The 64,438-nt window shown below is 35.1% G+C and overlaps 6 protein-coding genes, 1 non-coding gene and 1 pseudogene across 8 annotated transcripts; 3 read left to right on the forward strand and 5 right to left on the reverse strand.

Annotated features, from left to right (window-relative positions):
* Nucleotides 1-5,904: 5,904 nt before the first annotated feature.
* LOC100784423 (PLASMODESMATA CALLOSE-BINDING PROTEIN 5) lies at nucleotides 5,905-7,623 on the reverse strand. The gene is made up of 3 exons (XM_003526195.5): nucleotides 6,828-7,623; nucleotides 6,670-6,697; nucleotides 5,905-6,345 (listed from the first exon to the last, which is right to left on the reverse strand). The coding sequence occupies exons 1-3, from the start codon at nucleotides 7,153-7,155 to the stop codon at nucleotides 6,177-6,179; spliced, it is 525 nt and encodes a 174-aa protein (XP_003526243.2). The 5' UTR covers nucleotides 7,156-7,623; the 3' UTR covers nucleotides 5,905-6,176.
* Nucleotides 7,624-16,457: 8,834 nt separating this feature from the next.
* On the forward strand, nucleotides 16,458-19,130 carry LOC100784953 (uncharacterized). Its single transcript, XR_005892100.1, has one exon. It is a non-coding gene; the product is annotated as an uncharacterized protein (transcript).
* A 137-nt stretch (nucleotides 19,131-19,267) lies between these two features.
* LOC100788685 (uncharacterized) lies at nucleotides 19,268-25,221 on the forward strand. Its single transcript, XM_003527348.4, has 5 exons — nucleotides 19,268-22,282; nucleotides 22,363-23,539; nucleotides 23,640-24,609; nucleotides 24,684-24,875; nucleotides 24,968-25,221. The coding sequence occupies exons 2-4, from the start codon at nucleotides 23,217-23,219 to the stop codon at nucleotides 24,699-24,701; spliced, it is 1,311 nt and encodes a 436-aa protein (XP_003527396.2). The 5' UTR covers nucleotides 19,268-22,282; nucleotides 22,363-23,216; the 3' UTR covers nucleotides 24,702-24,875; nucleotides 24,968-25,221.
* A 536-nt stretch (nucleotides 25,222-25,757) lies between these two features.
* On the reverse strand, nucleotides 25,758-26,760 carry LOC121175022 (uncharacterized). The gene is made up of 3 exons (XM_041016183.1): nucleotides 26,725-26,760; nucleotides 26,033-26,623; nucleotides 25,758-25,952 (listed from the first exon to the last, which is right to left on the reverse strand). Exons 1-3 carry the CDS (start codon nucleotides 26,758-26,760, stop codon nucleotides 25,758-25,760), a joined length of 822 nt encoding a protein of 273 aa, XP_040872117.1.
* Nucleotides 26,040-27,845, reverse strand: LOC121175085 (protein MAIN-LIKE 2-like). The gene is made up of 3 exons (XM_041016710.1): nucleotides 27,459-27,845; nucleotides 26,705-27,363; nucleotides 26,040-26,623 (listed from the first exon to the last, which is right to left on the reverse strand). The coding sequence occupies exons 1-2, from the start codon at nucleotides 27,615-27,617 to the stop codon at nucleotides 26,929-26,931; spliced, it is 594 nt and encodes a 197-aa protein (XP_040872644.1). The 5' UTR covers nucleotides 27,618-27,845; the 3' UTR covers nucleotides 26,040-26,623; nucleotides 26,705-26,928.
* Nucleotides 27,846-31,831: 3,986 nt separating this feature from the next.
* On the reverse strand, nucleotides 31,832-35,382 carry BZIP50 (bZIP transcription factor bZIP50). The gene is made up of 4 exons (NM_001348948.1): nucleotides 34,559-35,382; nucleotides 34,156-34,246; nucleotides 33,873-33,999; nucleotides 31,832-33,032 (listed from the first exon to the last, which is right to left on the reverse strand). Exons 1-4 carry the CDS (start codon nucleotides 35,185-35,187, stop codon nucleotides 32,857-32,859), a joined length of 1,023 nt encoding a protein of 340 aa, NP_001335877.1. The 5' UTR covers nucleotides 35,188-35,382; the 3' UTR covers nucleotides 31,832-32,856.
* Nucleotides 35,383-40,884: 5,502 nt separating this feature from the next.
* LOC100786371 (ervatamin-B-like) lies at nucleotides 40,885-47,295 on the forward strand (annotated as a pseudogene).
* A 3,255-nt stretch (nucleotides 47,296-50,550) lies between these two features.
* LOC100306278 (uncharacterized) lies at nucleotides 50,551-54,870 on the reverse strand. Of its 2 annotated transcripts, none has more exons than XM_041015965.1 (6): nucleotides 54,668-54,870; nucleotides 54,385-54,498; nucleotides 53,700-53,795; nucleotides 52,977-53,123; nucleotides 52,756-52,896; nucleotides 50,551-51,144 (listed from the first exon to the last, which is right to left on the reverse strand). In XM_041015965.1, the coding sequence occupies exons 1-5, from the start codon at nucleotides 54,774-54,776 to the stop codon at nucleotides 52,793-52,795; spliced, it is 570 nt and encodes a 189-aa protein (XP_040871899.1). In that variant the 5' UTR covers nucleotides 54,777-54,870; the 3' UTR covers nucleotides 50,551-51,144; nucleotides 52,756-52,792.
* Between the last annotated feature and the right edge of the window lie 9,568 nt (nucleotides 54,871-64,438).

The following is a 64,438-nucleotide window of genomic DNA, read 5'->3' on the forward strand; positions in this document are numbered from 1 at the left end:
CCCTTTATTGAATCAAATAGAGCATTAAAAAATTATATTTAAGTTTTCTAATCAATTATTTATATATAAATACTAAATAGTGACACCAACATAATATAACAGGAACTAGAAAGTATGACTTTTGAGTACCTTGATTTGAATGGGGAAAAAAAAAGACTTAACCTCTCTTCTCATATTCTCCTAAACATGCCCCGGCCCATCAGATTGCATTTGTCTTAATTTAAAAGCAAAGGGACATGTGTAATAAATTAATAAAACATGGAGCATTGCCTTCAAAAGAATAATGGTTCCAATGGATTGATTCATTGTAGTGGCTGTCAGAGTTAAAAATATATGTGGCATAAAGGCGTGCCAGTAACCATAGCAAGGGCAATGCTTTCATCATTATATCTGTTAGGAATGCGTTTATAAATTCTGGGCTTCGAGGGCCAAACCTCCCAAAACAAAGAAGAAAGCTAAGTTTGTGATTGTAATTTGTTCCCTGCCTTATTTCATTTAGATGGTATTTATAATGGATTACAATAACAGAATTTGTAATTCTGTGATGACAGGTCCTAACGGAAATGAGAAAATATTCCTAAAGTGGCAGACAAGATCAAGGCACCGATCCTTAGATGTCCAGCTCATCAATTTCGGTTATCCAGCTCAGCTTCTCTGCTCAAACGAAGTCTCTGAGGTATGTTGGTATCTTCTTCTTCCTTTTGGGTCTGCCTTCTGCTTCCTTGCTATCATCCTTCACCACTTCCGGAAGCACCTTGTCCTCAAGGTGGTATTCTTCACGCAACTGATCCCAGTTCTCCCAGGTGGTGTCATCAGGAGTCAAACCTTGCCATTGTACAAGAACCTCGAGTGCAGATCCGGCAGAGTGACGTGTATCAAGAATAGCTAACGGAGTAACCACAAGTTGGTCGTTCTCATAAAGACTGGGCAACGTACTGCAATACGGGGTAGTATCGGGTTCTGAAGATCGAAAAGGTTTGAGGAGTGAAATGTGAAAAACAGGGTGTATACGAGCAGTGTCCGGTAACTGGAGTTTATAAGCGACTAGCCCAATCCGCTCAATGACCCGAAACGGCCCATAAAACCGTTTGTCCAATTTAGAGAAACCACTGGGTTGACCCGTCACCGTTCTTTGACGATGGGGTCTTAGTTTGACCAAGACCATATCCCCAACGCTGAAGTGAACATCGCGTCTTCGTGCATCCGCGAAATGCTTCATTCGGTTCTGGGCCTTTTCCAACTTCTTCTTTATTTGTTCAAAAACAGCTTGGCGTTCAACAAGCATATCTTCAACCGCAACAATGGGAGAGTTACCTTCGAGGTACCTTGGGAAATTAGCAGGCTTCTTCCCAAAGGTGATCTCGTATGGGGATATGCCTGAACTTGAATTCCAAGAAGTGTTATATGACCATTCTACCCACCTTAAGAGCTTTCCCAAGAACGAAGGCTTCTTATGAACAAAAGCACGGAGGTATTGCTCGATCACTCTGTTGAGAACCTCGGTCTGTCCATCAGACTGAGGATGATAAGCTGAACTGAGCCTGAGCTTTGTTCCACTTAGACGAAAAAGCTCTTGCCAAAATCTGCTTAAAAATAAAGGGTCTCGATCGAAAACCAAGCTCCGAGGCATTCCATGGAGTTTTCCGACGAGGTCCATGAAAAGAACGGCAACCGTGTAAGCTGTGTGACGCGTAGGTAACATCCCAAGATGAATGCCTTTAGAAAATCGGTCAACTATTACAAGGATAACAGTATGTCCCTGGAATGCTGGAAGTCCTGTGATAAAATCAAGGGATAAATCCTCCCATGGTTTTGATGGTATGGGTAATGGACAAAGTAATCCCGCCGGCTTACGAGTCTCATACTTCGTATGTTGACAATCAACACAAGAAGCTATGAAACGTTCTACATCTTGACGAAGCCCCTTCCAATAAAAATTCTCCGTTAATCGTGCTAAGGTCTTGGTGATGCCCATGTGACCACCAGTGGGGGTTGAGTGGTATTCCGAGAGTAGTGTTGAAATGAAAGGCAAAGCTTGGGGAAGCCAAATACGACCTTTATGGAGGATCAAATCGTTCGTGACAGAAAAGTCAGGATGAGCAGCTGGGTTTGTCAAAATAGATTGACGGAGTTGAGTGAATTCAGTGTTCTAGGTCAATTGTCGCCGGAGTTCCTGTAGAAAGGTAAAACAGGGTACTGACAGAAGCATTAAAGTAGGGGAAGAAGATTCCGGTAGTCTGGAAAGGGCATCCGCCGCCTTGTTAGAATTACCCGGACGATACATAATGGTGTAATCGTAACCCATTAATCGAGCAAGGTACATCTGTTGCTCAGGTGTTTGAATCACTTGAGTGAGAAACTCCTTCAAGCTGCGATGATCTGTTAAAATGTGGAAACGGCGGCCAAGGAGGTACTGGCGCCATTTCTTAACGGCGGCAGTGATTGCAAACAATTCTCGAACATAGGTGGAAGCAGCCATGAGTTTAGGAGGAAAAACTTTGCTGAAATACGCAATGGGATGTCCTTGCTGAGTCAACACAGCTCCCATGCCGGTGCCAGAGGCATCTGTCTCCACCGTGAAAGGAAGAGAGAAATTCGGCAACCGCAAGACAGGGGTGGAAGTGAGCACTTGTTTGAGATGATCAAAAGCAGCACGAGCTTGGTCTGTCCATTGGAAAGGTTCCATCGTGACCATCTTGGTCAAGGGGGCGGCAATAGTTGCATAGCCGCGAATGAAGCGTTTATAGAACCCAGCAAGGCCCAAAAAACTTCTGAGTGTGCGCCCTGAGTTGGGTTCTGGCCATTGTTGGATGGCCTGGACCTTGTCCATGACTGGTTCCACACCTTGGGCTGACACCACATGACCCAGGTATTCAACCTGAGGCTGAGCAAAGGTGCACTTGGAGAGCTTCAGGACGAATTGTTCCTGCAACAAAATTCGAAAAGCTTGCTCCAAATGAAGCACATGATCCTCCAACGTGGTGCTATAGATCAAAATATCATCAAAGAAAACAATAATGAATTGTCTAAGGTAAGGACGAAAAATGGAATTCATTGTAGCCTGAAAAGAAGAGGGCGCATTGCATAGCCCGAAGGGCATGACCCTGAATTCGAAGTGTCCATGGTGTGTTCGAAAGGCAGTTTTACAAACGTCTTCTTCATTCATAAGAATTTGATGATAGCCTTGCAGTAAATCTAATTTAGAGAACCAAGAAGCACCACCTAATTCATCGAGTAACTCTTCTATCGTGGGTATCGGAAAACAATCCTTGATAGTGAGGGCATTGAGTGCTCTGTAATCCACGCAGAATCTCCAGGTTCCATCGTGTTTACGAACAAGAAGAACTGGAGAACTAAAGGGACTTGTACTTGGACGAATGATGCCTTTCTGCAACATAGAAGCAACTTGAGATTCAATCTCAGCCTTTTGATAATGTAGGTATCTATAGGGCCGGACATTGACAGGTTGGGCGTTTGAGGTTAAGTGAATATGGTGGTCAGTCGGTCGAGAGGGAGGAAGGGCATTAGGTGGTTGAAACAGGGAAGCAAATCTGCTTAGAAGGGACTGAATCTCGAGAGGGTAAGGGGGATTAGGTGTATCAGGTGTGTCGGAGGGGGTAACAGAAAGGTGGAGGTAAATGGTGGCTCCGGCCGTGCGAACCAAACGTCGGACTTGAGTGGAGGTTAGTGGCTGGAGGGTGGAAGTGTCCTCTCCTTGAAATTCAATGATGCGTCCCTGATGCATGAATTTCATCGAAAGAGATGTATAATCTGTTAAGACCGGTCCAAGGGAACGGAGCCATTAGACCCCCAAAACTACGTGTGCACCGCAGAGGGGTAACACGTGAAGGTCAACAATAAAAACAATGTTCTGGATTGTTAGTGGAACTGCTTGACAGACTTGTTGGCATTGAAGGAATTGGCCATTTCCCACCATAACCTTTAGAGGTGTGGTCGAGCAAGGGGTAAGGCCCAATTCGGCAACCATGGAATCTTGCACGAAATTATGGGTGCTTCCCCCATCCACGAGAGTGAGCACCTGTTGATCGGCAATGAGGCCGGAAAAACGCAGAGTCTCAGGTGCTAACGGTCCAGTGAGGGAGTGTAAATTGAGTTGGGCCTCATTTACAAGTGATGGGTCAGGTGGTTCGGGTTCCAGGCCCAATAGGGTATAGTCTTCTACGGAGCGCTCGTCATCATCAACCACTAGGAGGTGCACCCTAGAATTGCAACGATGACCACGATGGTATCGTTCATCGCAATTGAAGCACAAACCTCTCTCTCTGCGGGTAGTTAATTCCTTAGGGGTTAGCCGTTTCAGAGGAATGACGGAAAGGGGCTTGGTGGTGGGATTCGAGGGCAAGGAGGGTAAAGAGGGGGAGAAAGGGTTCGTGGGGAGCGGTTGAGAGGGAGAGGGTGGGACACGGGGATGAAAAGCCCTTCTCGCTTCGATAAGCTTCTCCTCTTGCAATCTAGCAAGACCGGCAGCCTGGGTGACCGTCAATGGTTGCAAGGGAAGAACCTCACGACGGATGTCGGCATTGAGGCCTGAGACAAAGCAGCTGAGGAGAAAGTGCGGAGGGAGACCGACAACGCGGTTCGCGAGATCCTCAAATTCAGAAAGGTAAGCTTGTACTGTGGTTTTCTGAGTCAATTTGAATAAGGCCCCAGTTGGATCCTCGTAGTGGGAGGGGGCAAAACGAATTTGCAGGGCATGGAGGAAACTCTGCCAGGAGGAGAGTTGGCCATTACCAGCCATCCACTGGTACCAGGCCAAAGCTCTGCCGTCCATGTAAAAGGACGCAATGGTGAGTCGGTCTTGGTCCGGGGTGTGATGGTATTCGAAATACTGAGTGATTTTGAATATCCAGCCTAATGGGTCCGACCCATCGAACCGGGGAACATCGAGCTTGACGCGAGGGTGAGGGGATGAGGGTGAAGTCGGGGAAACGTGTGGGGGTGAGCTTGGGGAGGGTGCGGGAGATTTGGTGGTGAGGGTGGAAATGAGGGTGTCGAGCTTATGGGTCATGGTTTGCAGGTTTTCACTGAGACTGAGTTGATGAATGGTGAGCTTAGCTATGGCGTCTTCCAACTTTTCAGAGTTGGACTTCGAGGCCATGAGAGCGAGACGAGAGCACCAAATTGTTAGGAATGCGTTTATAAATTCTGGGCTTCGAGGGCCAGACCTCCCAAAACAAAGAAGAAAGCTAAGTTTGTGATTGTAATTCGTTCCCTGCCTTATTTCATTTAGATGGTATTTATAATGGATTACAATAACAGAATTTGTAATTCTGTGATGACAGGTCCTAACGGAAATGAGAAAATATTCCTAAAGTGGCAGACAAGATCAAGGCACCGATCCTTAGATGTCCAGCTCATCAATTTCGGTTATCCAGCTCAGCTTCTCTGCTCAAACGAAGTCTCTGAGGTATGTTGGTATCTTCTTCTTCCTTTTGGGTCTGCTTTCTACTTCCTTGCTATCAATATCCTTCTTCCCAAACCGATTCTTTTTTATGGTCCATGGCATTGCGTTGCCAAAGCAAAAGTAAAAATACTTGTACAAGATATGGTGGTATTTGTAGGTTACTTATAAAATACCTACATATACACCTGTGGAAATTTTCTAAAATTCTCTGTTAACAACACCAGATCAAACTAGAATGTAAGTTTTTTTTTGGAGAGGAGATTGAACAGCATCTTTCCCATCTTTCATTCCCTCTTAATCATCCAACCTACATTTTATCAAACTCTTTGTAAAAGTCCTAAAGGAAACCAAAGAAAATTCATATAGTGTGGCTACCATAAATTCGGACCTGGAAAGTTTCAAGTAGGTTAACTAACAAATCACATCATATCAAGTAAGTAACTAACATAATATCCCATCTCAATTTTCCCTTTTATTTCTTTCTCAACACTTAAATACCGTAATGCAACAAAAAAAATCCCGTAATTAGAACAATGACTCCAATAAAATTTTGAAGCATTGACCAAAATTCAAATGAGTCACAAAAGTCCTTCATAACAGATCATTCAGCATTTCAGATCCAGGTTGCCACGACACAATTTTATATAGTATTCTCCCTCACTGTCTAACCTGTGCAACGTGAACAAGGAAAACTTTATCTCTTGAAATTCCCTCATCAAATCAAGGGCCTATTTTTCAGTTTTACTTCCTATCATCCAAAAACAGAAACCATAAACATCAAATGCCCGATCAAACTCAAAGGCCAAAACCACCACCATCCCCAAGAAACTCTCGAGCACCCACTGAAATCTTTACTGGGTCCCAATCCAACAGATGAAGTGGGCGTTGATCCAGAAAAACTCCCATTGCTCCCACTCTTACTGCATCAACAAAAACACGTCTCAAAACTCAGTATCTAAATCCATTTAAGTGAAAAACCCACTTTAAAAAGTAAAGTAACAAAGTCAAATTTCACTCGTTGAAAAGAAACAAGTTTTAGTGTTAAATAAAAGGTAGTATATCAAAATGAGACCTATAAGATGATTAAGATCTTCATCTAACTATTCCAATTTATGAATGTGTAAATGCATATCAACCACTATTTCATCGTCAACAACTGAGATGACTCATTTTTAGCCAAATTCCTCAATTCAAACCTTCATAATTAACAAAAAAAAAAAGAGTAAAATCTAAGCTCAATTTACCCGGAGGGAAACTTGCAATTATCATGACCTGAAAAAAAGAAAAGAAAAAGAATGAAACATTAGCCTCATGAAACAAATAAAATCTTAAGAAATGATTTTTAATTTTTTTTTTTATTGATCCACATTGAGAAAATGGGGGCTTTGAGTGTTTGACTGACTAGGGTTCAAGGAAGTGACGGCAGCGTTGTTGTTGAAGTCGCAGCTATCGTCGGTCATGCCATGTTTCAGAAAATAGTCGTTGAAGGCAAACGACGCCGTATTCTGGACGCTGGTGGGGTCGTAGCAGGGCCCACCGCGCTGGATTGGGCGGCAGTCGGCGCCGCCGGCCCCGCAGGCCCAGTCCAGCGCGGCCTGCAGCGCCGCGTCCTCCGCGTTGTTCTTCGCCACGCACCACAGCTCCTGCGGCGGAGCGCCACCGCCGCCGTCGCCGGAACAGAGGCCCAGAAGGAGGAGGAGCGAAAGAACGAGGCTTTTTGGGGTGGGCATTGCGGGGGAGTGGTCGGTGAGTGAAGGAAGGGAAGAAAGAGAAATGGGTGGTGTTGGGTTGGGAATTGGGATTTATGTTATTGTGTGTGAATGAAGATGAAGATGAAGATGCTTGAGTTAGTGGGGGTGGTGGAAATGTGACCGTTACAGGTGTTTAAGGAGCAAAATCGAAGAGACAGAGAGAGAATGTGTGTGAGGTGACTGAGTGTGTTGTTGGAAGAAGAGAATGAATGGAATTGAAAGCGAGTGTTTTTTGTAATTGTAACAGTGACTGCTACATCTGGATCTTTGTCTACTTGCCTTCTCTTTTCTCTTATTTTTCTTGGAACTTTTTTTTATTTATTTAAATAAGCAACACATTCGTTCACTTTTTTTTTAATGATTTTATTATTTTATTATAAAAAAAGCTCAATTACATGCGTGTCTCTTATGTTTTACTTTTTTTTAAGCTTATTCTTTTATGTTTCAGAACCGATTCAGTCATTTATATTTTTAAAGTAAGTTAAGATGATTATTTTAAAATAATGATTATTTTTTATTTTTGGATATAATTTTAAATTTTTTGTTTATTAATTTGAGAAGTGAAAATTATTCTATTAGATTCATTTGCCTGATATTATAGATCTTAATTGATGTTTGGATTAAGAATCATGATAAACATAATGAAAATTGAGAGAAAAAGTAAATTTAATGAGCAATAAAAAAATTAAAAAAAAATTAATATTAAATTATTTTCCTATAGTTCACAAGACTCATGCTTCATGCAATTCTCATCTTGTTTGGTCCCTTTTTTATATACATTATCATCATTTTATTATTATATATGATAAATTGCTTGACTTTTATGATAACTATCATACAAGTCATATCAATGATGATTTATGATCGGAGGATAATATAAAATTATTTTAACATTAAACTTTTTATAAATAATTTTTTTAAGTTGGAATCTATAATACTCTTTCAATTCCTATTTATAAAATTCAATTACCTAATTCATCCAAATCTAAGAAAAATGATTAATCTAGTTCATAATAATAAATTTATCTTAAATTTATAACATTTTTTTAAAATTATCCCTATCTTTAGTATTTTTCTTTTGTTAATTCAATCTCTTTCTTCTTCTGGTTAGATGTATTTCTAGTTTAAAAATAATTGACATAATAAATATTATAAATTGAGTCTTATAAAAAAAACAAACAACATTTTAAACTTGTGTTTTATGAATAGGGGTAATAAATTTATGTTTGGTTTGGTTACAAACTATATTTTTTGTTTAAAAAAATAGTATTGCAATGTTTTGTATTTTGCAAAATTATAAAAAAAAATCATTAATGTTTAAATTTATTCATTCAATTTTCTAAAATAGACATATCAATTTAGAATCTTATCCCCTTAATTTTTAACCATTGATTATTACTTTTGTTTTAACCATTTATTATTATTTTGATTAAATTACATTAATTATTCATGAGATTTTGTGAACTTACACGAACTCCTCCTACTTTTATACTTTTATCTACTCCTACATTAGTCTTCTTAATTGTTTGAAAAGCATCACAATAACCTTCCATCTAAGGGAGATTAATGTAAATGGAAAAAAATAAGAATATTTATGTAATTTTACAAAACTTCAAGAATAATTAGTGTAATTTAATCTGATCACATTATGCTTTGGATAAAAAAAAAATCTACATGAATGAGAATAAGGAAAATTATATTTTATCACATTATGGTTTGATTAAAAAAAACTTTGCTTTCTTAATTATGAAATTTGACATTTTTTTCTCATATTTTCCATCTATTTTAGATTGATTCATAAATCATAACCGAATTAAATAATCCAAGGCTACCTCGCTCAACCTTAGGCTCTACTTAGTTTATTTAGCAGACGAAAATGAAGTATTGACGACAAAAATAGGTGTAACCTGTTTGGTATGAGCAATTTGGTGAAGAGATAAGATTGATTGAATATGTGGGTCCCATGTTCATTTTTTCTTTTCAAAGAGAGATAGGTTGTAAGTGATAAGTGCAAAACTAGTTTATTGCCCAACTTAAAAGGACAATAGATGACTAATGCAGTCCAGGCACCATCGGCCACCTAGGATGCACCAAAACGGGGACGGGGGCAAAAAATGGTAAATCTAAAAATCTCAAGACATGAGTGTGGCTAGGAAACAACAAATTCTTTTAATATTTTTTATTATTTAAAAAATTAAAAAAAACATGATAAATAAATAGCAACACTAGCATATTATAAACTTAAAGATAATCCAATGGTCTATCAAAATAAAGCATTAAGGTGCAAAGTGCAAAATTAACGTTAAAAAGTACTGCAAGCAAGTTAGTTCAATGTCTAAAACAACAAATAAAATAAAACATCAAGCATTGTCAACATTCTCGGTGATTAACTCGTTCTCCAATTCTGCCTCATCGAGTGAGTGTTCTACAAACTCTAAGAATGCCACATCCTCCATTGAATCAAATGCTTCACCAGTAACATCTACATTTTGGTCTTCTCATTCTCATATTGATCGAAATTTCTTGATAGGAGATTGAGGGTTGTGAATGTAAACCAAATCTTTGGCACGACTTGGATTCAACCTATTCCTCCTAAGTGAGTGAATGAAATAATAGGTACTCTAATTTCGCTCACAACAAGAGGAAGAAGTCGGTTGTCCAAGCAACTTGAAAGCCAAATATTGAAGGAAAGGAGTTTCAGCACCGAAGTTAGCCCACCAATTTCTAGGATCCGAAGAGTATCTCTTTGAAAGAGAAGTTGGATCTTCAAATGGACCCATCATAACTAAGAATTGACCATACTTATCATAGACTTTATCAAAATCATAATTATTAGGAAATAGTCTCCAAAAGCACTTCATTCTTTCACGAGAGATTTTGGCATCTCTATGAGGAGAAACTCTAGAGTGATCCTCATAAAGCCATCCATCACTATAATACCTTCATTAAGTATCAAACAAAAATAAACATTACACATTTATCAAAAGGAATTGTTTTTATTATCAAACTAACTTTAAAGAATATATACCTTGGATTCAATGAATGAGTTAGACAATGAAGAGGAGTATAACTCTTTGTCTAACAAGCTATTAAGACTTGATATATCGCATCATAAAATGGACAATTATCCGAGTGAGAGAGTTTTCCTTTCTTGTAAATCTCAAGTTTCACCTTCTCAATCACGGAATCCCACATCTTTTACACCAAGTGAAAGCATGGTTTATCGGTATCACAAACCCGAATCATGTCATAGATTGGTCTTATGAAATCAATGATGTAGTCTACCTTATCCCACCAATCATGATTCATAATTTTCTCTTTCACAAAGTTTTTCTTCCTCGTGTCATCCTCTTTATAAGAACTCCATTCTTGACTAATGACCATCACTCAAAGACCTCTTTTGATTAGCTTAAACCTATTTAGCATCACAATAATAGAGGCAAAACGAGTATCGGTAATTGAAAGCAATCTAAGAGGAGTAAATCAATTGAAGATTGTCAATCTCATGTTATGGTTCATGATGAAATTCTTGATTTGTATGGCATCTCCATGAATGTTCGTGATCCAATTACACAATTCAAATGTTTTCTCATTGTCCTCTGTATTCTTAGAAGCACAAATGTTTTTGAAAGCAAGGTTAAGAGTGTGGACAACACATGGTGTCCAATATATGTGAGGATACAAGCTATTGTTAACAACAAAAGAATAAGACCTCAAATAGTATGGATTTCTTGCAAGATTAAATGGCAAATCACCTATAAAAAACATTTTTGTAATTTCTTGATCTAATTGGTTCCTAGTAGAAATGTCAAATGATCTCAAAATAGGTGGAAAATCATATTTTCATTTTTTAGAAGGGGACACAAGTTCCGATTGAGATTGACATGGTAAAGGAACATCTTTAGCTCTCCACTCCTTTTTTTTTCCTTTCAAACTCTCCTTCCTCCCTTGTCATTTCAATTCTCTTGTCAAGTCACTTTTTTACAAATAACAATTCCTTGACCTTTAACTTGAAGTAAATGAGCTTTTACCCTAGAATAAATTCCATTTCTAGATTCACCACAAAAATTACATTTAAAATTTCAAGTTCCTCCTATTTCCCCCATTTTATCCAATTTTGTAACATAATTTCATAAAGGAGCTGCATTTTCATTTGGTATTAAGAAAGACAAGTACCCACTTCCACTCCTACTAGCAACAACATCACTACCAAAATTATCACTTCTACTACCAACATTAGAATCATTGGAAGCCATGTTTACTGTTAATAAAAAAACAAAAAATTATATAGAAAGTATGTTATTCATAAATTTACGGTGGGAGAGAAGCTATTAGCTAAGTGCACTTAGGTCAACATGACAAATAAAATTAATCTATAATATTAAATTAAATAAAGACTAGTAAGGTTGATTCCTTCTACTCTCTCCTTAGACCCCCACTAGGTGGGAACCATTTGCGTTGGGTCACCCTTTTTTTTAAATGTTTACCATATTGATTATTGATCATATAACTCCATAAATTTTTATAAAAAGACGATTAGATATCTAAACATACCTTTATTGAAATAACAAAATGACCTCCTATTTTCAGATAATATGAAGCATTCAGCCCTAAAATCCCAGCCTGCAATGGTCACCAAAAAATCATAAAGAAACCAATACATAGAATATAAAATATAACTGGAGTTTCAAAAATGATTTTATCTTCAAATATAATAGAATTCATTTTCAGAAAATGTAGAATATAGAATATACAATATAGAATATAATTGGAGTTTAAAAAAGGATTCTATATTCAATGTGGTAGGGCAAGTGGTTGTCGCATGAGGCCTTTCTAGTTTGGTAATGTATATTGTCACTATCATTTGAATAATTTTATAAAAAATATTCTTCATAGAACAAACCAATAATATAAAAAATTATAAAACTTGACAAAATAAGAATAGCAATAGACACATGGAGCCACAAGGTATCGCTTCCATAGTTTCTCATAGGCCATCCATCATTCCATTGTTTGATCATGAAAGGTTAAATTTTGAAAAGTGAAACTTGATGCCCACCAACCAATTAAGCCTATGCAAGCCATAACAAAATGATCCATTACAACTAACACTAGAATTATATATATATATATATATATATATATATATATATATAAATAGCATAATTAAGTGAGACTTGATAGGATTCAACATATTCAAGGCCAAGAAAACGACATCGGATAACATCCCTTGAAAACATATATATATAGAGAAAGAGAGAGTGAAACGTAAATAGCAACGAATGAAAATGAAAATGAAAAATTGGAATAGAAAAGACCATATTTTCCAAGTACGGATAAGGAGATGATGGTGCAGCCGAGACTGGTGAAGAGGACCTACATGCTGCCATTGTTGAGTTTGGAGGTCTCTAGTTTGGGGCTCTCACCCGCCATTAGAAAATTGGGGGGGGGGGGGGAGGGAGGGAGGGAGGGAGGATATGAATGTCAATGAATGTTCTGATGCGATTGAATTAGCGCTACCTCAATCAGTCCTTCCTTTCTATGGGTTTGTTGATTTTGTGGCAGTTTCGATGTGATTGAATTAGCGCCACCGTTATCCCCAATACATCCCTGCGAAATACCATTGTCGTCCCCGTCTTGCCCATCCGTACCCAAGAAATTAACGTCGTCCCCCGTTCCGTCCATGTCCCTATGCAGTACTGGAAATGGGGGACGCCACCTAGTAGGTGTCCCTGTGCTTCACAGTTAGCCACCACTGTTGGAGCCATTGACGTCAAACCATCGAAAGCCCCTCCCAATGCCACAAGCACCTTCGACACCCCAATTGAACCCCCAAATGACGCCTAACCTTAGCTCGACCACTCCGATGACAAGGTGGCCTTCGACGACACCTAGAAAATGATAAAATTCGATCGCAAAGAAGACGACACTTCCGACAATGAATATGACAATAATAAGGATAAAATCATATTTTACACACTTATTTTTACTCTGTTACTCATCTATCTCTTACACCAAACAACAAACCATATTATTTTTTTTAATCGTATTTCTTCTTTTTCAAATTATCTCCCTTCTCTATTTTCATCCCTTTTATTTATATCCTTTAAACTAAACAAACCTCATCAGGGAACATACTATCCTATGGTGAGAGTCTAAAATATCCCATATTCCCATTACATAAATCCATTGCAAAAGGCTTATATTTAACTAAGCGTGAAGCATGTCCTAAAAAATCAAAGAAAAAAAGAGAAAAATGAAGGGAAAAAAATACTCATACTGCCCTAACAACACGTGACACAACCTAATAGTTTTTATATGATTATAGATGAGTGTGATTAATTAAGGCATGAATGCAATTAACTTAATGAAGAGACAATCTGCATCCCAACAGCCACCATCTTGTTTGTAAGATAAGTTTTGTTTGATACATATAATAGTACAAGATAGACAAAATAATATATTATATACAATAAATTGAGTCAACATACAAACAATTGAGTACCTTTTTGTATTGTTTGTTATTTTACTATAAGATCTAACAAAAGAAGTTTTGTGTTATATATTATTTGATATGCTTAAATATTGAACGTAATAATATGAAATTTATTAAAATATTATTGAGTAAAGTACCAAATTAGTCCCTCACTTTTGGAGGCGCTGTCAATTTGGTTCCTGAGAGTTAAAAAATATCAAAATGATCCTCGACTTTACATTCTGTTTGTCACGTTAGTTCCTGCCGTTAGTAGTCTCCTAATAACGTTAGTAAACGTGTGATGTGACATGTTAAGTGCCACCTGGACGCACACGTGACAAGCGTAATTGGAAAATAAGCAATGTCACATCATAGGGACAAATATGACATAATTTTAAATGTTATATTGGAAAATGAAGAGTCAATTTTTGTATATAGTGTCAAATTAATCCCAAATAGTTTTCAGTCTAATTGAAAACGTGATGAATTCTCTCTCACTATTTTCTCCCTCCTATGGTTGAAGGATAGTGTTCCTGTGCTAGGTCCACGTCGATCATCGCTCTCCCAATGGTGGTGGTTGCCGTTCTTTGTCACCCTTCACTGTTTATTGACGCAATCAGTGCTTTTGTGTGTTCCACGTCGATCATCGTCACCCTCCAGTGTTGATTGACACAATTGGTGCTTTCTAGTAGAGGTAAGGGTTTTGTTTTTCACTGCATTTGGTCTTCTCCTGTTGAACCAGCGTAGTTGAACCGACACTATATCATTCAAATGCGTTGTTGTTTGCGTTTAAACTGTTGGAGTAGTTTTTGAGAGTGAAGAGTTTGGGATTTTGGTTCAAGAGGTTATTGAGAATACAAAAAAACACCATTAACGTTACTTACTTGTGGTAATGGACAAGCATAAAATAGTCTCCCATTATTCCTTACCGTCCTTGTTGTTCGAATAGTAGCTCTTCTACGACAATAGCAAAGACGATTTGACGTGGCATTTCCCCTTATGCTTGAATTAGCAGACATGGTAGACCACAAAATAATAGAAGAAGAACTACAAAGATGGAGAAAGATGAATAGGAGAAGAATAAGAATTAGATGAGAGTATGAGTAGGAGGAAAAATGGAATGAAAGCGTGAATGTTAAAGTAGCCATTAGGGTTTTAACATTTTGGGGAAAAAGATGATCACCTAAATTATGTCATTTTAGTCTCTTTAATCACACATTTATTAACAGTGTTAAAAGACTACTAACGGCAGAGACTAACATGACAAACGAAATGTAAAGTCGAGGATTATTTTGACATTTTTTAAATTTCAGGGACCAAATTGACAACGCCTCCAAAAATGAAGGACTAATTTGGTACTTTACTCAAATATTATTTGTATTATATAAGGTTTGATTTGTACTTGAAAAACAAACACAAGAAAATTTTGATATTTTTAAATCATTCTATTATTTATCTCAAATTGTTATCATGATATCCTTTTATTTTTAAAAAAATGTGAATATAAGTATTATTTTATTTTTTCTGAATTATATTTGAAATATTTTTTATTAGTTTAAAGTATATAAATTATTATAAATCTGTTAAAATATATAGATTAAACTTAAAGTTGATTACGTATAAATAACTTTATTATAGAAAATTATTTTTTATGTGCTTTCTGCCATCATAATTGCATAGGATTTGTTTGGATAAATGTCTCTTTAGGCTCCATTCAATTTTGAAAAATTTATATGCTATTTTTGCTTTACAAAATCATCGAAATTCATCCTTTGCTTTCCTCTTCCATGGTCTCTGCTTCCTTTCAATGCCATTTCATCATACCACATTGAACATTAGTATTATTACTTATTCTTCTCCTATTTTGAGACTCCTCTTTTGAATACGTTACTTCTTATTATTTTAATAAATTTTAATTGATTTTGTTTGAGGTTGAGGGACTTGTTTCCCTCACCATTTATCCAAAAAAATTTAAAAAAATTATTATTTTGATCCCTAAAAATATAATTATTTTTGTTTAGATCTCTAAAAGTATCATAATGTTATTTAGGTACCTTGAAAATGTAATTTATTTGTCATTTTAGTCTCATTTTTTTAAAAGGTAATTTCCTATAAAAAAAAAAGTTAAATTTAACATTGGTGTCTATGTGACACACTATTTGTCTACCTGACACTTGGTGGTGCCTAAGTTGAAGATATATGATAGTTTAGTTGTTCTCATTTTAATCTTTTATCGTATTCAATTATACAAGATTAATTATCATGGATGCATAAAATTTTCTCATGTCATCCATACACTCATTGTCAATTGTCACGTAGAAAAATAATGTGTCATGTAGGCACAAGCTTTAACTTTAACCAAAGTCTTTTATCAATGAGATTAAAATGAAAGATAAATTATACCTTAAGTAACATTTTGATACTTTCTAATTTTAAGAACTTAAATGACAACAAAATACATTCTGAAGATCAAGATTATAATTTTAAAAAAAAATTGCATAGCATAAGAAAAACACTTTAAGAGTGTGTTTGATTTAGATGAGAGAAGTAAAAGAAATTAAAAAAATAAAATTTTAAATTAAAATAATATGTAAGAAACATGAATTTGACATAATAAAATACAAAATTTCTCTTTTATTTATTTATTTTCGAAACAAACACACCCGAAGTGTCTTTTAGAGAGACAAGACCAGACATCCAAAGGCCCAATGGGTCAAACTATTCCCAAATCCCAACGAAAGAGGACAAAAGTAACTATCCACTCCATTCTCATCTTTCTTCCAAATATAAATATCAAAGCCGTGCCCTTCGTTCTCTGTCACGTCAGTCTCTCACCCTTTTGAAAAACTTCCCTCTCACCATGACTAACCCAATCCCTGAGACTCAAATCCCCGACGAAACCCTAAACCCCAACGCCACCACCGAACATTACCCACAACAAGAACCACCACCACCACACACCGATCCCCAATTCCCCGAAACCCTAAGCCTTCCCAATCCTAATTCCCCCAACCCTAACCAAGATCAAGATTCTACCATGCAAGACTCGATCCCCATCACCCTCACCGTCGTCGACGACGACGACGACCCGGAGCCCGGCGCTGCCACCGGCGGCGGTGGCGGCACCACCACCCGACGCACGACGAAGCGGAAGAAAAAGGGCCCTAAGAGAACCGCGCTGGAGAGAAAGTCTCGCGAGAAGCTCCAGGTTATCGTCGAAACCCTAAAGCCCATTCCTTTCACTCCCGCGAAAACCCTCGATTTCGAGAAGCACCAGAGCCTCTTGCAGCGGCTGGGGCTCTGGGACTTCGTCCACGTCGAGTTCGATTCGGCGCTCCGCGGCGATCTCATCGCGCAGCTCATCGCGAGCTACGTCCCCAACTATCGGTGCGGCTACGTCAATGGGGTTAGGATCAATGTGAACCGTGCCGATCTAGGCCGCGCCTTGAAGCTGCCGGTGAAGAAGACTGGTTGCGGTGGTGGTGCCACCGCAGATTCGATAGACTCCGCGGAATCTATAGCGTTTGTTGAGGAGGTGGTGTATAGTTGGATGCTTCTGCATGATGATGAAGCTTACATCATGCCTAATGATGTTTTGGGGTGGTTGAGTTTGATCAAGGATGGGAATTTCGAGAAGGTTGATTGGGCAGGGATTATATGGTTTATGGTGGAGAAGGAATTGAAGGCGCCGCAGCTGGTGAGTTGTTACTACGCGTCACATTTGCAGCATTTGATTAAGACTCAGCATGAGGAGTTGTTGAAGGAGGGGGTTGAGGTGACGGAGGAGGTGGTGGAAGAGGATAATGATGTGAAGGAGGAGGGAGAGGAGGAGGAGGATGAAGAAGAGGAGGAGGGGTTGAAGGAAGAGGTGGATGCAAATGGGGACGTGAAGATGGGTGAGATTGATGAGGGGCAGGTTCAGGAGTTGGAGGAGCACCGCATTGAGTTGAGTCTCGGGCAAGATAATAATGTTGAGAGGGTTGAAATGAGAAGGAGCAGGGTGGAGAGGAGCAGATGATGGATGTGGGTTTTGAGCAGTCTAAGGAGGAGGATATGCCTGGAATGTGGCTTTTGGATCAGAAGAACTGTGTGGGGGAGCCATTTTTGCGGCCTTGTCATGGTGGTGATGTGAAGGGTGTGGAGTTTGAACAAGTGAGAGAGGATGATGGAGAAGATGTGCAGGAACAAGAGGAGGTGGAGGAGGAGGAAGAAGAGGAGGATGGTGAAGAGGATGAGCATGAGGGCGGGTTCCATCTCTCGCCCAAGTGTATTCCTATGGAGGGGATGTCTTCTGGGAATGGGGGTCTCATTCAAGTTATGGAAGCTGGGCAGATGCCTTTTGGTTCTGGGATTGATCTCCGTGACAATCCGGTGGGAGATTTTCTGTCGTCCAGGGATGAGCCCCAGATGATTTCTGGTTCATCACTTTTTGGTAATGGTCACAAGAGAGACAACCTTGGCCTGGATAATCATCATTCTCTGAATGGCAGTAACAAGCGGCTGAGAGGTGATAGCCCGTGGAACTCCAAGCCAATGGACTTTGAAACGTGCATCGAACAGATGGAACATTGGATGGGGAAAGCTAGAATGATGTTTGCAACAAAAGATCAGGCTTGCGAAGAATCTACAATGAATCAGCAACTCTTGATTAATGAGCTCCAGAAGCGAGATAACATGATTGAGCATTTGCATAAGGCAAAGTTAGAAGAGGCTCAGAAAAGACAGATTGAGGTATATAGGTTTGAGAAGGAACTTTATATGATGCAAAGTCTTGTTGATGGCTACAGAAAAGCCTTGAAAGAAACACGGAAGGCTTTTGCTGAATATAGAGCACAATGTCCTCAAGGTGATAATGAACCACTTTATAAAGATCTTCCTGGGTCTGGGGGCCTTGTTTTGACTGCGGTGGAGGTGGAAAGGGAACGCTGAAGAAGGAAGCTGAAGAAAGGGCAAAGATGAGAGATTTTATGATAGATTTTGAAAAGAAGACTACAGATTTTGAATCCACTTGGTTTGGTAAATTTGAAGCTCATAGGAGTACAGTTGAATCCCTAAGTCAGAGGTTGCTGGTTTTGGAGGACCAAGTAAAACATTTGAATGAAGTGAGTGCTACTCGCAAGGTTTCTGATCCCATTGAATCTGATCCCGTTGAATTCAAGGTTTCTGATCCTGAGTCGATCATTGAATCTGATCCCATTGAATGCAACGTTTCTGATTCCATTGAATGTAAGGTTTCTGATCCTATTGAATGTGCTCCAACACCTGAAGGAGAAACTGCTTAGTAAGGTTTAGCTTTTTCAGTAGCTCAGTAGCACTTGATTAAATCTGTTCACACCAAGTTCAAAGCTGCAGGTTGTTTATATTTATAAATTATAATGTACAGAGCTTTATTGAAACGAGACCTTTAACTAGGGTAATTCTTACCTTGAATTGTCTGAGATCAAGTCATAAATTATGGAAACTTATTTTCTGTGTTTCACATCTCTATGATGTTTTTTTCTTCTTTGCTACCAATCTTAAGTTTGATGCTCTGTTCCATTTGATATTTCATCTTTTCCTGGCCAAATTATAACTTATTGGAAAAATGTGATCATATAGAATTATAAAAATACCAACATGAAACATTCATATGTGATATTTTTCCTGATTAATTATCGATTTACTGGATTATTGGAGTGCTGTGCATTGCCAGTTTTCTGTTAAGGTTGTTAGTATATCCTTTTTGGTAGAATTTTAGACTGTATGCTGTTATCAGTGTTATGTTTATTTTTTTGGGGGGTGGGGGCACTTCTGTTTCTGCTAAGGGATCGTTTGTTTGTTTTAAACAAATATAAGCATAATTTGCAAGTCTAAAAATCTTTGTTACTGGCCAATTTCTGCCAGTTTATTTTACTCAGTTTTAACTTACAAAAATCAGAGAAAACTGTTGAAGATAGGTATGCTTGTTTGTTATAAAACTTTCCCTTTCTATGATTATGAACTTTCTTAGCAACTGTTTTTTTTTTCTAAGACTATAAGAAGATAAACCTGATCCACTGCCATGGACCTCTGCAAATTTAGGTGTTAATTTCAAACTAAATCCATTACACATACACTTCATATTTTACTAGTCCTATCATCCTCTATAGTGAGAAGTTTAGGTCTCTGTGTATATGCTGATCAGATCACGAAAACCCCTAGTCTAACTTACTATCAGTGGTCAATGGTGTGTATCATCCAAGTTGTTCATGATTCAGTTTTCGGAAGTGATAACCGAGTTACTGCCAGGTCATGATATATGCTAAGAATCACAAGATCGAGTGCTGCTGTTGTGCACCTGTCTACATATATTTTGCCAATTAGATGCATGTAAGAAATCATATTGCATGAGACTTGCTGCTCACTTACAGCATGGAGTGGAAATTATTTATGAAACTGCCAGAATTGTATCACGTTGCATATCAACAGTTGGCTGATTGAATATAACTATATTATTACTTTTTTTTTATGTATTTTCAAATCCAAAATCTGAAGTCAGAATTTAGCAAGGAGTAAACAGCCACACACTGAGCAGAAAACTTGAAAGTCTATCGTTTCTACTGACAGGGCTCTCAATGATGTGCGTTAGATCGCCATTAGTAGTTACGATCAGTTGTTAGTGAATCACCAACAGCAAAGCATAGGGTATTACATGTATAAATAAAACAGAAGAGTAGAGAGGAAATTATTTTTCCACTTGAGAGAATTTTGGGCATTTGCAGGATTCAAATGCTTGAAGCTTTGGGTTTTAGTTCGTATTCTAGGGAGAATTTCCTTATTCTTTAAGATATCAGATTGCTACCGGTGAGTCAACCACTCAACCACATTGTACTGTTAAGGACCTTATTCTTGGGAGAAGATTGAACCTAATTATTGGTGAGGTTATGGACCTGTGACTGAGTGAATGCTGAAAGTACAATAGGGTAAAATAGATGTAAGTAAAAAAACGTTGCGTGAACCTTGCTGCCAGTGGAGGTAATGGTATACCATTTTAATTAGGGTAAAATAGATAAAATACCATTGAAGAAGTATTTTTTGATGAATGAGAAACAAATAAAGAAATTATAAAATGATAACCAAAGAAATTTTTCGTTCATTCTTTTTTGGTCAATACCTTTCATTATCTCACCATGACTGGTAATAAAATTTAGCACATGTTGAGCAGAAAACAATAAAGCCCCCTTAGATTTACAACAAAACTGAAGTCACTAGTTGATAGTAGTCAATGATGTGTGAAGCATTCTTATCAAACTTCTTAATTAAATTACAGATTGAGGAGTTTACACATCCAGATAGAAAAAAAATGTGTTAATTTGCTGTTGAATATAAATAAACTTGTTCAAACTTTCACAAACTCTCACAAACTCTGAAGCCGATGAGTTAACGAATTTCACCGACATAATGCTTCTAAAAGCAACGCAGGTGTAACAATTTGCCATGCCTTAATTAGACAAATTGATTCTTGTTAAAAGAAAAAATAGACAATTTAAGGGGGCTTTATTGTCAACTTTCTGTCACAATTCACATTGGTGCCTATGAACTCAACATTTAGGGAATTGCTAGGGGCACCCAGCAACATTGCTGGTGCACCCAACAATTTTTTAAAAACCCAAAAATGCCCTTGTACGTTTTCCTTATATAAAAATCAGTTTTTTTTTTTCATTTTTCCTTTTTGCTTTCTCTCTCCTGCGTTTCTTCCACTCCGGTGCCCGTTTTCTCCATTTTGGTGCGTTTTTTCCGTTCTGGTGCTTGTGCTGTGCGATTTTTGTCGGTGCTGGTTGTGCTTGTGCTATGCTTTAGTGTGATATTTGTCAAGTAAGGTACGTAGCTGATTTGTGTGGTTGATTGTTTATTTTTGGTAGTAGAATGGTGTAAGATTGGACGCAAAAAATTTTCTTCCAGTAAAGACATTACAACTGCGGAAGAAAAAAACTTGTTCCGAGGAGTCTCGCGGAAGACGTCTTCCGTGAGATTCCACGGAACAAGTTTTTTTCCGCAGTTGACATTACAATTGTGGAAGACTGCTTCTTCCGTGGAGACTCCACGGAAGACGTCTTTCGTGAGACTCCACGGAAGAAGCTGTTTTCCGCAATTGATATTACAACTGCGGAAAACAGCTTCTTCCGTGGAGTAATTTGTTTTCTGATTTTTTTGTTTTAAAATTATTTTGAATGTTATTTTGGTTAATTCTATTTGTAATTTATGTGAAACATAAAAATATATTTGTTGGTTGAATTGTTGATTTTTTTTTTGCCTAGGTTGAGGTATTTTTTGGTTAAATGAGCTTTGTAGGTTATAATTTTGGAATTATGTAATTAAAAGTTGAATTTGGTTATGTATATGTAGATTAAATATTTGTGTGAGGTTGTCAAATGTTGAATTAGTTTGATATTGATAGTTTGTAAAAAATTTTGGGTTGCTGTATTGTTCAAATTATTTAGTTGAATGTTGAATCAGGTGATAGTTATACTTTGAATTAAGATGGACGAAGAGCAATGGGCATATTACAGTGCGATGTCCGAAGAAGTTGATATGGATTTTCAAAATGAAGAAGAAGATTATGGTGTGAATGAAGCACATGTTGATTGTTCATATGCTTTTAATACTTCTCAGGTAATCATGTCGATTAGTTTTAATTGTTTGGTCTAATGTATGATTTGTGTAAAAATTAATATGTCGTGGTTGTGTCCTAGGTCTTTGAAACCCGAGAAGATGTTTTGAAGTGGGCTCGAACGGTTGCCCATGAAAATGGTTTTGTTGCAGTAATTATGAGGTCTGATACATATACTGGCAGCAGAGGAAGAACTTCATTTGTCTTAATTGGGTGTGAAAGGAGCGGTAAGTACAAGGGTAGGAAGAAAGAATTTGTTAGAAAAGACACAGGTACTAGAAAATGTGGTTGTCCATTTAAGATTCGTGGAAAACCAGTGCATGGAGGTGAAGGTTGGGCGGTGAAGCTGATATGTGGGATTCACAATCATGAATTGGCGAAGACCTTAGTTGGACTTCCATATGCTGGGAGATTGACAGATGATGAGAAGAATATCATTGTTGATATGACGAAGTCGAATGTGAAACCAAGAAACATCATGCTAACGTTGAAGGAGCACAACAACAACAGTTGCACCACAATCAAACAAATCTACAATGCAAGAGTGCATACCGTTCTTCAATCAGAGGAGATGACAGTGAAATGCAACACCTAATGAGACTCCTTGAACGTGACCAATACATTTATTGACATAGATTGAAAGATGAAGATGTGGTGCGTGATTTGTTTGGGTGTCACCCAGATGCAGTTAAGTTATGTAACGCATGTCATCTTCTTTTTTTTATAGACAGTAGCTACAAAACAAATAGGTACAGGCTCCCATTGCTTGACATTGTAGGGGTGACACCAACCGAGATGACTTTCTCTGCTGGGTTTGCATATCTGGAGGGTGAGCGCGTGAACAATTTTGTATGGGCATTGGAACGGTTTTGAGGCCTTTTTTTAAGAAACGATTGCCTTCCTATTGTTATTGTCACAGACAAAGACCTAGCCCTGATGAATGCTGTGAAAGTTGTGTTTCCGGAGTGTAAGAATTTGTTGTGCAGGTTTCACATAGACAAGAATGTGAAGGCAAAGTGTAAATCGCTTGTTGGTCAGAAGAATGCTTGGGACTACGTAATGGATAGCTGGGGTAACTTGGTAGATTGTCCTTCGGAACAGGAGTTCCCTGAGCACCTTCAAAGGTTTCAAGTAGTGTGTTCCCCGTGGCCAATGTTCACTGACTACGTATGTGAGACATGGATTGTCCCACACAAGGAGAAATTTATCTTGGCCTGGACGAATAAGGTGATGCACCTAGGCAACACAACAACAAATAGGTATTTAAATGTTTTATTATATTAGTCAAGTTTCTTTTAATGATTGTTTGGAACATTATTGTTATTAATTTGTCTTCTCTGTTGTGTGTTTTAAATGTAGGGTTGAATCTGCTCATTGGTCTTTGAAGAGGATATTACAGAATAGCGTTGGAGACCTCTGTAGTGTTTGGGATGCAATGAACAACATGATGACGCTACAGCACACTGAAATTAGAGCATCATTCGAAACAAGTACGCATGTTGTTGGTCATGTTTTAAAGAAAACCATATACAAGAGGCTTCTAGGAATGGTGTCAAGGTACGCTTTAAATGAAATTTCGGTTGAGTTTGAGCGCGTACGTTATTTGAAAGACAATGTGTCTTCTTGTGGGTGTGTCTTGAGAACCACGCTAGGTCTTCCTTGTGCATGCAAGCTACAAAGGTATGAGGTTGGCAGCATCCCACTAGATGCAGTCCATATGTACTGGAGGAGACTTAATTTTTCAGACCAGGGGCTATGTGAGGCCGAAGTGAGCATCAAGGAAGAGATGGATAGAATATTTAAAAGATTCGATGAACTTGATGTTTGTGGGAAAGTTACTTTTAAGAGTAAACTCCGAGAATTCACGTTTCCCGATGAGACCTCTATGTGTCCTCCTCCAACAAAGGTTAAGACGAAAGGTGCCCCGAAAAAGGTAATGAAAAGAAGCGAAAGATCGACAAAGCGTGATCCATCTTATTGGGAGTATGTTGATGCTTATCATTCGGTTCAAAACAGCAACACCTCAGTTAGACCCAGTGCATCATCTTTTGCACCACCGAAGCCAGCAAGGATGATCCCCATGTTGGATCAATTTCCACCATTTATGCATGGTTTCATTAAGGATGTTGTTGATGTGAAAGCGGATGGTAATTGTGGATATCGTTCAGTTTCCGCTTTGTTAGGTATGGGAGAAGAGTGTTGGGCCATGATGCGTAATGAATTGATTAAAGAACTTGGCAAATGGTTGCAAGACTACATAAAGATCTTTGGTGGCACAGAGAGATATGAACAACTGAGGTTGTCCCTACACGTGGATGGGTTATCCAAGGTATGTGTTTTATGCTTTTTAAAAATATAAGTAATGTTTACATGACTGACACATGTATTTGTTATGTGATTTAGGTTAGTATGGACAAATAGATGGATATAACGGATATGGGATATGTAATTGCGTAAAGATATAATGTAATCCTTGTATCATTGTCACGACAACAGAGCTTCACATTTTTTCCTCTCAGAAGTCGACCACCGGCCGATTCTGCTGCGCACCGCATAATATGCGTCGGCCATGTGTATGACAGTCATTTTGTTCAGGTCCATTGAAAATTCGTTTACTCAAATAATTTCAATTATTGAATGTGTTGGTTTGTTTGTTTAACTTATTATTGTAATTTCACTTACAACAGGTTTTTCTGAAAGATCGTTGTCCCTTACTGCCTATGGTGTTGTTGTGGTCAAGCAATGCGTATCCGGAGGCAAAACAATGGCCAACTGCATATGTAGGTAGAATGCAGCAATACTTAAGCCTAATGACAATTAATACAACACATGTAGACCAAAGCGGACACTGGACTTGTAATATTTATGTATGTATATGTACATTGGATTTATGTTCATGTAATTAATCAATTGTTCCGTGAACAAGTGTTACTGTGTCAAATTGTTATATTTGTGTTGAACTGAATGGTAGTTATATGTTTCTAATAAGCCGAAAACCAACTTTTTTTTTATTTTTGGTGCCTCCGTTTGAGGTGCAATTCGATGGAACGGGGTGCTGCTTTTATTTTTTTTAGGTTCCTTGACGCGCAAACATGCCAAATAGTGGCCCTGGACAGTCTCAAGCGGCTCTCACATAATTTAAAAAAAAGCCCGAACAGGGGTACTTAGGCATGTTTCTAAAAGGCACAAAACCAATTTTTTTTATTCTTTAGTGTACGTATATATATGGTTAAAATATATAATTTCATAATAGTTATAAATGTTAACATTTAAATTAAAAATTATTTTATCTTCTTTATTTTATATATTCAAATGCCATTATAAATGTGACTCATGTGTGTAGTTTATATTTAAATTTCAAACCATATATTTATAGAGAGACAAACAAAAATCATAAATGATGTAAGTAAATGTGTTTTATGACATACATAAACAAATACAAAAATTAATAATTTAAGTACAATAAAAATATAAATCCTAATCTATGCGGCGTCTCTGGTGCGGTCTAAGACTTCCATCTGCGGTGTCACCTCTAGCTCTCCTCAAACAACGAGTCATGATGTCATGTAAGTCAGTGCCCTCAGTGACCATCCTGAGGTTGATGACCCGCTCCAAATCCTCAGTAATCGCTCCTAAATCCTGAGCCATCCCCTGAAATCCTTCGCAGTGAACCTGTCACAGTCAAAATAACAAAGTCAGTATCACATTTTAAAAAAATTTAAATTATGAAAAACTACAGAAGTTATGCTTACCACTGAATGCGTAGGGAGATCAGTCGCGACTGAAACCTCGGGGATGGGTGGCTCGACGAACTCCTCATGATGAGGGGGAGGCGGATGTCTCGGCGCAGCAGTCTCCTCGGTCTGCGTGACGAATGGGTGCGATATCCGAAAAAACCACTCCATGTAGTCTGGCACCACCTGTCCAGGAACTACACAGAGCTCCCCTGAAGGCACCAAATGGTCTGGAAAATTCAGCCACCGATCATCTATATCATCACCCGTCAAAGAATCACAAATCGGCGGCGGAGGGACCATCTGAAGGTAGCCAAACTGTCGAAGAACCCACTCAGGTCGAACGTACACCACAATCTGACCCCATCTGAGCTGGCCGGTGTACGACGATATCAAGTCAAAGGCCCTGACTCGCCGGTGCTCACCATAGGGCTTCCAGCACACGTCAGTCACGCTCAGGGCATCCAAACGTCTCAGATACGGGGCTCCTTTGATCCCCGTCATATGAGCCTTACCCGTAAGCCACCTGTAGGCCCATGGGCTCCCCTCATCATAAGCATCATGAACGACAGATGTATGCACTGTAGGAAAGTGCTCGTATATCCAGCACTACAAAGACATAGTCAACATCAATACAAAAAAAAAAGATTCAATGTTACTTAAATTTAAATTATTAGTGATAATATGTACCTGGAGAAGTGTAATATAACCGCCCAGCTACCGTGTAGAGGCCTGCGACGCGTCATTCAGATGGTCGTACATGTGGACTAATGCAGCCGACCCCAGGCGAATCCCCCTGCCTGGGCCAGGTCCCTGAAAGCCTCCAGGTGCACGACATGTACATGGGTTAAACTCTTGTTGGCGAAAAGAGTACAACCCACCAAGTGGAGCAGATACGTGCGGGCTGCTACAACCTATCGTCTGGTCCTGCACTGGCTCTGATACAAGTCTCGAAGCCACCCCAACCGGACATGAGGCCCACCAGCCTGTCGGGTCTCAAATGTAGCCTCCTCATGACTGACCTCAAGAAGCTCCGTCAGTAGACAAATGGCGTCTGAAGTAACAAGCGGCTCGAACGTATGCAGCGCGCCAGTGATGGGAAGGTGTAGGAGTGACGCCACGTCATCCAACGTGATCGTCAACTCGCCTACTGGCAGGTGGAACGTGCTAGTCTCGCGATGCCACCTCTCGACGAAGGCGGATATGAGTATAGGATCAGTGGTGATAACAGAACACCTGATCAGTGGACTCAATCCGGTGCCAGCAATCAACCCTTCGATCTCAGGCGCTGGTCTTCCAATTTTATCTACTTTTCTATCGTGGGAGACCAACTTCAGATCGGGTCGTTCCTAAATTGAATAACAATTTACAATAACGTGTATATAAAAAACAACCCAACTACAAATAATTTTTATGTAATTAGTCAACATTAAAAACTACGTACCTGTCCACTCCAGATGTTGTGTGCGACATGCTCAGCAAAATCAGTCAAAATCGATGGGTCGTGTGGTCCACCGGGGAAACCCTCATCTGCAGCAGGTGACCCCAAGCTCCCATCAGTAGCCACTCTCTCTGTCTGAACAGCATCGGCGGCACTTGTCATCTCTGGGGTGACATCAGACACATGAGGAACATCCTCATGCAACTGAGGCACATCCTCAGGTCTCTCTGCCACGTCCTCACGCAGACGAACCTGTTGCCTACGTGCTGAAGTAGTAGGTCTGCGGCGCAGAGGAACATCAGCCTCATGCGTATCCTCACTAATGCCTCTACCTCTACTAGCTCCTAACCCACGGCCTAAACCTCGTGTTCATAAGCTCTTAATCTCTTCAATGAAGTAACTCTGCTTAGGTGCTTAAATGAATTAGGTGCTTAAATGAGTCTCAAAAAAATGCTTAGATTGTTATATTTTATCGATAACTTATTTATTAAGTTATAATTATCTTTATTTATGAATTAATTAAAATTAAAAATTAAGAAAATTTTCAGACTATTATCATGTGAAATATTTATGATAAAAATAATAATAATTCAACTATATTTTATTTAAAATGATGGCTATTATTATGCTAAAATCACATAATTACTTCCTAATGCATATATAAATCACACCAAATATAATTTCAATTTAGACATCGTAATGCATATATAAATCACACCAAATATAATTTCATTTTACATACAAACGCAATTTTTAATAGCAACCAAATAACACAAATTACCTAATAATATGAACAAATTCAGGTATAATCTAAAAAAAAAGCAAAAAGATCAAAATACACAGCAAAACATGATCTGCGGAAGAACGTCCGCAGGATCTTCCGCGAGAAGAAAATGTAGCCTGCGGAAGAAGTTTCAGCAGGTTCTACCGCGAAACAAAATGTAGCCTGCGGAAGAGGATTATGCAGGATCTTCCGCGGGTCCGCGGAAGACAAGGTTCTTTCGCTGGATCACGTGGAAGATCTTGCAGAACCTTCTTTCGTTGGATCACGCGGAAGATCCTTCAGAAGCTTCTTCCGCAGGAATCCGCGGAAGAACCTTCCACACTTCTTCCGCGGGAGTTCCCAGCCATTAATGTCGTCTATCCTAAGGTTCCTACAACCATTTACGCCATTTGCGCCATTGAAACAGTTACGAGGAGGTTAGAAGACTAACCTTGATGGCGGAGAACACGAACAACAACTTCAATGGAGGATGTCAACTTCAATGGAGGACACGAACTACAGCTTCTTCTCCAAATTTCAAATTGAGAAGGAAATGAGGGCGAGGAGGAAGAAGCTCAATGAGGGCGAGGAGGAAGAACAAGCACGAATGGAGATTGCTGGGTGCACGGGGAAGAAACAAGCGCGGAAGCAAGGTGAAGATGAAAGCTATCACGGAAGAACAAGCTTTTTTTTTTATTACGTTACTTTTATTTTTTAAACGGAGGGTATTTTCGGTACTTCATTGAATTGCTGGGTGCACCAACAATTTTGCTGGGTGCACCTAGCAACAACCCAACATTTATCGTGAACCCAACAATGGAAGAGCCCAATTTTGTCAAGTTATCGTGAACTCGTGAAGGGGCAAGAGTGTTGTGTTCTAAATATATAAAGGGCCTTGCCCAAACAATATAGACCAAGCTATTGTACTTAAGGCTTTTACTTCCCGCATCTCCTTTTTTGCTTCCTGCACTTCCAAAAAGACCCAAACAGACCAAACTATCCCTCCACCCAACCACCTAACACCACCACGTCTCTCCTTCACCTAACCACCCAACACCACCGCTACATGCAAACACCAGCAACAACTACCACCGTCGACGACCATGATGTAACGAAGAAGGCAAAATGGAGTCTAGACAACAAAGGAGGTGGGAAACATGACCCCATTCAGAAAGGCTATTTCAGAAGATATTGTTATTTTTTTTATACTTTCAGAATAGTGATTTCGGAAGAATGCTAACATATTTCCAGAATAGCCTTTCTAAAATTATGTTAACATGTTTGTGGAAAGACTATTATTCATGTTTTACGTCAAATTTCCTAAAGAACATAAAATTTCCTAAAGAACATACAAACTGTTAGACCAAATACGTAATTTATTATTTTGACATGATATAATGTGAAATGTAACATAGTGATTAGGGGTGGAAGTTGATCGGATTGTCCACTAGGGACCTATGACTCAACCTGACTCATTTAGCAAAATAGTCATGCATAAGCTTTTTTAAAAAACTTGTTTACTAAAAAGGTCCGATCATGGATCTTAAGAAAAGCCTATTAGGCTCTATGGGTTGGCCCATGTAGTAACAATAATTTTTTATAAATATTATTATTAATATTATAATTATTTTTTAAAATTACAAAATTATTTTAGTAGTTTGATGATTTGAATAATTTTAATTAATGTTAGAAATTGGTTAATTCCTATAAGCATAGATGGGTAGCACAAATAGATACTCTTTTTTTTTTAGACTTAAAAGACTTTGGTATCATGTTACATGTAATGTTTGTAGGTAAGTTTTGTCCATATTTTGTGGTTTAAAACTCATTGTTTTTAATGAAAATATTTGATTTTGTTAAAAAAATAATATTATTTTTTTTACATTTCTTAATATGAAACGAGTTTTTAAATGGGCTAACAGGCTTAACGAGCTTAGACAAAGATCAGACTCAAGCCTAAAAATAAGCTTATGATGGATAATGAGCTTAGTCTTAAGCTATATAAATATAAAGCAGATAAGGTCAAACATAGGTAGGACTGGGTCTTGCCTAAGCCATTTCCACCCCTAATAATAATTATATTTTAGGACATTTTAACAATATTGTCTGTGTGGACCTTAATTTTGGAGCCAAATAATAGCAGGTATGTAAATTCAAGACTATATGTATCTTATGACTTACGATAGTTTTTTATTTTATCATTATCATATCTTCAAAAATGTTCTAAAATAATTTCTCATGAGTTGAGTTAAGAATACTTCATGAATTTACTTAAATTCTAGAGTTTGATAATCTTAATAAGTGTTAACCAAAATTTTACTTATTCAATAATATCATTGTGAAAGTTGAATCAAGCTAGTGCCCTAGTTTGTTGGGGAAAAAAACACATTCATATCTTTATTACTAAAAAATCGTACAACCAAGAACAAGAGATAACATCTTAAACGAAATAAAAAATATCACAAATTTGTTTAACATGGTTCGAGTCCTTATCCCTATATTCACAATCTCAACCTCAATATGTTAAACGTGGTTCGGATCTTTATCCCTACATTCACAATCTCCTCACAACAAGTTTTAGAACAAGTTGGAAACAAATCTTAAAAGAGGAAACAAATCTTTAGGTTGGGTAATTCTTTTCATCATAATCTTAAAAGAGGAAACAAATCTCTAATTTATAAAATATATCTTTAATGCTAAACAACATCCTAGAAATAAGACAATATCCTTTTTTAAATCTAAACAATATCATAAAAATTTGAAATTATAAATTTGAATTGTTTTCCAACAATCCTTCCCTCAATCAAAATTTAATTTCATCTTCAATCTTTTTGGATGCTTGCCACACTTCCGCTTTGCACAAAATCTGATATGTTTCCTAATCTATTCCACGAGTACTAAATGATGACACTTCTGAACTTGTATCGCCAATTACTTCCATTGGAACACACTACTTGACTATCACATCGCCAAGTAGACTTTCGACACAAGGACCTCACAGAAATTCACCGTCAACTTCCTCAAGCTTCTTCAATACTCTTGGTCACTAGGTCACAAGATCAACTAGGCTCTAATAATTCTTCTAACCTAGGGTGGTGACTCACTCTTTAGACCGATAATTCTTTTAATCATACTCTTAAAAGAGCAAACAAATTTCTAATTTATAAAATATATCTTTAATTCTAAACAACATCCTAAAAGTAAGACAATATCTTTTTTTAAATCTAAATAATATTCTAGAGATTTAAAATTATAAATTTAAATTATTTCCTAACCGTTATGACAAGATTATAGATTGGCTATTTAGCCATGGATTGATTGCCAAGAAAATATTACTATTGAAGGAGAATTTTTTTTTAAAAAAATACTATGATTCCACATCTTAATCATAATATTTTAATTTAAATATTTTTTAATTTTTAATTTTTTTTTCTCTTCTACACGATTAAATCCAACCTTAACCTGCTAGCTTGTATATCGATGCATAGATTAAATTCACCTTTTTACCCTCAAATAAAATTAAAACTACCACTGTTATCCACTTTATTAATTTGTTTATTGGAAAGTACGAGAATTGAGTAAAGTCAACTGAATATTTACACTGTGATTTTTCTTCCCTCTCAAATTAACTCGTCAAATAAAGATAATCACATGCCTTAAAAGCAGTAACACAAAGTGCAACAAAACTCAGAGAAGAGCCATGAGACTTTCACTGATAATGACATACCTTCCTTTCATCCATCCCAACACACACGCCCACTAGTCTTTGTTTTCCAACTTGAATATTGGAAGAAAAAAAACCCAAGAAAAAATAAAAATTAAATTAAAAGAAAATAATCAAGAAGAAAACAAATAATAATAAGAAATAATAAAAAATAACTGAAAGAATCTAGTTAAAGCAGACACAACTGTTTTTTTCTTCCACCCTCTCTTTGATGTCACTGGTGCACATGTGTTTCCCTGCATTCTCAATCATGCAACTTGAGTGGTCCCCCTTTTCTTTAAAGTAAACACATCACGTGACTGTCTCAGTTTGATAGCAAAAGCCTACCACCACCAATGTGGCCTCACCACACCACATTATAATGTAATGTGATGACCCTCTTCTCATTTAACAACATTTCCCTTCATCAAATCATCGATTGCCTAATAAAAATTCTCACCCTCTCTCTACCCAACAGTACGTGATGACATTCATTACATTACAACTACAAGCAGTCACACAACATTTTTTTTTTCTTCTAATCACAAAACTTAATTGCACTTTAATAGGTATTTTGGTGTTATTTTCTAATCAAAATTAGGGTTTTACTTAATCTGTGTTGGCATTTGTGTTGGCATTTGATGAATTACACAGATTATCGAGATAAAACTCAGATTCTGATAAAAAAATAATAATACCAAAATCACCTATAAATGCATTCAAGTTTTGTACATATTTTTTTTCTCCTTTTCTCCTATTTTCAAAATTCTGCAATTTCTTTTTTAATATTGAAAGGAATCACAGATCATCTAAACTAGCATACACTAGGTGGTTGATATTTTTTTGAACAAGCTAGGTGGTTGATATGTTAATTTGATCATAGTCTATAAAGGGTGAGTGAGTGAGTCTTCAAATGGAGGGTTCAAATTCAAACTTCAAACATTGATAAGCTGTTCCTTTTCAGTGTGAGTTTCACATCGTGGTTTTGGTGATGGAGATGGTGGGGATTGGGATGGTGGTGACCCTGCAGCATTGTCCATCTTCTTTATGTTTTGTTGGTGATAAACTTGCCTAAGTCTCTCTATCTCCCTCTTCAGTGCTTCTTGATGTGCTGCATATGTATATATGTACGTGATTGCATTATTATTTGATGCTTTTAATTTATTATAACTAGTTAATGACAAGGCACATGCATGATTAGCACACAGATCAAAATATGCTTACATGCAAATCCTTTTCACTAAAATCAATATGAGTCAGTACAGCTTAATAATTGGCCTATTTCTTCTTCCTTATAAAGTAATGAAATTAATAATAGTAGTATGCTAACTTGCACCAAAAAAATCCAAACAGTGCAATCTATTTAATATCTTATATATGATCAAGAATATATATTTGACCAACTTCGAGGAGTGGCATGCTTAATGGTGCAATTGAAAGGTACAGATTAGATACATTAATTTGTGCTTTATTTATTATCTAAAAAAATTCGTGAATTTAACACTAAAAGCTTAAACCTACAAATTAACTCTTTATCATTCACTGGTGCAGTCCATGAAACTGGCACTTATTAAGATAAAAACATTCCAGAAATAATTCAGATTACTTTCATATTTTAAGGGGAAAAAAACTAACCCCGTCATACTATAGTACCTTTTTTTCACTTTAAGAAGATACTAAACTAATTGATAATAATAATTTTAGAAAATCTACATCTTAATCACCATCAAGAGGTTCTTAGCCTTAATTTGAAGCTTTGAAACATTTAAATTAACTCTTAACTGATACTTACTCAACCGTTACTTTTAACATTTACAAAAAAAGCATTACTTAATGCTTTTTTATTTTTGGTGAATGGTAAATAAGAAATGCAATTAGCTTCTTAAACAAGAAAATTTATGTAGATAGATGATATAGTTTAATAAAAGATAACACGTAAAGCAAGTAGTACCATCTTTGAAAATCTTGTCTTGGGCCAGCGCTGCGATTCTTTGCTTCAAAGCACTATTGTCAACATTCAGAAGCAAACGTTGATGATCCAAAAATGCAACCCGTGGAGACAACACTGAAACTTCGGCCTTCATTGGTCAACATAATAAATAGGTTAATAAAACTAATTAATATTTGTCGATTAAAAAAATAATGAATAGGTTAACGAAAGAAAAAACTATATTGATATTTACTACTACACATCCAATTATAAGCATTGTATAAAACTGTATTAGAAAATGCACCTGTAATGAAGTCACACTTCGCTCAAGCTCAGATATGTATTGCAGTTTCCTCACTCTTGATCTTTGCGCAGATTGTCTATTTGCCAAGATTCTGGTTACGCAAAATGAGAATAAATAATTAACCAGATGAAATTAAAGGACAAAAAAAGATTAATTGTTTCACATCAATATTATGAAGAACATGCTTATAAACACTAAAAATAGTCACCCACTTTAATATTATTGAAAAAAGAAGCCATGAAACACATACTCACATACATTATTTGTTTATTTTGCTGCTTTTAATTAACACATTATCCATTTCCTTTTAGAATATGTTATTATCCAAAATTAAACTCATATGGACCAATGCAATGCAAGTTTACGAGGAAAAGCATGGAATTGGACATGAATGTTTAATTACCTTTTGACCCTCTTGGGGTCTGTGATTTTCTCACTAGAACATGTTGCATTTGCATTACTATTGTTTTTACTATCATCATTGTTGGGAAGTTGCGTGATTTCTTGTTTGCATTGGCTTTCATCCTCATCCTCCTCGGACTCATTCTTCACTTGCTTCTTCCCTTCCTCTTCCTTGTTGTTCATTTCCTTCTCATCATTGATGCTGTTGTGATCGGAAGGTGTAGAAGGGTTGGAAGAGGATAACGCGTTTTCCATCATGGTATTATTATTATTATTATTATTATTATTATTATTATTATTATTCCCTGAAGCCTCATCACTAAACATGGACATGAATTGTTCATCATCAAACCTCTCGAACTCGTTGTCGCCGCTACCGCCACCACCACCAACACTGCCACCTTTGCAATGATGGTGGTCCAGCAATGGTGCCTCCAAGAAGGTGATGGAGTCGCTCACCGACCGCCGGTGGGCCCCACGTCTCGCCGCGGAGAATTCAAGAAACTCATCCACCCATGAAGGGTTTTGGTTAGGTGACATGGTTTTGAGGGAAGGCATCTTTTGGTGAGGAGAAGAGAAGTCTGGCCAATTGGGTGTCATGTTTGGAATTTTTGGTGGCAATTGAGCCATTTTTTGGGTCACACCAATCAATCAACACAACTCTCAGACAAGAAGATGAAAAGATGAATGAAGAAGAACAAGAATGAAAGAGAGAACTATATATATAAACCAACAAACACAAAACTTACATGTGTTTTATGATTATCTATGCATATATATATATATATACATGTAATGTCTGTATATATATATATATATATATATATATATATATATATATATATATATATATATATGCACATCAAATCAAATACTCCAAAAATGATAGAGGAAACAAAATGAGCCTCTAAGGCTCTAGAACAACCCTTATATAAATATGTTCAGAAACCACAGGGAATGTTATAGAGGGAACAAGGCCACAAGAAGAGAAGAACAAGATAAAATCACACAATGATGATGTCAACTTCTTTTTTTTTTCTTTTTTTTAAAATGTGAATAATAATAATAATAATAATAATAATAATAATAATAATAATAATAATAATAATAATAGTTTTGTTTTAGGGTTTAAAATCCCAATAAATCTCTGGGGTATCTGCATCTATGTGTTTGTGCAGTGGGGCCACATGGAGGAGAGAGAGAGAGATTGGACAGCTATGAACAGCTGGGAGGAGAGAAAGGGTTGGGTCTCCTCAACTCAACGGCATTACTGGAAAGTCGCCAGTGAGTTTTTTAATTATAAAATAACTAGTGGGAATCAGCCACCACGTGCCCTTGTGACCGTCCCTTTAGTAGGGTGCCCCTTATAATAATAGTCTCATCATTTTTATACTTTACCTTTGTCTTCTTCCTTCTTACTATTACCATATTATATACCCACCTTTACTCTAATTTTAATGGTTTCTTCATGTTGATCTGCCTAATAATTACCATTAAAATATTCTTGGTTCGTGTGATATTAAATTTAATGTTTTTGTTTCCTTATATAAGATTTCGAATATTATGTAAGAAAAAATATAATTAAAAAAATTACTAAAAATATTTAATTAGATTTTTTTTAAAAAAAATCATCATTAATAATTATTTCATATTAATATTGTGGAAAAAAATATGTCTAGTAATTTCTTTTTTTCTTATTGTCAATTTGGTGCATTGCATTGCATTGCAAGATTAACACGTTCAGTTAATTATTGCCCTTAGCTTCTAGAGAGGATTGGTTTTGTTAACTAATTAAATTGTTTGGTCAATTATTACTCTTGCAATAATTAGGCACGGTAATTAAAATAATGAGAGTTGGAGTCAAACTCGTAACTAACCGGTTTAAATAAGCTTGAAGTGAAAATAATGCGGCTAAAGATGAAAACGAAATTAGGTAATTGGTTTGAATGAATGGTGTCGACGTAATGTGCAAAATTAATAATGTCTCTAGGATAATTCGGGGTGGTTAATGATAAATCGAAAATAAAAACCTAAGTTTCACGTGAAAAGATAATACTAAGATAAATTGAGTACATCCCTTATTTTACAAGTTGGCCAAATTTTGTAATTAAAATAAACACATTTTCTATATTATAAAATGATATCAAAATATGTTCTATATCTATTAATGAATCACTTATCGTATTACTATTCATGCATTGATCGAGCTCAAAAGTGCTAAGCGTGTGAGAAAGTGTACTTATAAAAGCTTAAGTTTCACGTCGACATACAGTTCCATAATCACATTTTAAGACTAGGTGAAATAATATATATGGGTTGGAATATTTTATCTAAGAACAAATAACACTTATGATCTTAATTAAACTAAAAAAAAAGGATCATCACGTGCTTAAGAATACATTTAAGGATGGATGGAGTTATGCATGGGGTACGAGGGGTGCTATTAATAATTTAATTAATTAATTGTGATTATTGTTTAGTGAAATTAGAAATAAAAATATCTAGGTGAAGTAATTGAGATAGTTAGAAATTGTGTGGACTGGTGGAATTTGGGACCTGAGCCATGAAGAGGAAAAAAAAAAAAGATGTTATTTGTAAAGGATCATTTTATATATCCGCCCATGTGAATTGTTTGCACGCACTATATATGCTTTCTTTGCTTTGTCCACAAACCATTCCCACATGTAGGGTATATGCTTCTCTCTCTGTGGGGGATGCTTATCTCTGCGTGCCTATGTGCTTCTAGGTTCCTTCTTTCTTCCATGATCTTATCTTAAGTGGAACTCATGTTTTCATTTTTATTTTTTCTAATGAAGAAAATATGTGACAAAGCTTCAAATCATGATTATGGAAGGTGCCTGCTGAGATATAAAATTGCCACATTCTAAATCCAACAAGTGCTTGCCAATGGAGCATCTTCACGGATGGATTTTATACTGATTAATAGCATCCATGTGTGTGGGGTCTTGTCTTCTCCTCCGACATAGAAAATAATATTGTTGGAATAGTGATGTGCATTACAAGTTGACTAGCTCAGTAAGATCAAACTGTATCCATATATAAATCTATACAGATTTTCATTTCATTTCTTAATTTCATTTATATCACCGTAGTCCCTCGTTGAGGCTAACTATATATATGCCTACATAGTTTATGTTTCTTATATATCGAACTTAGAGGTGATAAAATAGATTAAGTTTATCAAACTAGATCGACTTGGATTGAAAAACTATTGGTCCAAATAAAATTAAATGTATTTGGATGAGGCCGTTGGATCATACTAGACTTAAAACATATAAACTTAAAGACTATTTTTTTTTGTTTGAGTGAGAAATCTATACGAGTTTGATAACAAGTCAGAATAGATCTCATGATTCAAACAACGTTTATAGAAGTATTTACAGATTATTCACCAATAAAATTTTCACATCAATAATAAAAATCAAATTCACATTCATTTTAAAATTTAAGTATGTTTCTTATCGACTAGATCAACCGTTGTTAGTTATATTGCAGATAAATTATTTAGTATGAGATTGTTTCTATTTAATCAATAATTTATAATTTGAGTCTTAATTAAGTATTTACCTAGTTATATTATTACATGTTTGAAAGAAATTTTTATTATTTCAAACAAAATTATATATATATATATATATATATATATGTTATTTCTTCTAAAAAATATGTTTTTTTGGTTATAAAATATGTCATAATATATATGTTGTAAATTTCAACTGCCTACAATCGGCCTATCTAAAAGGACCATTACGTACACACATAAACCCAATAAAATAAAATAAAAATTCAAAAGACCAAGCGTAAACCCCTTTTACTTATAGCATAATTGTGTTCAACAGTGTTTTTAACATGAGTGAGTTCATTAAAACAAAATACAAGTGTTGCTTAAATTTAATGCTCCCATGTGTCCAGTACTTGTACATATATATTTGAGGGATTGCTTATGATTATTATTATTACCATTATTTTTTAGAAATGAACTAGTAGGTATCTTGGTGTATTGCACAAGCATAGAATAATAATTTAGTTGGTAAAAAAAAGAATATTTTTGTTGATAGTAGAATATTTTAACCACTAAAGTTAATTTAACGGTTATTTAAACCTAAAACAAATTTTAGGAAAATAAATTTTAAAATTAATAAAATATTTCATTAAAATCGTTACAATTTTATTTACACTATCTTTAAAATCTTTTAAAATTTATGAAAAATGAAAAAATCATAGCCTCATATATAGTTAGTAATTTTCCTTTTTTTAGTTTTTACCTCAAAACTTACTTTAACGTTAAAATTAAAATATTTTTTAGAACTAAATTTAAATTGATTTTTTACCTTTATAATTTTTTTTACTAAAGCTATTTTTAATTTTAGGTTGTTTTTATTCTTGAATCATTAAATTTGGAAAAAAGAAGTGACTAAAATATCTTAAAATTAGATTATTTAGAAAGTTTTTGTTTTATTTTATGTTTTCATTGATTTTTTCAACAACAAAAAAAGCTCCCTTTATATTTAGAGCTTTTATGAAAATACATTTTCTCTCTTCAAAGAGAAGAGAAGCACAAAAAAAATGAGTCAAACATTATTATAATATGAAGGAATGCTAAAAACAGATTCCATCAAACAATTTATTTTTAATTAGTTAAAATTTATTAAAAATTATAAAATTAGAAGAGATGTTTATTAAATATGATACTTGGCCTATATTTTTATCATTTTTAATAAGTTTTAACTAATAAGAGAGATTGTGTTAAAAAAATGTGTGTGAAAGAGTGTTTTCTTGAAAAAAAAATTAATAAAAATTATATTTAAAAATATAATAGTAATTATGTAATGTGAAAAATAGTAAAAAAAATAGTATTTTTATATTTAAAAATAGTAGATTTTGAAAGAATAAAAATATCAAAATTGATTTTTTTTAAAGTTTTTAAATTTTAACATTTTTAAAAGAAATACTCATGTAAAATATACATAGAGATTATTATTATTTAACTATTTATTATGGTTATTTTAGATATGCAATACACGTACAATAATTCATAAATTTTATATAACATTATTTTTTGTGTTTATTTCTCTCTTTCATTATAATATATAATAAATTATATAAAAAAAAGAGATAAACACACATAAATATTTGAATTATTGTATAAATAACATTTCTCATTACCAAAACATATACGTTGATAACAGTACAAGAATCTCAACTGCTTCAGATGAGAAGAATCTTGGCTACTATTTCTAAGATAAAGTCCAAATATATACGTCTTTTCCGCCAATTATTCTATAGTCATCATTAAGCCAGCTTGTCAATGTCAACCATTATAAGTCGATCAGTTGAACAATTAGGAGAGAAAAACATGCTTACAGCTTTAAAATATTGAATTTTAGAACTCAAATTGCTATTTATTTAATTTCTAATTTAGGTTCCATTTTTCTTTTGGCTGGTTTGGTAATACACTTGAAACTTAAAGCCCTTTCTGACTCATGATAGCAATTACTTAAAAAGGTAATAGCCAGAGGAGTTGGCAAATTAGTATGCAGGCTTTGCCTAGTCTTTTGGAGGTGCATGCATGAGAAATTATTGGATGGTCTAAAGTATCTAGACTATTAGGTGTTTGTAGTCCTAGTTAATTTTCAGCAGATGTGATGTCAAGTTTTTTAATTTATCAGAAAGTTAATAAAATTCAGCTACACATCATTTAAAAATCAAACTAATTAACTAGAACCATAGATAAGTAGTACTAGTTCTAGACCATCGATCCAATTATTTTTGTAGTATTCTCAAATTATATATCCAATAATTTATCTGCATGAAGAGTCCTTTGTTAAGAAACTCGCTTCTTGTATATATAGGAGGAATGTTTTTGAAACTTTCGTTTGCATGTACAATTTGAAATACCAAACTTCTACATCAATTAAACTTCGTGGATTCGATCTGCTGTTAACAAAATTTAACAAAAGTAACAATTAAATTTGTCGATAAAAAAAGTTGAAACTTCCTGAATTGATGACAAGACCTATATCTAACATTCAAATGTGTCACATATAAACTATATAGTATATTTTGCCTTTTAAAACCTTAAGTAGTCCATGACCTACACGTAACACATCTTAATTTAAGGCCATGCAGAGAAAATGAAGAGTTAAATAAAAAGCCTTGCCTTGTTAAAACTCAAGCATGAAGGACATGAACACAAGAAAGCACTTATGTGTCTGAAACGCCTCTTAAAGAACAGAAAATATGATTTTGTTATGATAAATATGAATTCAAATTCCCATTCTCCATTTGCTTTGAGAAAAAGCCATGATGACAATTACCATATTAACCTACACTATCTTCAATTTTCTTATTTTGTGTAACACATGGATAAGTGCAAGTGAATGTCCTCCAATCCACAAGAATAATTCATCCAACCTAGAAGCCATGAAGGTGAGGTTTGATAGATGGCTTAAATAAAATGGTTGAAATTACGAAGATAAAGAAGAATGGGAGATCCGTTTTGTCATTTACCAAGCAAATGTTGAGTACATAGGGTGCAAAAAGTCTCAAAAGAATTCCTACAATCTCACAGACAACAAATTTGCAGATCTTACTAATGAAGAGTTTGTAAGTACTTATCTAGGTTTTGCAACTAGGTTGATTCCACACACAAGATTCAAGTATCATGAACATGGGAATCTTCCATAAAGCAAGGATTGGAGGAAGGAAGGAGCAGTAACTGACATCAAGGATCAAGGCAATTGTGGTAAAGTTTCTTGAAATAAAAAGTGCATGTTTTAGGGGTGCCAAAGTATGTTCTCTCAATTTCACAAATTATGCAGTTCAGCTATGTTATACACTAGACAATTTTTTTTCCTTTAATAATTTCTCATGTGAATCTTCAACATGGTCACCATTGATTTTGGAGCCTGAACAAGTAAATTAGATCCTTTAAAAAAGCAAAGCAAACCAAAGCGTCATTGCTGATAAACTTAGTTTTTTTCACAAGTAGCATAGCACATGGTTTTCTCCTGAAATTTCACATAACTTAAGGAACATTCTTACAAATTACAATACCATTAACTTCAGAGATATAAGGTTGGTTGACTAGTAAAGAAAGAAGGAAAGGAGGAAAAGGTTGCAGGTTCGATCCTTCTACTAACAAAAATTAACAAACTAATAATTAATATTTGCCGATAGAAAAAAAAATACCATTAAATTCTTCAAGTTATGTCTTCATGCAAGCAGTTTTTGGGCATTCTCAGTAGTGGCTGCTGTGGAAAGAATCAACAAAATAAAATCAGGGAAGTTGGTTTCTCTCTCTGAGCAAGAACTCGTAGACTATGATGTTGAAGATGAAAACTGTTGAAATTGCTACAAATTTATAGAATATTCTTAAATATAATATGTATGAAAATAGTAGAATATCCTAAAACTATAGTGTGTATGAATATGGTAGAACAATCTAGAACTATAATGTGTATGAATATGGTGGGTGGAACAATCTAGAACTATAAGTGTATGTATAAGATAGAAGAATCTAGAACTATTATGATACTAATCTATCATGAAAATTCTAGAAAGACCTAAAGTAATGTAGAAACATTCACCACCATTGAGAGGTTGGTGACTTGAGCCTATAAATAGGCAATTGGTATGCTGTAATTGATAATCCAAGAAATCAATGACATAGCCTTCTTTCTAAAACAATTCTCTAAAACTATCAACTATCAACTAATCAACTACCAACAGTGATATCGGAGCTACGTTCGATCATACATTGGGCGTAGTTATATTACCTACCTACCATTCCAAAATCCTCCCAACTACTTCAAAAATTTCCTTTGTACTATTAACCCACTCTAATAATATTTTTCTAAGCTATGGATAACACTACTCAATCGTCAACTATTTCTATCTCTATCTTCAATGGTGAAAATTATGATTTCTGGCGTGTTAAAATGGAAACATATTTTTCATCTCAAGATTTATGGGACATATTAGAAGAAGGCTTCACCATTCCCGCGGATACTTCAGCTCTTAATGCATCTCAAGAAAAAGAGTTGAAGAAAAATAAACAGAAAAATTCAAAGGCGTTGTTCACCTTGCAACAAGGGGTGACTGATCCAATTTTCCCAAGAATTATGGGAGCTAAGACTGCCAAAGAAGCGTGGAACACATTGCAGGAGGAGTTTCAAGGAAGTGTTAAGGTACGTGCCGTTAAATTTCAATCTCTAAGAAGAGATTTTGAACTATTGAAGATGAAGGAGTCTGAGACAGTTAAAGATTATTATTCTAAAGTTAAAGAAATAGTTAATCAAATGAGAGCTTTTGGGGAAGATATTCTTGACAAGAAAATTGTTGAGAAAATTCTAATTACTATGCCCCAAAAGTTTGACCCAATCGTGACAACGATTGAGGAAACCAAAGATCTGTCCACTCTATTAGAGACAGAACTTGTGGGCTCTCTTGAAGCATATGAGCAAAGACTGTATGGGCATAAAAAAGATACAATTGAAAATTCCTTCCAGTCAAAGTTTAAATTTCAGCCCCAAAACAAAGAAAATAGAGGAAAGAAAAATTATGGAGAAACTTCCAGAAGAAGAAAAGGTTCTAGGAATTTCGTTAAGAACAAAACAGATAAAAATCCTCCATGCAATATATGCAAAAGGCAAGGCCACGCAGAGAAAAATTGTTGGTTCCGTAATATGCCACAATGCAACCATTACAAGAAGTTTGGGGACATAGAGAAAAATTGTCGCAACAAAAATAGGCATCAAGCTAATATCACAGAGGAGCATGATCAAGAAAAATGTATGTTCTATGCCACTCAAGACTCAATAAAAGAAAAGGGAGGAAACTGGTACTTGGATAGTGGATGTAGCAATCACATGGCCTAGGATGAGACTATTTTCAAAAGTATTGGTGAGTCTGTCAAAGTCAAAGTTCTACTGGGAAATGGAAGTGTGGTTGAATCAAAAGGCAAAGGCACTGTCATGGTGGAGACAGATAAAGGTACACGACTCATCCATGATGTCTTACTAGTTCCCAGCCTAAAAGAAAATCTTCTAAGCATTGGCCAAATGATGGAGAGAGGCTACACAGTTCACTTTGAAGGAGGTGTATGCAAAATCTTAGACAACAAAAATAAAAGGTCTGAGATAGCCCAAGTAAAGATGAATAAGAGCAATAGAAGCTTCCCTCTAAATTTAAAATATGCAACAAACATTGTCATAAAGGTACAAGTTGATGATTCATGGCTATGGCATCAAAGATTTGGCCACTTCAACACACATGCCTTGAAGTTGTTACATGAGAAGAACATGATGAGAGATCTTCCAAGCATAAAGGAGAACAATGAAGTGTGTGAAGGATGTCTCCTTAGTAAGCAACACCGATTTCCTTTCTCAACAAGCGGAGCATGGAGAGTGAAAGATCTATTAGAGCTGATACATACGAACGTTTGTGGACCAATGAGGACGCCATCACATGGGAACAACAGGTACTTCATACTCTTCATTGATGATTTCTCTAGAATGACATGGGTATATTTTCTAAAAGAAAAATCAGAAGTCTTTGGAGTATTCAAAAAGTTCAAGGCCCTTGCTGAAAATCAAAGTGGAAAACGAATAAAAGTACTAAGAAGTGATCGCGGCAAAGAGTACACCTTTCGCGAGTTTGAAAGATTTTGTGAGGATGAAGGCATTGAGCGACAACTTACAGTCGCATATTCTCCTCAACAAAACGGAGTGTCCGAGAAAAAGAATCGCACAGTTATGGAAATGGCTAGATTGATGCTCAAGGAGAAGGGACTACCTAACACATTCTGGGCTGAAGCAGTCTACACTGTTGTTTACATACTCAACAGATATCCAACTAAGTCTGTAAAAGACAAGCCACCAATTGAAGCTTGGAGCGGGAAGAAGCCATCAACAAAGCACCTAAGGGTCTTTGGATCTATATGCTACATTCATATTCCGAACATGAAGAGGCACAAGCTTGAAGACAAGACTATACGAAGTATCTTCCTTGGGTATAACAATATCTCTAAGGGCTACCGTGTCTACAACTTGTAAGCTAAGAAACTCGTCATCAGTCGAGATGTTGAAGTTGATGAGTACGCTTCTTGGAATTGGGATGAAGAAAAAGTGGAGAAGAATGTTCTTATACCCGCTCAACTACCTCAAGAAGAAGCTGAGGAAGAAGACCCAGGTGAACCACCTTCACCTCCACCACAACAACAAGATCAAGAACTATCATCACCAGAGTCTACTCCAAGACGAGTAAGATCTTCGGTGGACATATATGAAACATGTAACTTGGCCATACTTGAACCTGAAATCTTTGAAGAAGCGTCAAAGCAGGAAGTATGGGTCAAGGCAATGGAAGAAGAAATACAGATGATCGAGAAAAACAACACATGGGAGTTAGTAAATCGTCCCCATGGAAAATATATCATTGGGGTTAAGTGGGTCTATAAGACAAAGCTCAACCCTGATGGCACCATACAGAAACACAAGGCAAGGCTAGTAGCTAAGGGTTACTCACAGCAACCCGGAATTGACTACAATGAGACATTTGCACCAGTAGCTCGTCTTGATACCATAAGAGCTCTAATAGCTCTTGCGTCACAAAAAGGATGGAGTATCCATCAACTAGATGTCAAATCCGCCTTCCTTAACGGCGTACTTGAAGAAGAGATCTATGTGGAGCAGCCACAAGGATTCGTGTCTAAAGGCAAAGAAAGCAAAGTGTTAAGACTAAGAAAAACACTCTACGGATTGAAGCAAGCACATCGAGCAAGGTATAGCAGAATCGATCAGTATTTCATGGATCGAGGATTCAGGAGGAGCAAGAGTGAGCCTACACTTTACATCAAGTCTCAAGGTCAGAACACTCTCTTACTCTCTCTATATGTAGATGATCTTATCTACATGGGAAATAATACTAAGATGATGATGGAGTTTAAAGAAGACATGATGAAGACCTTTGAGATGACCGACCTTGGTTTGATGAGTTACTTCCTCGGCATAGAGGTAAGTCAGAGAAATGAAGGGATATTCATCTCGCAAAAGAAATACATAGAAGGCTTACTTAAGAAATTCAAGATGTATGGTTGCAAACCTGTTGCTACTCCACTCATAACAAATAAGAAACTACAGAAGAATGATGGAGCACCAGAAGCTAATGCATCCAAATACCAAAGTCTAATTGGAAGCCTCCTATATTTGACAGCTACACAGCCTGACATAATGTATGCTACAAGTCTTCTATCAAGATTCATGCAAAGCCCAAGTCAAATACACTTTGGAGCAGGAAAAAGAATTTTGAGGTATCTACAAGGAACAAAAGAGTTCGGTATATGGTATACTATCAAAACCAACTCAGAATTACTTGGCTACACCGACAGTGATTGGGCAGGTTCGGCAGATGACATGAAGAGTACCTCTGGCTATGCTTTCTCACTAGGATCGGGAATGTTCTCTTGGGCGTCAAAGAAGCAAGCTACAGTAGCACAATCAACAACATAAGCAGAGTACGTGGCAGCTGCTGAAGCAACAAGTCAAGCTATATGGCTTCGTAGGATACTTGAAGACATGGGAGAAAAAAAGATGAGCCTACTAAAATCAACTGCGACAACAAATCAGCAATTGCAATGGCGAAGAATCCAGTTCATCACAGTAGAACAAAACACATAGCAATCAAGTATCACTTTATCAGAGAAGCTGAAGCAACTAAAGAGATCAAACTCGACTACTGCAGAACAGAAGATCAAATTGCAGACATATTCACGAAGGCGTTGCCGAGACCAAGATTTGAAGAATTACGAACTATGCTCGGAGTCACAGAAATTTGCATCAAGGAGGAGTGTTGAAATTGCTACAAATTTCTAGAATATTCTTAAATATAATATGTATGAAAATAGTAGAATATCCTAGAACTATAGTGTGTATGAATATGGTAGAACAATCAAGAACTATAATGTGTATGAATATGGTAGAACAATCTAGAACTATAAGTGTATGTATAAGATAGAAGAATCTAGAACTATTATGATACTAATCTATCATGAAAACTCTAGAAAGACCTAAAGTAATGTAGAAACATTCACCACCATTGAGAGGTTGGTGACTTGAGCCTATAAATAGGCAATTGGTATGTTGTAATTGATAATCCAAGAATCAATGACATACCCTTCTTTCTAAAACAATTCTCTAAAACTATCAACTATCAACTATCATCTAATCAACTACCAACAAAAACCAAGGCTGTGAAGGTGGCTTAATGGACACAACATTTGCATTCATAAAAAAGAATGGTGGTTTAACCACTTCCAAAGACTACCCTTATGAAGGGGTAGATGGCTCATGCAACAAGGAAAAAGCTTTACATCATGCAGTCAATATAAGTGGGTATGAAAGAGCACCTTCTAAAGATGAGGCAATGCTTAAAGTTGCAGCTGCTAATCAACCTATCTCAGTTGCAATTGATGCTGGAGGCTATGCATTTCAGCTTTATTCACAAGGTGTTTTCTCTGGTGTTTGTGGAAAGAAACTCAATCATGGTGTGACTATTGTAGGGTACGACAAAGGAACTTTTGATAAGTATCGAACTGTCAAGAACTCATAGGGTGCTGACTGGGGTGAATCTGGTTACATTAGAATGAAACGTGATGCTTTTGATAAAGCTGGTACTTGTGGCATTGCCATGAAAGCTAGTTACCCCCTCAAGGATTAATAAGTAGTGTAGTGTTGTGGTTGTAGAATTAAAATCGTCACTTAAAGAAATTCAAGTACACTGCAATTTCATGAGAGGTTCAAGTATGGCATTGCTACAATCAGATTCAAACATTAGAAAATATTATATGGGCAACAAATTACGGGCAAAAGGAAAAAAATGTTTAGTATAAAAGAGAGATAAAATAGATCAGTTGTTTTTTTTAATCAGAAACAAAAGAGTTGTTTTGTTTTATATGAAGTAAATATGTACTAAAAGAATAATTAGTAAAACATAATCATTGAATTGTCTATTTTCTCCCTCTATGTTCTTAGATTTGGGTGAGGTGAACGGAATAAAAGAGAAGTCAATTATAAGGTTAATAAACCATGTATCAAGCATTGATCACTGTCTGGAGTAACAGAAAGATAACCGGAAACAGGACACAAGAAGCATAACCTAATACCTCCCACCAAATAATAGTGTATGATGCATTTAATGCACATGAAGTTACTTCATGTTCCTGAAACAACAATTTACTTTATTAATAAGATTTTTTTATCAACAAATGTTAATTTTGTTAAGAATGTTAGTAGGATGGATTTGAATTAACGGCCTCTTTCTCCCCCCGTCTCCCCTTCTACCTTTAAGCCTTCCTTTGCATCAAGCCAATAATATGTCTTCACTTTATTAATAAGGGTGAAATGGGTAATGTAATAAATGAGTACTTGTGAAAATTATATATGAGTAGGGTGATTATCTGCTTAATGATTTTTTAGTTACATGATATTAGTGTGGAGTATCCACTAATTTTATTGATAATTAATGTTACATCCTTAATTGTCAATTTCTCAACGGTTCTTACATTATGACATTTCACATAATGACATTTCACTCAATTTTTCATTGGTTAGAACCCTCCACCAGTTAGAACCCTTCATAAGCATTCCTTTCTGAGATTTCGACAATTTGTTTTGGTTGCTTTCAGGATGAATGAATGTCCCTATAAACCAATATGAGACTTTTTAGTGTATTTTGTTCTCAGTCACATGCTTCCCAATAAACTTCTTAGAATGCCACTCATCTCATAACTACTTCAAGACAAACATGCTTAACTTTAGAGTCTTAAGTAATGAACTACCAAAAATTATATGCATCTTGTTGGTATAGGTAGTACCAATTAATTTCCTTAAGACATCCTCAACTATACAGTCTCATACCTGCACAACCTCTGAATCCTTCTCATTTTGGCGTGATTCGTCTAGGGTTTTACATGTCCACCAGCTTCCGCCTGATTCGTCCTCAAACCACACCGTATTAGAAAAGAGGTTTGCTCTTAGACCATTTGTAAGGTCTCTAATTGTCAACTTCTCGAAGGCTCTCACATTAGGACACTTCACATGGTAATGCTTCACTCAACATTCTTGTTGATCAAAACTCTTCGTAAGTAGTCATTTTTGAGACCTCAACAATCAACTCTGTTTGTTTCTAGGATCAATGATTAACCCTACAAACCAACAAAGACTTTTTAACATACTTTGTCCTCATTCACATGTTTGTTGAGAAACTTCCTAGAAGGTCACCTATCTCATAACTACTTCAAGCTAAACACATTTAACTGTTGAGTTTTTATGTGATAGGCTATCAAAAAGTAGATGTGTCTTGTTAATATAAGTAGTACCAATTAATTCCTTTAAGGCATCTTTAATTGTACGATCTCATACCAGCACAACCTCTAGATTCCTCTCTTTCCGATGTAATTTATCGGGGTGTTAAATGTTCACCAGCTTTCATCTGGTTCATCCTTCAACCACACCATATCGGGAGAGACATCTAGAGGTTGTGCAGGTACAAGACTGTACAATTGATGATTACTTAAAAGAATTAATTGGTACTACCTATACTGACAAGATGCATTTAATTTTTGATTGCCTATCACATAAAAACTCTACAGTTAAGCATGTTTGACTTGGAATAATTATGGGATGAATGACCTTTTGGAAATTTTGCCGGAAAACATGATTGAGAAAAAAAAAACACGCTGAAAAGTGTCGTGTTAGTTTGTGGGGACAATCATTGATCCTAAAAGTAGTTGAAACATATTGTCGAGATCTCAAAAAAGATTATATACGAAAGATTCTAACCTGTAGAGAGTTTTGACCAATAAAAATGTTGAGTGAAGTATCACCGTATGAAATATCATAATATGTGAATCACCAAAAAGTAAAGAATGAAGAATGCTATAATTAATCTCAGCCAAAGAAGATCTGGTTAGTGAGAATGAGCATAGATACAAGTATCTTAGTATTTACATCACTCCTCACTCACATATATTTACCTTTGTTTATTATTTTTACCCCTCCCAACTCCTAAGTCTTGCATAAACTTTTACTATTGTTCCATTTTGTAACTTCCAAAGTCCTAACCCCTTGCGTGATTGAACCAATGTCCAACGAGCTTCATTAAACAGTTACTCCAAGATGCATCACTACTGCATAGTTCACCCTTCTTTCTTCATGGCTTCCACTTCTTTCGATTCTTATTTCCCCACAGCATAAAACCCCAAGTTTGTATTGCCTTTAACTTAAACAATTTGGTCTGTCTCTTAACTTTTGTTTTCCATAACTACAACGTTTCATTTATCTCATTTCCAGAAGTTTTGAAGCTTGGGGTGTTATTGATTTTATTAAGATAGCTTAGAGGTAAAAACAACTTAATTATTTGTATTTTTTATTTTGACTTTATAATTACAGCTAATTAATGTAGTGTGTAATTTTTTTAATAGATTTTGAAGAATAACAACCCAAGATTTAGAAGTTTATGAATTAATTATTCTTGGAGTTTATTAAAATATTTACTCCCAAATATTTGGCAAATCGACATATTTCTCTGCCTCAGCGCAGGATCATCCAACAGTGGTGTGATTGTGATTTACAAAAATAATCACGACACCAAAAATCAGATGCCACACAGCTATTGCAATACGTGACAGCCATTTTAGCATTAAGAACTATTGATAGTTAGTCCACTCAATAATTTAACAGCTAAGAGCTATATTGAAAATCTAAGTCATCTTCCACTCACCAATAATGCCCGAAGTATCTTCAAATTTGATTAATTTTCCACTTCAATTAATTCCTCAAATTGTTTCCAAGTGGGCGTGTGTATATCATAAACTGCAAGACTTGTTGAAGTGGTAATTGATAACAGTAATCCTTGTTTGACAATTTCTTTTGTTCTATCGTAGTGATTTGATACACTTACCAAATACAATTATTCGGCCACTACCTTGTAAGTTTCAAATCTAACAGGGCAAAACTGAGTTTCCAGGAAATCAATAATCTCAACAGCTTTGTATATATCCCTATTTGATCGTAGTGATGCTAACAATTTCATCAGTGTGCCTTAGAAACTCCTGAATTTGCAAACTGCACTCATAACAATGTTGTTGTGACTCTAAATCTATACCCTTCAGAACTTCGACTCCAACTGATCAACTATACTAAGATATGATAGTAGATAGATATATTACAAATCCCACAATCAAGAATCAAGATGTTATCCAATTGATTGCACCTCCAGTAAAATATTAGATACAAAATGACTATGAGACAGACATTGCTGCTTCAAGCCTCCAACCATGCAAATGAGAGAAACTAGGATTTGAGGAACTGGAATACAACCAGAACGTTGAGTCTGTTGTGCTCCAATAGCCTGCTCTAGTTTTTATAATGATGATCATTGACTAATTGAAGGACGTTCATAAAAGGACAGAAATGAAGAAGAAATAGGTGCATTGTTGATCTAGCCACGGCTGTTTATAAATTAATATAGTACTGAAGCACCTTGTACCATAACAAACATCAAACCCTGCAGAGATTTTTCAGAAAGATACTTAGATTTTGATCAATATGGCATATAAAGACTAAAGAGACAGTATAAATATGACGAAAGAGAGAAGTGAAAAGATAAGGCCAGGGATTGAGAAAATGTAATGGAAGATTGAAGTGTTAACAGAAAACACAGAAGAGTATCAGAATTGAGTAGTGTATTATTTGATTCACACTATCAGTATTATGGAGATAAACATCAACTATAGTATGAGTTAGAAGACGAAAGGTCAGAAGGGAAAGAGACAGAATGCAGAAAACGAGACTACAACAATTCTCAATGCCCCCCTATTCTCATCCCTTCCCCGGCTTATATTCTCATTTCCGTACTAATGAGCATAGTCCTACAAGAGTTGTTAAGGCTTCCTCATCTTGTTATTCCTATGCCTTTCTTTCCCATTCCGAACTCAGCAGTGCCAATAACTAACCCAAGTCAGCCACCCTCTCATTCATCACATAAAGTATCAATTTTTTCCCCATCATGTTATAAAGAATGGAACATTACCAATGGTGAAAAAATATCACATAATTATAAAATCACAACTCATTTGGTACATCAATAACAAAAGTCATGATGTGATGATATGTGCACAAAAATGTACACCACTCATGTCTAATTTAACAATAACAAGCATATAACTACATTTAGATATTACTATGTAAAATATGTAAAAATATATGTGAATGGAACCAATACACTGAGCATTGAAATATGCCACTCTTAATTAAACATATTCATAGTAAATAGCAACCAACTGAACCAAGAATGTTGTGATATCGTGTACTTGTAAAAAAGGTTCCCACATTAACAAGTAATAGATAAGCATGTTTGTTGTGCTTGCCTTATCACACGACACACAACAATGATCTTTTAAGCCAAAACCACCATAACAAAAAGAAAAAACTAATATCCATGTCTTGAATTATAGAGCATACTAAAGAACTATTAATTATATGTTACCATGAACCATTTATTTTGTCAATGGAAGTTTTAAGAGAATAAGACATCAATGTGTAAAAAAAGAAAAAACCTATTAAGCAACCACAAAAAGTTGCCATGGTCATAGGGAAACATCATATTATAGAAAAAAACTATGTTATCTATATTCTTCAACTTAATCCTGGTGCCTCAATGATACAGCAACAACCAGTCAATTTAAACATATATTTGGAAAAAGGTTTAATATCTTAAAGTTGTACAGCATGCAATATTTGGTTGCCATGGTCATAGGGAAACATCATATTATAGAAAAAAACTATGTTATCTATATTCTTCAACTTAATCCTGGTGCCTCAATGATACAGCAACAACCAGTCAATTTAAACATATATTTGGAAAAAGGTTTAATATCTTAAAGTTGTACAGCATGCAATATTTGGTTTCTTATATATCTTTCCTGAATGGAAACAAATTAAAAAGGTGATAAATTCCAAGATGCTTCTTGTTCCCACTCTTTCTGTTTTTCATCAAATACTATGGAAAGTTTAAATGAAATGAACCCTGACATCAACTAATTCAAAAGTATATAAACTCATGATAACAAAGAACTAAGAAAGGGAAAATGAAGAAAATATTTTAAAATATTACCACAGTTTAATGCCAGGTAAACTGCAAGGTCTCTTTCAATTCACCGGTAACGTCTCCTTCTAGATCTGGTGCGGCAACGAAAACTCCAGAGAAATACCAGAAAAATAACCAGAATCACTTGTAGAATAATCACCAACTTCAAACCTAAACCAGGAAGTTTCCATTTATATTAATTACCTATAAGTTTCTAAACACATGGAAGAAGTTCTTGGATAATAAGTTACCAGTATGAACCGATTCCTCTGACTTCACTCCATTTTTACTTGCTTTTGACTTGCAATTCCTAAACGTGGACTCAGCATTCCCACCCATGACACATGTGTTTGGGCAACAAATGGTTCCATCATATTCATCACTCCCATCACAACAATCTGCAGCAATATTGAATGAGAATTAGAATTGGAACTCAAAGTTGAAGGCAGAACAGGCCTAAATATCTTGATCCCCAGGAAAAGTAATCTCCATTGCCAATTTATGCGAAAACAGATTGCTCATATGAAATGCTAAACCAGCTTGGTTGCAACTTAAATTCAGGTATTAATGAATTTAAATCTATTTATAATTTAATCTCAAATAGGTAATGAGTTTAAATCAGGTCAAGAACCGTATGAGACAATACACCAAAAGTCAATCAAAATTTTATTCATTTATAAAGGCCATTCAAATCAATTAGTAGAGGAAAATATGGAGATTAAGAAATGTTTATGCAATTCACTGTCCAGATAACTTCAAAGGAAGACATTGACTATCCATCTTTTTCAGAACACAAAGTCTTTAGGCTTTAGGTTGTAACTAGTAATTACTTAGATCTCTAGTCCATTCTTTTGCCTTGGAAAAACTCCACAGACATGTGCAAAGTGCTATAACAAACAGACCTGAACAAAACTCAGATAGGGAAACAGGAAAAAGAAGTACAACGTATAAAAAAACAGGAAAAAAATGCTTACCACAAAAATGATCATTAACATGAGAAGAAACTATAAACTGCGGCTTGCTACCTAGGTTTCTGCAATAAAATTTTCCGTTGGGGCAAGCCGAAGTCCCTGTAGTCAAATGAACAACAACATCCTAACAAGTTATAAATGGTATGATAATTCACGTCATGATTTTGCTAAAGTGATGTACATGAAAAGGTAACAAAAATTATTGAAACCTAGAGAAACAATCAAATTACCAACATTTTGCATAAGATCAAAGAATAAAAGTCAATGACATTAAAAACCAAGGCTTAAGATGATCAAATACTTTTCTTGTCAAATTTTCAATTGGGACAAAACTTAAAAGCAGTTCTATAGGTGCTTTTGATGTTGCTCTCTAATCAGAATTGGAGTTCCACCTTGGTAATCTCAGTAACCTATTAATGAAAGCCTTTATTACGCAAATAATCGAAGTAAAACTCCAATACTATTTAGAAAACAGCACTAAAATACCTATGGAACTGCATCAAAGTCTTTGTCCTTTTCAAGTTTCCCTGAATCGCAAAATTATCTTCTTTTTTTATCCGTAGAAATCGAAAACAGGTACCAAGGAGTTTACTATAACTCGAGCACCCTCACAACTCTTGATGAATCATAGAATTATCTGTAAATAGGAAACAACACAGCCATAAAATTCATCATCCGGCATACATACCAGGCTCATCAGTGCCATCAGGGCAGTCACAGAAATTGTCATTCAGACGGTCTCTGGAGAAGGATTTCGATTCATCCTTGCACTTGATCATCTCAGAGCTGTAATATTTCTCATCTGCACCCAAAACCTAATTCGAGATTCATCAAGATAATCAAAATATACATACAAATAAGAGCAAAAATGGTTTTGTGGGAGCTGCAACGTGTGACTTGGGTTGAACTCCCACTTGGGAAAAGATCCAAGCTTTGGTGTTTTGAAGCAAAAGGGGGACACGAGGACCTACCTAGAGGGTGTATGCCGAGGAGAGAAGGGTGTGAAAAGCAACATGCGGCGGTAGCGAAGAGAAGAAAACATGCGAAGTGGAAACGTAAGAAGAAGCAATGCAAGTCCATGTCTTTGTGGGAATGAATGAGAGTGTGGTGTTCACTTTCTCTCCGCGAGAGAAGCCAGTTTCACTCTCGATTTTCGAGGCTCGGGATTTTGTTGACTTGACTTGACTTTTAACTCTTTGATGTTAGGTTCTCGGAGTCACATTCCTAGCAATAATTTTGTTAAATTAATTTTTGGCATAACTATGTTTTTTTTTATGATAAATTTTTTTTTATCCTAATAAATTTTTCCTTTTCTAATATTTGAAAAGTTTTGTCTGAGTTTCTTTCGTTGGTCAGAATCCGTTATCTACTTACGTATTCTTTAACTGGTCACATAGGCATATCATGTGTGATTATTGTCTGATTAGGATTATATGTGTGCTTTTTTTTCAAAAAAAAAAGAAGTAAAAATTGATGTCATTTTATTGTGTGGTTTCAATCTTTTGGTTTCTCTGTTTTCTTTGGTCTCTTTAGCATCACAAAATCATTCTTTAACATCCCTCTATGTTTTCATAGCAACTTCTTTTCTTCTTCTTCATCACCAACAAAGTCATCACCACCAACCCCAAAACCACAACAACCCCACTCCAAACCTGAATTTGAAGCATGAATCACCATGTCCGAAACCACAACAAAGTCATCATCACCCCCAAACATCCAAGCTCGAAATACCCATCATCAACAACCAAACAAGATGGGGCCCCAAGCCATTCTTAGGTCGAGTCAAACTGATTTTCAAGGTGCAGAGTGTGCAATGCACTGTGACATGGTTCGAAAAGTTTCGCAAGGCAATGAAGGCACGCACCACCATGGTGCTCGCCGAGGGCAACGATGGCGTGGAGAACACATGGTGCATCACCGACGAGAATGAGGTCTAGCGGTTTCATTGCTTGATTCAGTCAAATATCTCTAAGAAGTAGTTCTTGGAGAGGTCGAGGGTTTGGAGGAATGGGAGGTGGTGGTGGTGGTTGTTGTTGTTGTTGTTGGGATGGTTTATGACGAGTGGGCTCGTGTAACCCGATGGGTTGAGGGCGAGTTCGGTGACGCGGGTGGCTCCTGAAATGACAACGTCGCACCTGAAGCCGCAAGTGAACTTGTCATTGAAAAGGTTGTCGCAGGGTCAAGGGAGAAGTCCCATGAATAAAGGCACGAGCTTGGAGTTATGGAGGAAAGGTCAAGGTTGTTCTTTAGGTCTTTCAAAGCCTACGTGTCGCTCCAGTTTGTTGCGGATTCAGTGATGACGAATAATGAGGTTGTTGAAGCTGCGAGGAAAAGGAATAGGTGAAGATGAAGGGAGTTGAGGGAGTGAAGAGAACACATTTGACTAAATCAAGGAATGAATGAGAATCGTTGGATGGAGAGATGTTTATGGTCATATTTTTACTTTAAAAAATTCCAATGTGGAATCCTACTCACTTAAAAAAAGTATCTTTTGCTCTATCATGTCCAAAGTGTCTTCAACTTGACCTTGATTGAAGAATCTCGAGCTTGCCCTAGACCAAAGCATATTCAAGTCAGTTATGGCTAGAGTATCTTCAACTCAATCTTGACCAAAGTATCTTCAATTTGACTAGAGTAATATTACATCAACCCCTACCATAGTGTCTTACCCTCGACCTTAGTTAGAATAACTTCACCCCAAACATTGAAAAAAGTATCTTCAACATATACTTAGTATCTTCACCTCAATCTCAATCAAAGTAATTTCAACCTAGCCTCGATTAGAGTATCTTCACCTCAATCTCAACCAAATTATCTTCATCTTAGCCTCAGTTAGAGTAACTTCAGCTCGATCTTGACCAAAGTATCTCCAACCTTGCCTCAGCTAGAGTATCTCCACCTCAACCTCAACTAAAGGAATTTCAGCTCAACCTCAAGAAGAACGTCTCTAGCTTAGCCTTGGCAGTAGTATATCCAAATTGGCCTCAACCATAGTATATCCAACTCATCTTGAACCAAAGTATCTTTAACTTAATCTTGTTTGGTGTATCTTCAACTCGGTCTCGACAAGAGTAATTTCACTTCGAGTTCAATCAAAGCATTTTTGCCTTAATTTTAGGCAAATCATCTTCATATTGACCACATCTAGATAATCTTTAGCTTGGTAAGACATATTCAATTCTACCTCAATTAGGATATGTTTAGCTCAACCTCAATCACAACATCTTTAGCTTGATCATAAGTCAAAGTTTTAAATTTAAAGCCTTTGGGTTACCCCTAACCCATAGGGCCTTGTAATTTTTTTAGCCTTTCAAGCATTTTTGGCCCTAAATCACGTGGTCTAGGGTCAAGTGGGGGCAATTTGACCCATTTTGTTAACAAATCCAAAGTTTTACCATAGTCTTTATAACAATAGTTTGGCCAAGCAAAACATCATTATTGGTTAAATAACTCATCTTAATTTTCTATCTTGATAAAGTTATTTCTCTACAAAATATAAGTGAGTTAAATATTTAAGTGAAATGCAAACTTGTGACTTTTATTTTGTCTGAGAGAAGATTGTAATTTAGAAGAGCCAAATGCAATGTTCAACTAATATCTCTCATGATATGTTCTTTACACCTAAGTTGCAAGATATTATTAACTCTAGTAATTACAAATTTAAACAATGAAACATAAAAAGACAAACTTAAATAATAATAACTAAGATAAAGAGATTATCATTTTTTATACTAGTTTTAATAATTTCTAGAATACACTAATGCTTTAAACTTCCATCTAATTATAAATTGTCATATTACAGTAAGAATAGTATTTCTATAATAAGAATTGTAGAGTCATACTTAGAATGATTTTAATTAATTAATAATGTAAAAAAATTACACTAACAATACATAGAAAGTAAACTCTTCTTTCAAATCTCTCAATTTTGAAATTCATATTCTAAATGTATCCTTGTGACTATGTTGATCATCCGTAACAAATATACATAACTATGCACGATAGTCACCCCATATGGCATCTTCCTTGTCCTGGCATTCATTGATTGAATTGATCGCCTAAAATATTTGAAACATAACAAAAACACAATTAATTGTTTATATGATTCAGAAATTCTAATTATTAAAGAGTACTAGATATATTTGTTTTGGTTTGAATTCAAATTAAAGGTTTTAAAACATTTGTTATGTGGGTCAAGTACCAAATGGGATTTTCTGTTGTAATTACCAAGTGTTGGATATTTTTATATTTATTAAAAGAACCAAATTAATAGATTTTGAAAACTTTTATGCAAGGTTTCTAGTTGCTATGGTAGTCCTCAATATTGTTTTCATGGGTTGTCTTGTAATGTTGAAAGTGTTTTGCATGAAATGATATGAGTTGGTTGTTATAAAAGAAAAAACTCACCCATCATCACATGCAGGGAAGAGATACATATTTTAACTAAGAAATTTAACTGTCACTTATACAACCATTAGCCACATAAACTAGGGAAAGGATGGTTGTAACCGCGTAAAATGATCAATTCAAATCAAATACTATTTTAATTTTTTTTTTTTGTTGTAAATATGGGACTAAAATGTGTTGTTACATATATGCTAGCATATACTCTAATTAAAAAATAATAAAATCATCCTTAGAACATTATTATTTAAAGAATTAGACTATAATTTTTTTAAAAGAAAATGAAAGTATTTATTATATTTGAAAATATAAAAATAATTTAATATATACCTTTTGTAATTGTTCCTTTCATTCTAAAATAAATATAGTATTATTTTTCTTATAATAATGGCAACAATATTTGAACCTTGTACAAACAGCCTAAATCCTAAATTATCATTTGAATATTACACTAGGACTAAGGAAATCCTGAATTCTAAAAAAAATTGTTGGAATCATGATTTTAAATTGTTGTTCACAATTGCATGAGAACACATTAGTCATATTTACTCGCAATTTCCTGCAATATCAAAGATCGTGATGAAATCGCAACAACAATTTAAAATCATGATCAGAATAAATTATCCTTCTCTTGAAGTGTATGTTATTAATACTTTATCACCTTAAAAATAATAATTATTCAACATTAGTTACGAGAAATAAGGAAAAAAGTTTAAAAAATGTAATAACTAATGTAAAACACGGACAAATAATTTGGGGGGGAAATTGAGAGAATTATGTGGGGGGTAATTGAAAGCAATTCACAATGCATTGGATGTTTCTAACAACAAGGATTGAATCTCAAAGAAGGAAATAGTTATAACAAGGTAGTGAATTATTATTTGGATTTTCATTTAATGAGATGTTTGTTTTTAACATTTGATAGTATCTCAAATAAAGTTACCTTTAATAGAAGATAGTATGAAAAATAAAAATAAAAACATGTTTATTAACAATTTGCTTAAGTTTTAAAGTTTAGGAATTAAGCCACTAAGGCTGATTTAATGGTTTCACAAAGATAAGATAATTTATTTTATTGTTTTAAACCATTTGCTGAACCAATATATTATCAATTATTTTTTTACCTTCAATTGCACCCTATTTTTATGGCCAACATTATTTACTTTTATTGTTATCTAAATTCTTATTTTTATCATTATTAACACCATTAAATTTACTATTATTATGGACTATTATCACTTCATTATTGTCATTATCTCTTACCTCAATCATTATTATTATTATCACATTTATCAGTGTTATTTATTATTATTATTATCATAATTATTACTTATACATATCTCCATCTTTTAACTGCTATCATTATTTCTCACATTAGTACTATTGTTCACCACCATATTTTTCTTACTTTGATCTTGTTTTATTATTCCATGGCCATCAATTGCTATATATTGTACCTTAACCTCCAAACACGCCTTTTAGTAAAATTAATCACAAAAAAGAAAATAACAAACTTGAAACCACATTATATTATAGGATAGTAGTGTCACCTAGACCTCAAAAAGAAAAAATAAATTCAACTCAACTATTTAATGTAATAAAAATCAAAGATTAATTGATACCTGTAGTGTAGTATGATTGAGAGTGTTGTCGAAACGGTATGACAACTTCAGGCCTCATATTTTGAAACTCTTGCAAATAATTCGAACAATAAGTATTATAATTATCAGAATCAATAATACCATTCTTTTTCCCATGAAGATAATCCAACGCACTATCAATGGTCGCTTTGTGTTCCCCTTTGGTTTCACTGCAAGTAATCAAACCTTGTACAGACTTTAATCCTAGAGAGGGAATTTGCAAAAGCTGGTTTTGGCTTTTGAATCTCTTAAGTTCATCCAACACTTTCTTATACTCGTTGTAAACTTTTGTGTACTCTCCATAAGGACCTTGTATAGGGTCCCTTTGCCTACAACATGCTTCCCATATCAATGAGTCCACAACTTTTCTTCTATCTTCCGTTTTAGCATTCTTTACCAACTTGGTAATGTTGCTAACACCAAAAACCTTGTGCACAGCATGGAACTCTTGGTTTTTATTTGATGGAAAGTAAGGTCCCAATATACAGTTTTCACTGCATTTCTTCCTTTGATGCTTGCATGCTGCACATGCTGGATGCATTCCACTATTATTTCTTTGCATCCTGAGAATATATATTAAGTAAATATGATATAAGCAATCATATATACAATTATTATTTCTATGCAGTGTAAAAAAATGATACAATATTAAAAAATAACTAATTAGAATTTGTAATAAATTTGATTTTCAAGTAGTTATTATAAAAATTAACAAATTTATTATAATGATAATTGTAATTGGATGATAGTTTAAAAATGAATTATTTTCACTTTCATTACAAATTATTTTCTCATGAAATACTATAGGAAGAATTTTTAAGTTCAAAATACTTGATGATTTCATATATAAAATTCTTTTATAAAAGAAAAAGTTTGGTAGAAAAAGGTTGAAACACCGAAATGATTAATAATAATATGCAGAACTTAATTCAAAATTTCGAAATTTTATACAATTTAACTTATACCCTACTCACAATTCCATTACTAAATCTTTAGAAGATAAAGGAAATACAAAATAAAAAAATAAAAGATGATTTTGGTGCAACATTTTATGTATATTCTAAAACTATATCTACGTACAATGTGTATTATCTTGTTTTGAGTTGTTAATTGTTTTACTATGCAATTATGATTTAAAAGAACCAATAGAAAACGAAGAATGAGAGAAAGAATATGATAATAATGCTTGCATGTAGCACATTCAGGATTAGGAGGCCATGCACATATTTCAAGAGAATTCATATGTTAATGCAATAACATATCTTAATTGTAGATCCTTTGCCACATTTGCAACATGATTCTCTATGCAGCAAAAAATTTGACCATTGATTACACCCTTCTTTATCAACTACTACTTCAACAATTAATAAATGATCCAAATTTTGTAACATATTGTAGCGGTAAAGAAATTTGGTTGCAAAGGATCCAAACATAGTAAAATGTTTCGAAGGAAAATAGCGAGTCAAAACAGGAAATATAGTAAAATGTAAGATGCAAACCTCGACCAGAAAATTATTATTGTCTTCAAGCGAATGCAAAATCAATATTCGTATAAATAAGATATATGTACCTAGTTATACAAGAAAAAATAGTTTTTTTAGGTAAAGCATGAAAAGATGGTTAAGTTTCATGTCTCTTGGAGTGATAATTCTTTATGCAACTTGTAGGAAGAAGTCTAAGTAAACTCTAGATGAAGGGTTACACTCAATTTATTAGGAGACAGTCACATACGTGTTTGCCTTAATGGGAGATAGATGGATAGAGAGAGCTATGAACTAATTATTTACACAACAACAATAAGAATATTGCGAGCCCATCTTCCCTTTTGGAATCTTTTTTATATTTATTTTAGTATATGATAAAAACCAATGAGGTTTCTTAGATTAACACATTTTTTTAAAAAATATTTATTTATTTTGAGCTTAATTTTTTAAAAAATTTAATTAGAATGCATGGGTAGTGTAAAGTTTCATATATAATCTTTTTTTTTTAATTTAGAATTATCAAATTTGTCCTTCATAATAATATCAATTATAATAATAATTTTAAAAGTAATATAAATGATATTTTTCTTTGATTGGTAGGCTAAAATTTATCCTACACGATAACTAAACTCAAATTTTAGACTATCATAAACTAATAATGTTTTATTACAATAGGTAATGAGTTAATTTTAACACTTATGCATCAAAATTATTAAATAATGTGTCAAACTCAAATTTTCAAGCTAATTGTGTATATTCACTTCATTCTTTTAACCGAATCCCATTATTATATTGTATGTTGTTGACTGATTAAGCTTTTAGGAGTTGCTCATGCAACTTTAGCCATGAAAGTCATGGAAATAATCATTTGGCATGTTCTTGATGTGAGACAAATTGGTAAGTTTAACATTTTATCATTACATATACATTATTATGATATCTTCGAGAGAAGAGTTGTGCACTAGAAATGTCATATCTACAAAATATCTATCTCTCTGTAGTCTTTGGAAAATAATTTAAAAAATGAGGAAAGTAAACCTAAACTATATAATTTTCTTAATTATTTTACTTCAAATTCTCAAAAAAAATGTGTATATATATATATATATATATATATATATATATATATATATATATATATATATATATATAATGTGTAAATCTCATTTTTTTTATTTGAATCAATTTATTTTGTATAACTTATGTGTTTGGAACAATGGGAAACATTAGATTATCTCAAAAATAAATTGTATTACATGTATAATTGATTATAATTAAAATTAATTTTTGTTTGAATAAGTTTGTTGAGAAGTGATTTAAAAATAATTAATTTCATTTAGATGCAATAAAAAAATCAGTTTTTCCATGGTGAAAGAGGATAAAAATAGCTGAAAAAAATAAGTTGTTGAAAAATAATAATAAATTACATATTTTTATGTTTATAAAAACATTTTCAAAGAAAAAGAAATCTTTATACAAATGTAACAGTTGTCCCAAACATTCAACTTATCCTATAAACAACTCTTTTTTCTCAAAACAACTGATTTCCCTAATCTTTCACCATGTTAATCTTCTAGACCTCTAAACATACTTAACATAACTACTCCTACTTGTGTTATAAAATGTGTTACAAAGTATAGGTGCCGAGAACTTAACAAGAGGAGGAGGTAAAGTAGAGGTGCCACAACTTAACGAGAAGGGGTACAGTATAGTTGTCAAAACTTGAACTTAATTTTAATCAAGAAGAATTTTAGTAATACCTAGATCCATAATGATTGATCAAACAAACGCAGTGGAGCCTGAATTCGTAGGTGATTTTTGATCTATGTACTCTTTTCATGACATGTAACGGAACGGATAACCAACTAACAACATAATCGGTGGCTTTATGATTCTTCCTCAACTGGAACCTCCACTTTAATTCCTTAATAGGACCACCTTCGTAACTCTTCAGATGGGGAGAAGAGAAACTATATTTGACAGCTCAGTATATCAGGGACCATAGCCTTCTTATAGTATGTTAACCTATTATGGTTCCCATTATCCTCTAATTGACCAAGACTAACATATGCTCTAAGTCCATATCATCTGATTTGGTTGTCTAACAGGCTCACTTAATTTGATCACATAAAATAAAACTCACTCATGATAAATAGCTAATATAATTGTCTTATAATATTAGCTCACATTAATTATTGGAATAAAAAATTCCAACAATCTCTCACTTGAGCTGCATATTGTAACAATTATATAAAAAATCCTTGAGTGCACGTATGTATGTTTTTTATTTACCTTTAAACTTCCACCTTAACAACTTGGTCCATCCCATATTTCAATAATGTGGAATCATTGTGTCGTCTTTCATCACTGCTACAAATGTAACTAGACCCCAATGACCACCACATCAATACACTTAATGACGTAGGTCAATATGGATAACCAACATGAAAATTACATGCAATGTGATCTCAATCATGCCTATTTCCAATCGGTCCAAACTTTATTCTTTATAGATATCTATCCAAATACAACATAAATATTGCAAACAAAACAAGCTGATGCTGAAAGGATAAACTTCAACTTTATTTCTGTAAAAAATCCAAATAACAAAATATTTGTAAATCATAAGATATATAACATAAGTAAGACTCTCACTAAACTAAGGTACTATCAGGAATTACACCTATATGAGCAGTGTACTCATGAAAAACTTTAAGTGTCATACCTTTAGTAAGTGGATCAGCTAGCATGGAATGAGTCCCTATATGTTCTATACAAATCTGTATTTTCTGGATTCTTTATTTAGCAACCAAATACTTTATGTCAACAAACTTTTACTTGGTTGAATCCTTAATAAGACCACTAAGGTATTGTACCAATAAACACCCGATAGCTACTTAATGTTGGCAACAACAGGCAAGCCAGTTACAATAATTTAGCAATCATAAATTCTAGTATGATGTCTCATAGCAAAATATTAACTCCACCAACATGGTTAAATGCGGATCCTTATATGGAGTGATTGCTATTAAGACATTCCAAAAAAATTAGAGTCATAATACCCAATGATCTCTAAACTTCTAACTTTCGATATGAAAACATGTAGTTTCTTGCTCTCTTCAATTAACGCATAATACGCTTTACTAATTTCTAGTGTTGCATATCAAGATTACTCATATATCACCTTAAGACTCTCACAAAAAAATATTTCAGG

This window comes from Glycine max, chromosome 6 (genome assembly GCF_000004515.6).
Source record: "Glycine max cultivar Williams 82 chromosome 6, Glycine_max_v4.0, whole genome shotgun sequence".
Classification (NCBI taxonomy): Eukaryota; Viridiplantae; Streptophyta; class Magnoliopsida; order Fabales; family Fabaceae; genus Glycine; species Glycine max.

Bases quoted from the DNA above. Each gene is read 5' to 3' on its own strand.
- BZIP50 (NM_001348948.1), bottom strand. From the start codon at position 35,187: ATGGCTCAATTGCCACCAAAAATTCCAAACATGACACCCAATTGGCCA. The intron at 34,247-34,558 runs GTAATTAAACAT...TTGCGTAACCAG, and splicing joins GACCCCAAGAGGGTCAAAAG to AATCTTGGCAAATAGACAAT. The intron at 34,000-34,155 runs GTGCATTTTCTA...TGACCAATGAAG, and splicing joins GAAGTGTGACTTCATTACAG to GCCGAAGTTTCAGTGTTGTC.
- LOC100784423 (XM_003526195.5), bottom strand. From the start codon at position 7,155: ATGCCCACCCCAAAAAGCCTCGTTCTTTCGCTCCTCCTCCTTCTGGGC. The intron at 6,698-6,827 runs GTCAGTCAAACA...TCTTTTTTTCAG, and splicing joins CGTCACTTCCTTGAACCCTA to GTCATGATAATTGCAAGTTT. The intron at 6,346-6,669 runs GTAAATTGAGCT...TTGTTGATGCAG, and splicing joins AATTGCAAGTTTCCCTCCGG to TAAGAGTGGGAGCAATGGGA.
- LOC100306278 (XM_041015965.1), bottom strand. From the start codon at position 54,776: ATGGACTTGCATTGCTTCTTCTTACGTTTCCACTTCGCATGTTTTCTT. The intron at 54,499-54,667 runs GTAGGTCCTCGT...TTTTGGGTGCAG, and splicing joins CCTCGGCATACACCCTCTAG to ATGAGAAATATTACAGCTCT. The intron at 53,796-54,384 runs GTATGTATGCCG...ATTTGACTACAG, and splicing joins TGATGGCACTGATGAGCCTG to GGACTTCGGCTTGCCCCAAC.
- LOC121175022 (XM_041016183.1), bottom strand. From the start codon at position 26,760: ATGACGCGTCGCAGGCCTCTACACGGTAGCTGGGCG. The intron at 26,624-26,724 runs GTTATATTACAC...ATGTCTTTGTAG, and splicing joins CTCTACACGGTAGCTGGGCG to TGCTGGATATACGAGCACTT. The intron at 25,953-26,032 runs GTAAGCATAACT...TGACTGTGACAG, and splicing joins ATCTCCCTACGCATTCAGTG to GTTCACTGCGAAGGATTTCA.
- LOC121175085 (XM_041016710.1), bottom strand. From the start codon at position 27,617: ATGACAAGTGCCGCCGATGCTGTTCAGACAGAGAGAGTGGCTACTGAT. The intron at 27,364-27,458 runs GTACGTAGTTTT...TATTCAATTTAG, and splicing joins ACAACATCTGGAGTGGACAG to GAACGACCCGATCTGAAGTT.
- LOC100788685 (XM_003527348.4), top strand. From the start codon at position 23,217: ATGAATGCTGTGAAAGTTGTGTTTCCGGAGTGTAAGAATTTGTTGTGC. The intron at 23,540-23,639 runs GTATTTAAATGT...TTTTAAATGTAG, and splicing joins GGCAACACAACAACAAATAG to GGTTGAATCTGCTCATTGGT.